Here is a 72,089-nt window from a genome sequence, read left to right on the forward strand (position 1 = left end):
AGATTGTTACATTATATTCTACTTAAGATTCTTACAGTATATTACTTGATATTTGGAATTGGAAATGACTCATCCACTGAACATCACAGAAAAGGGAAAGGAAAGTTTGGAAATGATCGAAGAATAAGATGTCTTTTAAAAGACAATATCTGCTGTAAATGACATGGAAACGGCATCAATAAATGTTAACAATTTGTTTTTCTCAATAATTTTCCATACTGACAAATCCAGTCTACAGAGAAATGTGGAGTGAGGGAAATCCTATATGCCATTACCCTTAGATGAAGAGCAACAGGCAAATATGGGTTATTAAGAGAGGAGGAATCATGCTTTTCCAGTAGCAAATTATGTATTTCTAAGAAGCCATTCATAACCAAGATCTATATTACATTTAAATAATTGGCTTTTTTCTTGTTATATATTTGACATTTATTAATATTCATGATAAAATTGTTTTAACTTTAGTAAAACATAAATTATAATAAAATGTATGGTCACATAACTCAAAAGTGAAGTTATACTTAACTATATCCCTCATGCTCAGAGAAAAATCAGCAAGCCATTCAGTGTGGCCCATACCTCTAATTTCAGCACTCAGGAGGGAGAGGAAGGAGGTTCTTTGTGATTTCAATGCATTCCTGGGCTACAGAGGAAACTGTTCAGCTAACATAAGATAATGAAGATTCTAATGTCAGAGTTGAAATTAAGATGCAAATGGTAAACCTTTGTACTATTGTCTAAATTCCAACTCTCCTATTAAAGTCAGCATGGTTTCTGTGGCAATATTAAAGGAGTTTCAGTAAATAAATAAGTCAGGCAAAATCTAGTTAAATAGAAAAGAAAATTTTGTTTATTTTTCTACTTACTTTAATAGCCATAATGTATTTATTATTATACATATAGTATGTCATTAATAAAGATTTTTCATGTGTTGATATGACTTCTCAGAAGATCAATGTGAACCTTAAAAGTCTGTTACAACAAAAGCATAATAACTGCCAAAAAAATGGCCTTGAAAATGCAGAGCCTGCTTTATCAGAAAACATAATCTTTCTTTTAAATATGTATGAAGCTGTAAGCAGACAATTTTCTATAATTTATCTCCCAACTGCATGCTATCATTATATCTTCCTGGATGAAGAGATCAGAATGAATTATGCAAATTCTTGATTGTGTTATCAAGCACTCTTTTACCTTGGCAATCACTGCATGTTTCTTTGCTAGTTGAAAGTAATGATTTTCAGAATGATCATGACATGTTTGTAATCTATAATCTACTCAAGAATATCAATACAAAGATTGTATTACACTATTAAAGGAATCCTCCAATTGCAAAGGTGGAACACTATCTTGAGCTGTAGAATTAATTATTGTGTTTTATGTAAATGGCTGTTTTTAAAAATGAATAATTTTTATTATTTTCTTTCTTTGCTTTGAGACATGCTCTATGCATATAACCTTGGCTTCCCTGATATTCGAAAATTAATCACAAACTCAAAATCCTCCTGTCTCAGCCCTAATGAGGTCCAGGATTATAAACATGCATCATTAATACTGTCCATAGAAGAAACATGGGTTAAAAATACATTAGTAGAAGTTGCCTGAAAATAGTATTTTAGATGCAGTAATATATTAAATGATGCTGATGAAATTGTTCATATTCTATAGTATTATTTATATACCACAAATTTACAAAATCAGTTTAATTCTATATAAAAATAGTAATGTCAATACAATATCTTCTAACAGAATACTTTAAGTAAACCCACTTCTAAAATTTACAAATTACCTGAATGCATGTCAAGTTTTATTCATATTCATGCTAAAAGTTTATGTGTATGACTTTTTGTACATACATTACATACTACATGAATGATGGATTATTTCAATATATTGTGTGACATTTTGTAGGTTTTTTTAGAAAGTATACATGTAATTACAGGTAAAACTTACATTAATTTTCAGTTCTTTATTGAAATCTACCAAATATATTTTGATAAACATAAATTTTAAATTCATCAGTAGACTACTACACTTAAGCATTAACATTTCTCACTCAAAATAAATAAATAGTACTAAAGAATTATGCTATGCCTGTTATTAAACTTAGATGTCCTAGAAAAAGCTTTAATATGAAAAGGGTTTCAAATGGAATATTGAAAAGCCTATTCAAAGTACAATATAAGGTTTGCAACTGGTATTCTGATTTGTTATAAAATACATTGATGTTTTAAATAAGTTAGTACTAATTCAAAATAATGAAAGTTAATTTCTTCATAGTTTAGCAGTTTTAGAACTACAGAAAAATAAAAACCACTGGTTCATTTTTTGACACATTGTTGGAATTGATATGCAACTTTTATGGTTTTTAAAATACCATCTAGTTCTGGCATGAAATGATGAACAATGGAAATAGTCTTTACTATTTAGGGGGCTTTAAATCTTTGTCACATACAACTCATATAGAAGTATCCCACACTGGGCACGGGGATTTTCTTTCTAAAGACATCATATACTTGTTTACAAAATAAAAAGAATGCAAGTGGGGACCTGGAAAATCCCTTCCTCCTGGCTAGCTTACATAGTACTGAAAGGTTCCATGCATGCCCCATTTCAACCCAGGACTCTACATGGCCTGCCTGCATCTCAAGCTGCTTTTCTTATTCAGATAAACTGTGTTCTTCGCAGATTTGCTTAACCACTTTATTGCCCCCCCCAAAAGTACTGCTATGAATTTTTTTCTCAATTTAATAGTCATTGACTTATAAGGGCTGAAGACACGGCTCAGTGGGCAAGGCACTTGTGTGAACTGTGAATTTGGATGTGTGTAAGTGATGGGAATGTCAGATTTGACAGCATAAGCTAGGAAGGAAGAAGGGAGGTTCTGGGTCTTCCTAACCTCAAATTCCAACTGATAAAGTAAACTCCAGTATTAGTGGGATAACCTGTATCCAAACTTAGGTGGATTTTTCTCTTAGTACATTTTGTGAGCTATATGTCATAATAAATTTATTTTCTCACAGATCTGTAAACTGAGTAGTCCCATACCATGCTGTTTTTAACTAGCCAAGGTCTTTTTGTATCATGCAGTGAAAGAAGCAATTGGAAACATGTATTTGGGCCATAAGTTCACTTTTAAGGTCACAATTCTCATGGACACATTACATATAATGTGTTTTGTCCATTAATATCATGCCCCTGGCAAATTAATTTTAATGTGAGTTCTGGAGTGAATAAATACACCATTACACACAGTTATGTTCCCATTTTTATTAAACCTCTCTGAAATATACATATTATATAGTACTATTTGTCCTTAATAAGGCTGCCAAATGCTGTGATGTTACTCATGTTAGTGTTACTTTGTGTCATGTTTGTCTGTCACAAACAACATTTTCTGTGGCTTTCCTGTTAACCTTCCTTACAGACACTCAACAGCTAACTTCACTGTTTTATTCCAAACTTCACAATCCAATCAAATTGACAATTAAGAATTATCATCATAACTCCCTTGCAAAGGGTAGGAAGAAAATAACTTTGAGATCAAATGAGCAATGTTCATTACATACTTTAGAATTTTGGTAAAAAAAAAAAAAAAAAAAAAACAGTCCATTTAGAAAGGTAACAGTAGCAACAATTAAGTTTAAACTGGTGTAAGGAGGATTCTGTATACTCACTGAAAGAAGGATGGAAGCAGGCAGAATTTGGAAACAATTTTGTTTGCCCCATAAGGAACCAATTTTGTAATTAAGAAGTAGATACATTTATTGTAGTTTTTCCAGTTACTTGGCATTTGTTTTATTAGGACACTTGAATTTAAAAGTTGGCCATGAATTGTGTTTAGTATCACCAAGTCAGTCATTTTGCTTTCATTTCTTTATTTTCCTCATTGTTTTATTAACTATGCTTATTTGGGGCAATTACAGAGATGCAGCTAATGCATTGTAGTGACTGTTAAGCTTCTCCTTCTCTTTCATCCCATCAAATCACCCTTCTCTTCTCCAAGACACTATCCCATGTTCATGTCTTTATGTCTTGCTTATGACCTATCGATTTCAACAGGACTAGCAGCATGGCCATGTCTCTTGGTCTGTATTATTGTGTTGTGAAGTGACACTGTAACCACAGCAACACTTCTAAAATAAAGCATTTAATTGGTGTTTACTCAACAGTTTCAGAGGTGTAGTCTATCATCATCTTGGCAGGGAGCACAGCAGTGCATCAGGTTGTGCATAGTTCTGGAGAAGTAGCTGGGGGGGGGTCTACCTTCAGATCCACAGGCAGCACAAGAGAGAGTAGCGAGTAACACTTGGCCTTGCTGGGGCTTTGAAACCTCACAGCTCACTCTAAGTGATACACTTCCTCCAGCAAGGTCACATCAATTCCAAGAAAGACACACATCCTAATCCCTTTCAAGTTGTGCAATTCTCTCATGACTAGGATTTCAAATTCATGAGACATTGTGGGTCACTCATATTCAAATACCACACATGGGGTCATAAATCTTCATTGCAGTCTGCTGGACTTAACAATCCCTCAGGGCTGCAGACAATGACTTCTTTATTATTAGTCCTGAACTAAAATTGAATTCTTCACTGGGTAGGGACAGGATCACATGGACACTTGTGCTATTGGTCAGTGATTATTGACAAGCCTAGTCTTGTGTAGGCCTAATATAGGCCAAGAAATCTAAGCTCTGAGGGAACACCTGAACTTGAATAGTTCTGCAATGGCATGCTTCTTATGTTTATTAGTACCACAGTGCATATTTAAAAGAATGTCTGCTTTTTCAATTAATTTATAATCATGGTTTCTATGCATCAGATTTTGGTGTTTGTTTAGAATATTCATTATGCTGAATATGTAATTCTAAGGAGAAAATAAGGGAACAATAAGAAAAGTAATTAGCTATTTATTTAAGTGTCATGTCTAAGAAAATATTTGCAGAGTGATAGAAAAACATCTCAATGTGGATCTCTCTACCTTATGCATGTGCAAACTGGCAAGTTACCAGCACACCCATGTTCACACATTTACATACACAGAATGATTGGGGTGGGACCAGTGACACTTGACATCCTCAGTCACTCTCACAGTTTTAGGTCATTTTCTAATTTCCCACTTAAAATTTCCTCTATATTCCAGTGAGGTGAAAATGTGAAGCCATTGAAACTTTAATCATTATCAAAATATGCCTAAGGATTAAGTGATTTATTCTACTTTATCCAGTAATTCACTGTTTGCTCAGTGATCCTTTGGGGAGCTCTGCAGGTGCTCTGTGTTCAGCTAATGGAAGGATCTTCTTTATTCCTTGACTTAAAGTGAGAGGGATGCTTCCCATTGGCTTCCCAATGCTTTGCACATGCCAGTGATCTATTGGAAGCTTCCTGCTCATGTGTCTCCACATTCTGTTTTGTCTTTTCTGCACAATCATCTGTTGCATGCTACAAGTTCCAAGTGGTTTCAGCAATTCTTTGTACTGTTAGTCACTTGGCAAAACCATTTTCTGTGGTTATCTGAGTATGTGTCCTGTATGCAGCTTTCTTTCTTTTTTTCTTTCTTTCTTTCTTTTTTTCTTTCTTTCTTTCTTTCTCTCTCTCTCTGTCTCTGTCTCTCTCTCTCTCTCTCTTCTTTCTTTCCTTTATTTTTTAAGGGCTGCTTCAGATGAACACCTTTATTTTGACACTGAAAATTAGGAAACCAAATATATTTTTTCTCTCTTATTATTTAATTACATTTTTTTATTTTGGGACAATAATATTTACATATCTATTCCACATTCCCTTGCCCTCCCATGCTCCCATGTTCCCCACCCCTCAAAATCCCCAACTCCTCCCCAAGGATAGTGAATTCCTCCATGTGTGACCTTCAAAGACCATCATATCACTTGGGGGAAGGCCTAAGACCTCCTTGCTGTATCTGGGCTGCAACAGTATCCCTGCATAGGAAATGGGCTCCCAAAGTCCATTTGTGCTCTAGGGAAAAACACTGGCTCCACTGTTACAGGTCCCATAGACTTCCCTGGCCACCTAGCTGGCACCCACATTTAGAGGGCTTGGTTCACTCCAATGCTGTTTCCCCAGTTTTATGACAAGGGTCTCCATGCTCTCAGTAGGTCCGGTCAAGTGTTTCTACAGGTTTCTCCAGCACGGTCTTGGTTCTATTGCTCATCCCTCCTCCATCTCTGCAACTGGATTCTAAGAGTATGGTTCAGTGCTTAGCTGAGGGTGTCTCCCAACCAACAAAAGCCAAGGGCCACTTGGATTCACTGCAGAATTCTCCCAGAAATTCAAAAACAGTTAAAAACAGTACTCCTCAAATTGTACCACACAATAGCAGCAGAAGGGACATTGCCAAGCTCTTTTTATGAGGCTTCAATTACCTTGGTACTCAAGCCACACAAAGACACAACTAAAAAAGAGAATTACAGACCAATATCCCTCATGAACATTGATGCAAAAATATTCAACAAATTCTGGCAAATCAAAGAACACATCAGAGAAACGTGGCATGTATCTTTCTTAATGTTCATAACTACTTGTCATTGTTGATTTTCACTAGCTATATTTATTTCTTATTTTGCAAACAAATATCTATCTTCAGATGATGTGATACTTAATATTGTTTGGATGTATATCTTAATTACATCCTATTTGTGTTTTATTACTTAAAATTCTGGTAAAATGATGGGTTTGGACATGTGGATTTATTTAAAACAAACTAACATTTTACTTTTTTCTCAAATAAAACAATCAGTAATATTGTAAATGTACATAGTTTTCTCATATAGGTAAACCTGATATTGAAATATATCTCAACTATTCTTTAACTACTTAAATACTATGGAATACCTTCAGTAAAGACTAGATATATATTGTTATTTAAATTTTAAAATGAAGTTAACAACAATATTTTGACTTTTGCATATCTTTACTCAAGTTAATACACACTGTAAATTATGTATCCTGACTGATTTAATGAGATTATAATTCATTTAAGATAATAAAATATCTGTCACATTGCTAACATTATAATTTATGCAAACTTATGGCATAAATTATTTATAAGTTCAATCTCTGTCAATTTTTCTCACAAGGTTCCTAGCAAATCCAAACATGTTTCTTGAATTCGGTTTTCTAATTTATATAACATGTGTTAGAAATTAGTAAGTCTTCATAATGTGGCATGTTTTGCTGTTTGAAAACTTGATTATTCACTTACTATCTAAATTCTTCAACTTTTTCTGATCCAGAGCATCATTTTTTCTCTTTTATGTAATGATCTATATAAGCAAGAAGGTCATCACTAACAAACAAATTGCATAGGGTAGTGAAATATTTCATGAAGGATTAAACTGTTCTTTTATTAATTTTATCGCAACTAAAATGGTCTCCATTGTGTTACTTTTAAAAGTTTCATTTTTGATTTTTATAAAGTTAGAAGATTTATAATGATTTCTGAGAAGAATTAATTAACCCAATGTGACTGATCATAAAAATTTATAAGTCATGATTTGTTTCCAGAGCAGTTACTTGAAAGACTTTCAACTATAGAATGTTTGCATCATCACCACTTCTTCCTAGCTAAGAATAATTACTAAAATGAAAAATTATACTCATCAATATTAACCTCTTAAACTAATAATTCATAAAACATAAACTCTCCTAAGTTGGATATTCTTGATCTGGAATAATAAAGGTTGCCAAAAAATTCTTACTATGGTGTTAAAAAGATAATGAGTTGGCTGTTGTTTTGTCGTACTGTGCCCTTTGCCTTACAGAAGCTTCTCAGTTTCAGGAGGTCCCATTTATTAATTGCAGATCTCAATGTCTCAGCTACTGGAGTAATGTTCAGGAAGCGGTCTCCTATACCAATTCATTCAAGGCTATCTCTTTCTTTTTCTTCTAGAAGATTCAGTGTGGCTGGATTTATGTTGCACTTAAGTTTTGTGCATGGTGACAGATATGGATCTATCTGCAATCTTTTGCATGTCCGAATCCAGTTGTGCCAGCACCAATTGCTGAAGATGCTATCTTTCTTCCATAGTATAGATTTAACATCTATATACTCTGAACTGAACTCTGGAACCTATTTGCAGAGAGGGGGGATGAAGATCAAAATGGTCAGTACCTAGCTGGTGAACCCACAGAAATAGCTGGCCTGAACAAGGGGGAGCACATGGACCCCAGACTGCTGTCTGGGAGGCTAAAAACTATATTTCTGTGAGGTTGCATAAAAGAAAGGAGATTAAGATTATAGTGTGTTGGGAGCAGGATATGGTAGCAGGCATCAAAACAGCAGCCAGAGGCTGAGAGATAAATCTCAACCATGAATATAGGACAAAGAATGGAACAATTGGAAGAAGAGTTGATCTCTATATTTTCAAAGCCACCATCAGTGACACATTCTCTCAAGTGGGCCACACTTCTTAAGTTACCAAATTGGAAGCAATCATTCAAGTACCTGAACCCATCAGGGGTGTGCCTCATTGTAACCACCACATTCCCTTTTTGGCCCATCTCATGACAACATCATAATGCAAAGTGAATTCAGTGCAATGCCAAACACCACTTAGTATTTCAAAGTCTTGACACTTCAAAATCTCTTCTGAGACTCAACGTAATTTTTTTAGTAAACAATTTGCATGTGTTTATTAGTCATTTGAATATCTTCATTTTATGTTTTCTTATACTGAAAATATATTATTTTCTGTATGAGTGTTCTGGGTGTGTACTTTTGTATCAGAGGGGGGCACCAGATCATATTAAAGAAGGTTGTGAGCCACCACGTGATGGCTCAGAATTGAACTCAGGTCCTCAGGAAGTACAGTGCTCTTAACTGCTGAACCATACATTTTTCTCATTAATATATTCTGATTACACATTCCTTTCCTTCTGCTACTCCCAGTATCTCCTCCCATCCCCTCCCCTGCCCTTCCCTCCTCTCCTCTCCCCTCCCCTCCCAATCTACTCCCTGTCTTTCATATGGAAAAATAGACAGGCTTGTTAGAGATGATATCTGATTTGACTTAAGAATCACTTGGAAGGGAATATACATTAACATTCCAAAAGGGAAGAATGGAGGCATAGTGAGAAATTACAGGCCAGAGACACATCAGAACCTATCAGGGTGAATACCAAACCCTGTAGCTACATATCTAGAACCAAAGGGATTTAGATGGCTCTGTTGCTTAAGCATTGCTACCTTTGACATGCCTCTCTTCTCTCCTAAAGCTACAAGTCCTCTGTGGCTCTCTTTCTGTGATATAAGAACACATGGCCACATTTACTATTCCATACATCATGCCTTAAGTTTCATAACCATGAAAATGGCATGGCCATGTTTGGCTGCCCCTTCAGATAAAATTTCAACCACTTCAGTTGCATTAGCAACAGTGCTTTTATACAGTCATTTTCTTGGGTCATATAGTGAGTATCTTCTGAATTGGGAACATTCTCTAAGTTGGGGGAAGGGTTTCTGTAAGGCCACTCTTCCCTGTGCCATGGTTCATAACAGTCCTCTCTGTAATCACACTAATCTTCTTGACATCTTAACAGTTATAGCCTCCCTTAGAGCATCCTCATGGGCTGTATCATTAAATTTCCCATTAATTTCTGCTTGCAATATTCTACAACTCTTCCACCATAATCTCCAACATATTCTACTATCTACAGCAACATTCTACCCACCCCCACACACAGAGAGACAGAGAGAGAGAGAGAGAGAGAGAGAGAGAGAGTCAGGTTCATCACTTCAACATTTCAACATCTCACTCTTGCTACCAACTTCTGTATTAGTTTTCTGTTTTGGTGATTTATTTTTAAACACTATGATACTAGACAACTTGTTAAAGGAGTTTATTTTGGCTTAAGATTCTAAAGGTATGAAAATCCATTATTGTGAAGGGATAGGGTATGTAGCAATAGGCATGGTTGGAGGAATACAAAGCTGAGTGATTACATCTCAAAGACAAGTACACTGCATGTGTATAAGGGGAAGTAGACAGATGATAAGCATTTTCAAATTGTACCCTAAGTAACATATATCTTTAAGCAAGGTAGCACCTTGTAAACTTTCTTAACTAGGGTGTTAACTGTTCCAGATATTATACAAGGGAATTTCCTGTGTACCAAATTAAGGGTAGAAGTTCTAAGTTAAGCTATTAAAATATGTAGCTATTAAAATATGTAGTGGTCAGAAATGTACCAAGAAAGTAATAAGTCACATTATATATTATAAGGTTAACATCAAAGAAGAACAATACCTGAATACTATGCAATATTCATATTCTATGAATTATCTATCGAATTATCTATCTGTTGTCTATCATCTATCTGTCTATATCATCTCATCATCATCACCAAATTACTGCCACACATATACCCCTCTATGATATTTCCACTCTCAAATTAACCACATAATATTTTGCAATAAAGGGTATCTGAACTTTGAATACAGGCACCCAACAGATGGATGATGGCAGGGGCTGTAGTACCCTTGCATCTCTTTGAACGATGCATGAAAATATATTTTCCCAATAAGTGCTGCAGCCAGTTATCCTGCTGAACAATGATGTGTTTATCTAGATCTTAGTGGGTAAGCACATATGGTAGAATGAAACCACACTGAGTGTTACCAGTGGAGGCCAATTTAAAGAAGACGTAGATGATAGCACAGATGTTCTCCAATCATGCTTGCACTTCCTTTTCTATTTATATATCATATGCTTGCCTGTTTCAGCAAATTATCTGTCCATTACTATAGTCTTTGTTCCTTCACTGATTTAGTCCCCAGATAATATATCTTAAGTATTTATTCCTCTATATATCCCAGCACACATTTTATACATCTTTTTATGTAACTTGAATATTTGAATATTTCATAAGTACCTATATTTTTGTCCATTTATAACTTTACTTGTATTCCAAATGTGTTCATTATTATTTGCCCCAAATTTACTTGCAATATGTATAGCAACCCACATGTTGTCTTATCATTTTTGTCAATACCAGTCACTATTTTTAATTAGTATAAATGTTGTGTTTCATTACTTAAGTAAATTGATGACCAGTAGTCTTTAAAACATAACACTGAATACATAGCCACTTATTGTAGCCATAGCACTAAAATGCTCTAAAACTTATGAGATATGATTCCCCATATTTCTTTTCTTCTAATGTCTTGATTTCTAATTCTGAAATTTCAAATTGGAGGCACATAAATCAAAGGAGGAAATTAACAAGCTGGTATCTGTCACTATGTATTATCAAAGGTCAACTTTCAGAAGATGAGAAAATTGTTGAATTAATGGGTCAAGAGATGATTTGCATAAATTTGTTTACTGTTTCCTTTAGAAATCAATAGAAAGAAAATTTTATGTCAATCAATGGAAGCATTTCCATATTTCTAAGTGAATCAGAAAATGCTTTTATTCTAAACGCTTGTCAGAGTCTATTAAATATCATTTCTTTCCACTTTACCTTTCAATTAGATGTGAACAAATATCTCTTGAATATTTAGCAGCTTCTGTTTTCAAAATGCCCTCATTATTCCATATTTAGCTGAAGCTGTTCACATAATGAACGTCTCTAATTCAGAGGTAGAAAACCAATAAATACTATTAAATTTTATCCTCTATTTTTATAGAAGATATTAATTTTAAAAATTCGAAAGTATTTTCATATACTCTTAAGCACTTACTTAGTAGCAATTATTTAAACAATGGTGATTTTTTTTACTATCCTGTGTCTGTATTCAAATACGCCTTCATATGTTCAAATGCAAATAAGTTGTTTTATAATTATCTTCTTAATAGAAAATAAAAATATTCGGTTTCATTATTATTAAAATGAGTTATTTAACAGATATTATAATATTATTTATTGTATTTATAATTGTAGGATACAGAATTAAACTAATTTTATGTGACACATTTTAAATAGAATGTGTACTTTTGTCCTTAAAAGTGTATTCTTTATTATTTGCTTTAAGTCATTGGATACAGCAATATATTCCCTATTGTTCTTTAGTAGTGAATAGAAATGAAATGCATGCTTCATTAAAGTAAAAAATAATCGAAAAGTAAGAAGGGCTAGCAAATTGAAATAAAATTGTGTGAAAGTGCACTTTGGTTGGAAATAAGTCATGATGATCTAAGATATATTGGAAGGTTTAAAAGTCACAATAATATGTAAAAGAATAATTATTGATTAAATAATAATAGTTTGTAAAGACAGAACTTGGTTCATATCTAATAAAGACACCATGATTTTAATATAACATTGATCATAATTAGATTTTAGAGAATGAAACAATAACACATACTAGAAGCATATTTATACACCATGGACCATTCAATTACTTTTGGATTTTGCTCCAAATGATACAAGAAAAGCCAGTAGAAATTGAATTTTCAAGTTACCTTTTGGTTGTGTTGTGAAGCATAAATTATCAAGGATGAATGTCTGGAGCAAAGATATTATGTGGGTGTAAACTAAATCAACCCTTGAGAGTATCATCACCAATATATTCCTTGAGAATAGCCTGATGCTAAATTTTCAGATCCTGTACCTTTCAGTACTGTTTTAGGCACAAATTCCTGAAAAAATTACAAAATTCTCCTCAAAAAAAAATTCATACTCAAGTTTAAATTTTATGAGATAATTAAAGGCAAAATATTTCTTAAATCAGAAATATATATGTGGGCTGGAGAGATGGCTCAGTGATTAAGAGTGCATACAGTACTCCTAGAGGACCAGAGATTGGTCCCCAAATCTCACATCACGTGACTCAAACGTCACCATATCCTCAGCTTCAAAGCCATCCTTAAGCAAGGTGCTGAGGGGGTTAACCAAGAAGTAAAAGGATGGAGAAGATAGAGATTCTGAGGTTTGGATGTCTTGTTTAAGCAAAAGGCTATGCCAATCAGGTTTATTAAGTACAGTGTTTATAGTATTTGTAGGAGAGAGAGGGGAGGAGAATGGAACAGAGTCAGTGGGAAACTGGCAGGAAGTCATCAGGAAGATATTTACACAATGTCACATAAGTGAAATGATGGGGCATGCACTGTGTGTTTTCATCTTATTGATTATTGAATAAAGTACTTGTTTGGCCAATGAGACAGCAAGTTAGACGGGACCAGGAGTCAAAGAGGATTCTGGGAAGTGTAGTAGAGAAGTGGTGTTCCAGGCAGGAAGTGACATAGCAGGGAAACTCATATTTAAGAAAGGAGAAACAGGAAAGATCCCCTTTTTCCCCTTCCTCCTCCAGCGTTGTCATGTGAGCCACCCCCAAGAGAGGGTGCCATAAGTCTTATAAAATATATAGATTTATGATAATTGAGACTCTGCCAACAGATGAGAATCCTAGTCATTGGCCAAGCAGAATTTGAACCTAATACAAGTTTCTGTGTATTCATTTGGGCCCTAACTCGGGCAGGCAGCTGGCGTAAAGCACACACATGGCGGTGGGGCTCAGGCGCCTTTTGGCAGAAAGATTTATCAAAACAGTGAAACAGTGGATATCTAAAGGGCACCACAAACCAAGCACACAGAGGCCTTGGGATGGATAACCATATCTCTTTAGCATGGTCAGTAGAAGATGCCTTGGCCTCAGGCCATTACTGGCATTGGCAAGCATGTTCCTAGTTTAGAAAAGGATTTATATTCCTTTTCCATACATCGTGATTTCATGGAATGCCTCAAGTAAATTTAGCCTTAAATGTCCTTAGAAATCTAAATTCGTGAACAATACATACACACACATTTAAAAATAAATTAGATTAAAAATAAAAAAGGACTGCATGTTTACTATAAATTAGAGTTTCCACTACAGAACTGAGCTCATGTTAACTCCTTAACTTTTTGCTAGTCGATATATATAAGGAAATTCCCATCAATATTTTCAGTACTTGATTAGCTAGGGATTCTAACTTTTGAAATTCAGAAAATATAATTATTAAATGTAGTTTACACACAGAGCAGAAACATCATGTGAAAGTCAGAAACAATAATTATATTTAGAGAGAAATTTAATCTGGAATGATCCTGAATGAAAAGAATAATACTTATAGCTCCATATGACTATGTTAATTTTAGTCATAGAATACAAATGTTTACATTTTCTGAAAAAGGAACCTTTCCTTACTACTAACTTGATTCATTGGGCTGAAACTTACACTGAATTTTATATGATTTTATGTATTTAATAAGTCAACCACCCAGTGAAAATGATTACAATAACTTGATTTTGTATACAAAACATTTTAATAATTATTGTAAAAACTATTCCTTCTATTTTTAAATACCTACCATGTTTTACCAGGGTTGTCTAAGTTTTTGATATTGTAATATGACATTGTCATCTGTGAACATGTTGGCCTATATTCATAGTTATTCTGGGACACATGAAGTCCATGGGCTGTAGATAGACATGCCTGACATTAAACTGTTTATTTTATTAGTGAAGTTTCATAATGCTCAAATGTTTGACAATATTACCATCATCCTCTGTGATGCTGAAATACATGCAGGTTGTTGTATGAAAACTATTAATTTGCATATTTTTGTTTAAAAAATTACACTGGCTAATTGTATAAATTTCATTGTTTTAATAACACTTATTGAGTAGTTATTAAAATTTAAAAGAAATAAAGAAAATTCTAAAAAATAATTTAGGGAAATCATAAATAAAAAAACTTCCTGATATTGTCACATTTTTAATGCTTTAAAACAATATTAAGTATTTTTTCAATGTTTGTAATGGGTCAACCTACAAAGAATTATATCTTATACAGAATTTGATAATTTTAAGTGACAATTCAAGATACACACTTACCCCTCATATACACTTGGCCCCACGTAAACTATTATTTCCAAGATGCACTTGGTATTAACTGAAGTTTCTTTAAGTCAAGCCAAGTAATTTTATTCTGTATTTTGCAAGTGAAATTCTTAGGCAAGTAAAATATAATAACTAAATTTCATACATTTTTTGATAGCAGGTGACAAAGTGAGGAAAATACTAAAACTATCTCAAAGTAGAGAAAAAGAAAATAGATGTTTAAAACAGCAATTTTCAGGAAAAAAGAAACTATATTCCAATTCTAGTTATGTCAGATGTATCATTGCATGTATGAAGATCAGTGTACTCTCTTTGTAGCTGCTTCTCTTTAGTTTCAAAAAGACTTCCTAGCTTCTAAAAAGAGTTCATTATGCAGGGGCGTGGTGAGGGGGAGGCCCAGCTCAGCCTAATCGTATCCACATTGGACTCTCTCAGATATCCCTACTTCTGACTATGCTCTCCTTTTATCTGCAACAAATTTTCCACCTTATAAAAAATTCCTTACACTGTCCACTATGATATAAGTAACTGTTGATGCATCTTCAGTTTTGTGAAGCCAATGCACTCAAGGGAAAGATTCTGTAGTCTGGCTACTTCAACTATCTTCAAGTTAAAGATTAGCTCACTTTAGATACTCATTGTTTGTGCAGAAATAGCCTAATAAAAATACTTAGGAATCAAGGTATGGTGCTTCACTCCTGTTACCTGGGAATTTGGGAAGTTAGGAAAAATATCAGGAGCAGTGATCCTTAAGGCCACATAGGATGTTTAAGGGTAGCCTATGCTATAGGAGACTAAATCTCCATGTAAGATAAACCTTAGATTAATATTATGCTATATTTTATGCATATTTGATCAATTTCTAACTGCCATAGTTTATATTATAGTTTACTTGGGATAAAATAATAGTTTTGAAAATAATATCTGTGAAAAATTTTAAATTCTGGATAATTTCTACAAGTGTTTCTGTATTTATATGCACGTTCTTAAATGGTATAGACTTTTCACTTAAATATGTTTTAGCATTTCAAACATTTAATTATTAATTAATAGGTGCATTGAATAGAATGTTTCAGTGAGGGACCTTGGTGTTCAGTAGAGCGTTATTCTGGATTGTCTGATATTCTCATACAGTTGTCTCTTCAGAGAAATAGGCAATGAATCACACTGTACCATTCTGCTCCGTCAGCTGCTGCATCTGGCTCCATAGAAGCAGCTGCAGCTCCGCATCTTTCAGGTTTTAGTCAAAAAATCAGCTTATACAGTAAGCCTATCTAGAGATTAAACTTAAACCCATGTCTCTAAGGAAATTGAGCCCATTATACATCCATATTGGGAGGTACTTTATTTCTGCTTTTGTGTCAATGGCAAGGGAAAATTTACAAGTACTAGAGAGAATGATTTAAGTGTCGAATATTTCTTTGTTTTTCCTAGATTCTGTCTTATTTCTAGTTCATCTTTGAGAAGCTATCCAGCATAAACAGCAACTCTTTCTCTTGCCTATTTCTTCGATACAAGGACTAGATATCAGAGAGAACACACCTTATGGTTTACTGTACAGATTTTAGGCTCCTCTGGACTTTGTTTCCAATTTGAAACTAGGACCTGCAAATTTGTAATGTGTTGGGAAACATAATGGAAGTGCTGATAGGTAATGTTTCCAACTCTTTGGTTCATGACATATTCATTACAACAGCTTCAGTACTGTTTAAGTGTACCCAGGTCCATATACATGTGCCTAATTTTCCATTGTGAATTATGAAGCATCATAATGCCATAGGACAGTATTGTCTGTAAGATGGCATAAACCCCAAACAAAGTATGTATATAGTATTTTGGACTTCAATGTTAGGAAGACACTTCTATATGCCTCTTGCACAGGAAAATCTTTATGTAAGTGTATGTGGAACAAAAATTCCGTATCTACATTCTGCCATTTTTGCATTTACAGCCTTCAGAATGAAATATTATTTAAGTGGACAGACTCTACTGTAGTCAGATGTGTTATCAAGAGATAATGTTGGGGACACAGGATTAAAAGTTTTAAATTGTAACCAAAAAATTCTTATGTTTTCCCTCCATGTTGTGGGGAGTGGGTAGGTTGTATGTTCTACTGATGCTTCTCTTTCGATCTGAAGTGTAAGAAGATAATGACGTTTCTACTATTATTTTTCTAAATTACAACACATACTATTTTCTACAGTCTTTGACTAGATTGTCAAACTTATCTTGAAATGTGTATTTCTTCTTCGAATTGAAGAGGTTTGAAGACTTCTACAACACCTTCCTTAGTATACAGGAGAATCTAAAAGGAACCCTGAGAACCACTAGAAATTCATTCATCAAATCACAAGATCTCTTAATAGTTTCCATAATCTCTGAAACTTTTTGTGTTTGGTTATATTTGCTTGCTGACTTCCCCTTTGATACTGCAGTAATGAGGTGAAACATCTGGGAGAAATTGGGATATTCCTCCTTAGCCATTTTTAATTGTCTTTATAAATCTCTGAGGATCAGAATCTGACCTTGTCTCTCATTTCTTATTTGAGTAATTGTTTCCACTTGTATCTTGCTGAATTGGAATGCTGCCATCCTCACTGATTATCTGGAAACAGTCCAATAGGGATGTTTTTGTTATTAAATATAATGTAGAACTTGTCATGAAAGGAATACCCTCACTACCAATTCATTCCAAGCCTTTTTCAGGATTGTTTATTCAAAAGGCAGTTCTGAGAAGTGAGATCATATTTCTCTCCTAAGAATCTCCTTGTTTTGGCTTGTCAAGAGCATGGATGCTACATGGCATACTCATTATTGTGTGAGTATGAATTTGTCTCAGATCCAGGAAGGTCCTCATCTATTTTACTTTCTATAAAATCTCCACAGACCTATGTGTTGCTTTAAAAATTATAAAATCAATATCATCACCCCATTTCATTAGTTTCTTAACCTCTTCCTTTAAAGCCATTCCTATTTACAAAGGAGACTTAACAAGAATTCCTACCAATAGATTCTCTTATTTTGCTGAACTATTTATCCCTTAGCTTTTGTAATACACCATAAAAATTTCATTTTTCTGGTTATATAATACATATCTATCAGGGTGTCCATACTTGCAAACTTTTGCTGATTTTTTCTACTTTAACAATATTCCTGGTTGTGTGTGTTTAGTATTAGACATAATCTTTTCACAGTACCAAAGGACCTTATTTTATGAAGCCATTTTCCAAGTTTTATTTTTGCTGGATGTTTCAATAACATGCTACGAAGCAGGTCCCCAATTTTAGGAAAGTATATATTTTGATGCCCAGTTTTCCTGCTCCAAATCCAATGCTCTCTTCTCACTTCATTAAGCACATTACTACCAGAACATGCATTTTTCTTGAAGATTTTATAATTACCCTTATCATGCTCATATCACTGGTTGGGTTAAACTTGTGTTTACTACTTTTTTTTTTCAGGAGAAAGCATAAAATCTCAGTCTCCAGTCTAAGGTTAGAGGGAGGACAATGTCAGCTGTTGAGTTCCAAGCACATAGGAAGCTGTGTCTCTGATAAAACAAGACTACAATTGTTTTGCAGGTTCCTACCATTCAGGAAAACATGTTAATTCAGTATAAACATCTTGGGTTTCTGTCTCATATTATTCATCACTATGTAATTTATGTCACATTATACCTAATCCATAAATATTGTAAACAATCTTCCCTACCTATGAGCTAGGCCTGGCTACTCATTAGCTCACAGAGAGTTTCTGCTGTCCTATAAGAGGGGATGAAGATATTGAAGTCTGCACAGATCAGGTGGATCTGCAAATAACATTTGATTAGCTATTCATCTGATCAAACTTATCAGGATTTTTGTTTGTTTTGTTTATCCAAAATCAGTTTATCATGATTATCATCATCAAATACATTGATCTGATATTTATTCTGATTTCTCCATGCATTGCTACCTTTGCTGATTAAATTAAGTTAATAAATACTTTAAATCAATATAACTGTTAGCAGTTGGGCTATCTTTCTGTGTGACATCTATGCTGAACATGTTATTTATTGTCATGCTGACAGCAGGAAGGTCCGGACAGATTGTAGAAATGCCTGTATAGGAGCTTACTTTCCCAAATTGCTTTATTAATAATACCAATACAATAATTTTACATAGTAACCAGTTCCTAGATATTCTATTTGTCATAGATTATTATTCTTACTACACCAAAAACTGTTTGGTATAAACACCTCAAGCTTGAAGAATATGAGAAAGCAGGAGTGGAATGAATTAAAAAATGACATTTACTATAAGCAGAACAGCAACCATACTATTGTCTATAGAATATTCTTTTTATAATTTACTTATTCTTTTACATTTTATTTTACAATCCAACCACATTTTCTCCCTCCTACCCAGTCTCTTCCCCGCAAGACCAGCCCAAGTCCACTCCTCCTCGTGGATGAGGGCTCCCATGAGCAGTCAACAAGTATGGCACAATAGGTTGGTGCAGATTCAAGCCCCTTTCCCATGCATTTAGACTGAGCATGGGATCCCACCATAGGGAATTGGCTAAAAGTAGCTAGTTCATGTACCAGGTGTGTATGATGGTCCTACTGCCAGGTGCTCCTCAGATAGTGTAAGCTTCACAGTTGTATTCCACATACAGACGGCCTAGGTCCGTCCCCCTGGAGTCTCCACAGCTGTCAGTCTAGAGTTCATGAATTTCCTGTTTCTGTAGATTTCATGTCATTATCTTGACCTTCCTTTTTCGTATATTCCATCCTTGCTCACTTCAACTGGATTCCTAGAGTTTAGCCAGGTGTTTGGTTGTTGATCTCCATGCCTGGTTCCGTCAATTACTGGATGAAGGCTCTCTGATGATAGTTGAGTTATTCACCAATCAAACTTTTATGGGTTGTGTGTCTTTTCAGGGGTGGTCTTATCAGCTTAAGAGTATCATCTTACATGTTTTCCTCCCCCGACCCTTCTCCCGTCTGCTTTCTCCTACCTTCCTCGCCCACTCTCACATGCTCCCAATTTACTCTGGAGATCTTTTGCTTTTCCCCTTCTGGGAGGTTCCATGCATGTCTACCTTGGGGTCCTCCTTCATTCCTAGCTTCTCTGGAGTTGTTGGGGTAGGAACAAAGAAAGAGAGATACCTGTTTCCATTATTCAATCCATTTTCTGCAATTAACTACTGTTATGAGTTCTTTTTTCTCTTGTAGTTTGGAAATAAGCAGTAAGGATTTATATATTTCATTGTGTCTTCATATTTTACATAGATAATCACATATGGTTTAGTTTATTTGTAGCACAAAAATAACAGATCCAGAGACAGATATTGGTGTTCAAGCTTCAAGCTGAAGGTCCGAAAAACAAAGTAACCAAATGAGTAGATCTTACCTCTACCCAGCTGAAATGGCAATCTTGTTTCCACAAACTCTCACCAAGTCTCAGACTTCCCCCTTTCTTCCGGATGGCCGGAGAATGAATATCTCCCTATCTTCAATGTGGTTGCAGAATGAATGTCAGATCTGAGACCCTGTTACCTTCTTAAAAACCTCTCATGAGTCCTGGGATTAAAAGCATGATCTGTCTTGAGTCTGTTAGACTGATTCAATAAACTCTAGCCCTGAGTGGCCTTGAACTCAGGGAGATACATCTGCCTTTGTGTCCTGAGTACTGGGATTAAAAGTGTGTGCTACCCCTGCATGGCTTCTATAGCTAACCAGTATGGCTGCTATGCTATTTTGATCTCCAGTAACTTTAATAAATCATAATCAATATGTCACCTAATTTAGTGGCTATTTTATTTTAATTGTTAGAAGGTATTCATTTTCTTTTTCATGGAAATTAGCCCTTTTTCATATACTATAAAGGCAATTGTTTTTAACTTTCCTAATACTGGTACCTTTTAATATAGACCTCATTAACCATAAAATTATTTTCATTACAGCTCCATAACTGCAATTTTTCTCTTGTTATATATTATATTGTAACTATCTGAGTTTTCCCACGGTTTTAGTAGACCTCTATGAATGGGTCATTTGGACCCAAATGGGTCTTGACCCATAGGTTGAGAACCATTATTGTAAAGTTTAATTTTCCTCAACTTCTGTTGAATCCCTCCAAGCTCTCCTTACTTTCAAATCCACCACCTTCCTCTCCTCTTAGAAAACTAACATGTATCTAAAAAATAAAATACCATTCAAAAAACAATAACAAATAGAACATCAAAAAGGAAAAACCAAACAACCATAAGAAAAAGGCCAGAGAAAAGCACAAAAATCACATTACTAGTGGAGACACACAAGTTCTCAGATACAGAAGTCCTATAAAAACAGAAAGCCAGAAACCAAAATATGTAGGCAAAATACTGTAGAAGGGGGAAAAAGAGTCATGCAAAGTAATAGAAGACAAAAACAAGATAAACAAACAAATGAAAAATTAAAACATGCTATTGAGATTGTTTTGTCTGGACCATATACTGCCTGCCCTTAGAAGTCATTAGCCGAGAGTGTACATGTTAGGGATCTGGGCATGTGTTCATATTCCCTCACAGCACTAGAACCTCATCTTTCTTTGACCTGGGGAAACCTTGTGCATGCTGTCACAGTCATGGATTTCATATTTGCTTTATCCCTCTTGTGTTTAGAAAGACTTATTTCCCCAATATCTTCCATTCATCTGACTATTATACTCTCGTCAACTCATTGTTATCATCATTTCCTGAGTTGTGCCTGGAGAGATTTTTGGGAGATATTCAATTCAGTGCTAAGTGTTCCAAGGTCTTTCACTTTGCACATTGTCTATCCTTGGGTATCTGTGTTTGTTACCATGTAGTGCAGGAGAAGGCTTCTCTAATAATGACTGAGGATGACATTGATATATAAGTATAACAATGTTGTTAGGAGTCATTTTATTGATATATTCCTTTGACAGAACAGTAGCATTTCATTTTCCTCTAGGTCTCTGGCCTATGCTCAATTTCATTTATGCAAAAGCAGTTTCTATAGTGGCTCACATCTCATGGAGTAACCAGGAATCAATATTGGTTGATTACTCCAAGCTTTGTACCACTAATGCACTAGCCTGTCTTGAAGGCAAGTCAGGATTGTATCACCATTTGTAGTTGGATTGATGTTTATTTTCTACTTCAGTAGCATTAAGAGTTCATTCCGTCTCAGTGTTTGTGCTTCTGGTATTATGTTCTGGAAGCAGTCTCCTGTACCGATTCATTCAAGGGTACCCCGAAGTTTCTCTTCTAAGAGTTTCCATGTGGCTAGATTTATGTTGAGGTCTTTGATCCATTGGAGTTAAGTTTTGTGCATGGTGATAAACTGAGATCTATCTGCAGTCTTCTACATGCCAGCATCCAGGTAAGCCAGCACCATTTGTTGAAGATGCTTTCTTTTTTCCATTGTATAATTTTAACTTCTTTGTCAAAAATCAGCTATTCATAGAAGTATGATTAATAGCAGGGTTTTCAATTTGATTCCATGTTTCTACATGCCTGTTTTGTGCCAATACCAAGCTCTTTTCATTCCTACAGCTGTACAGTAGAGGTTGAAGTCAGGCATGGTGATGCCTCTGGAAGTTCCTTTCTTGTACATGGTTGTGTTATGATAAATATTTCTGCCACCTGCTTGAGTTCTGCCCACCGTGTGGATGGCCAAAATAATACATAGAGACTTATATCAGGCACAAATGTTACCTAATTTTTGGCCAATGACTAGGATTTCTCATCTGCTAGCTCAGTCTTAATAATCATAAATCTATATATTTTATAAGACTTATCTTATTGGATGCCTTCTGCTTCTGTCCTCATCCCCGGGATCACATGGTGGCTCAGAGCAGAGAGCAGGAGGAAGAACGAAGGGGAAAGGAACCACTTCCTGCTTGTCCTTGCTTAAATATGAGTCTCCCTGCTATTTCACATCCTGCCTGGATCACCACTTCTTTGCTACATTTCCCAGAATGACTCCTAGTACCATCTAACTTGCTGCCTCATAGGCCAAAGAGTACTTTATTCAACAATCAATAAGATGAATGTACATGGAAGTACATTCCCCATCAGAGTTGTTTTCGCTATCCTGGGTTTTTTGTTTTGTTTTGTTTTCATAAAAAGTTGAGTATTGTTCTTTCAAGATCTGTGAAGAATTGTGCTAGGAGTTTGATGGGCATTGCATTGAATCTTTAGATAGCTTTTGGTAAGATTGCCATTTTTACTATGTTGATCCTACCTACCCAAGAGCATGGGAGATATTTTCACTTTCTGGTATCTTCTTTAATTTCCTTCTTTAACCACTCAAAGTTCTTATCATATGGCCTTTCACCTGCTTAGAGTTACCACAAGGTATTTTATGTTGTTTGTGTTATTGTAAAGGGGGATGTATCTCTGATCTCTTTCTGAGCCAATTTGTCATGTACGTATAGTATGAATTCTGAATTTTTACACAATAGAGAACTACTCATTGGGAGAAAACAATGAAACCTGGAAATTTGCAGGCAGATTGATGGAACTAGAAGAAGCCACCCTGAGTGATGTACCCCAATCAAAGAAGGACAAAAATGGTATTTACTCACTTATATATGGATATTAGTCATAGAACAGTATCTTAAAGATGTTCCGTGTCCCATGATGTAATGTCAGGGCTCTCTTTGCTTTCTTTCTATTTCATGTTTTTTCTTTTTCTTTTATGTACTTTTTATATAATCTTTCCTTTTTGTTCTTATTTCTTAAGATTTTTTAATTTGAATTAGAAACAGGATTGTTTTAGATGACAATCCCAGTTCCCTTCTCCCTCCCATCCTCCCCTAACACCGCCCCCCAACTCAAACCCTACATATCACATATCCTTTCTGCTCCCCCAGGATGGTGAGGTCTTCCACAGGGTGTCATCAGAGTCTATTGTATACTTTGGGATAGGCCTAGACCCACCCCCGTGTGTCTTGGCTCAGGGAATAGTTCTCTATATGGAATGGGCTCCCAAAGTCCAGACCTATGCTAGGGGTAAGTACTGAACTGCTACAGCAGGTCACATAGCTTTCTGACTGAAACCCATATTCCTAGGGTTTGGATCAGTCCCATGCTGGTAATCCAGCTATCAGTCTGTGGAGCAACTGTTCCCCTATGTTCAGGTCAGCTGTTTCTGAGGGTTTCACCAGCCTTGGCTGTACCCCTTTGCTCTTCACTCATCCTTCTCTGCATCTGGATTCCTGTTCAGTTTGGTGATTAGTTGTTGGTGTCTGCTTCTACTTCCACCAGCTGCTGGATGAGAGCTACCAGGTGGCATATAAGTCAGTCATCAATCTCATTATCTGGAGAGGACATTTAAGGTATCCTCTCCTCTGTTGCTTAGATTGTTAGCTTGTGTCATCTTTGTAGATCTCCAAATATTTCCCTAGTGCCTGATTTCTCTGTAAACCTAAAATGTCTCCGTCTATTATGGGATCTCCATTATTGTTATCTTCTATTCTTTGCCTGAGTCAAACTTTCTGCTCCCTCATGTCCTCTGCATCCCTCCACTTCTCCCCTTCTCATTCTCCTAGATCCCTGCCCTCCTGTTCCCATGCTCCCAATTTGCTCAGGGGATCTTGACCCTTTCCCCTTCTACAGGGGACCAAGTATGTCTCTCTTAGTGTCCTCATTGTTTATTAGCTTCTTTGGCAGTGTGAATTGTAGGCTGGTTATGTTTACTCTATGTCTAAAATCCGCATATGAGTGAGTGCATGCTATGTTTGTCTTTTTGTGATTGAGGTACCTGTCTCAGAATAGTTTCTTCTAGTTCCATCCATTTTCCTGCAAATTTCAATTTCCCATTGTTTTTTTCTGCTGAGTAGTACTCCATTGTGTAAATGGACCATATTTTCTCTATCCATTCTTAGGTTGAGGGACATCTAGGCTGATTCCAGTTTCTGCCTATTACAAGTAGTGCTGCTATGAACATTGTTGAACATATGTCCTTGTTGTATGAATGTGCTTCTTTTGGGTATATGCCTAGGAGTAGAATTGCTGGATCTTGTGGTAGACTGATTCCCATTTTCTTGAGGAATTGCCACACTGATTTCCAAAATGGCTGTACAATTTGGCACTCCCACCAGCAGTGGAGAATTGTTCCCCTTTCTCCATATCCTCTCCAATGTGAACTGTCATTGGTGTTTTTTATTTTGGCCATTCTGACAGGAGTAAGATGGCATTTCAGAGTTGTTTTGATTTGCATATCCCTGATGGCTAAGGATGTTGAAAACTTTCTTATGTGTCTTTCAGCCATTTTCTGGGCGGGAGAAGGGAACTGGGATTCTCATGTAAAACAATCCTATTTCTAATGCAAATTTAAAAAGTTGGAAAAAAAAAGATGAAGTAGGTCATTTCATATTCATCACAGGAAAAAATCCATCAGGAAGAAGTCTCAATTCTAAACAACTATGCCCCAAATACAAAGGCACCAACATTCATAAAAGAAACATTATTAAACTCAAATCACAAATGAGACCTCACACAGTTATAGTGGGAGACATCAACACCCCACTCTCACCACTGGACAGTACCACCAGACAGAAACTTAAGAAAGAGACAATGAACTAACAGAAGTTATGACCCAATTGGGCTTAACAGACATCTATAGAAGTTTCCATCCAAACACAAAAGAATATGCCTTCTTTTCAACATTACATGGAACCTTCTCAAAAATCGACCACATATTTGGCAACATAGCAAACCTAACCAGGTACAAAAAAATTGGGAAAATCTTTCTTTTTATCTTTACATTACAGATCCTTTGCATATATATTATGAATTCTAATTTTTGTATGTTTTTATGAGACTTCAACTTCCTTTGTAAAGAAGGAAGAACAACAAATAAAATTGCAACCATGAGTATATGGGTAGATAGTATTTAAAAAAACATGTTCTAAGTGGTTTAGAGAATGAGGTGCAGAAAAACAAACTGTTAAGTATCTCTCTGCACCATTAAAGATAAAACACATTCCCCAAACTTTAAATATTGAACTGGCAACTACCTGTGTAAGACCTTGCCATTGAAAGGTACCAGTTATTAATACAGTAATTTCATTTGAAGAAGGAATACCTTAAAGTGAGGATTTCCTCCCTGGATTAATTTCCAAAATTTGCATCAAGAAAAGTATAACTTTATTATCAATAGACCTATAGTAATTCTAAGAATTTCTCATTCAACTTGTTAACTGATAACATTTCAAAGAGTTTTAATTCACAACTATTTGGAGTACAAACACCATGCTGCACAATTTATTTGCTCTCTAAGGTGGCAGGTAGCAATCTGGAAGTACCTATGTAGAAGATTCATTCAATTCTTGAATTTGAAAAATTATATGCTCAAAAGAATATGCTGTCTTTTCCAGACTTCATGATATTTTTTCATATAGCTCATATTTTTTAGAATATGTAAATATGGGAAGTTAAAAGTTCAAATTTAGTATCTCACTATCAAATGAGTTTTTTAATAATAGCCACAATTCTAGAAATAAATTAATTTGAGTTGAAAAGGAAGCCCTTTATCATTACTCAAGAAAATATAATGAAAAAAATTTAAGTATGAGCACCAAGAAGTATAGGGCTTTTTATTTCTCTAAAGTAGGAAAAAAATCATAGAAACTAATTATTTTAAATAAAAAAATTTGTCATACCTTTTTTGACATGTAAAGTAACTTTCAAGATCAGTCTTGAAAGATTTAATCTAACTCTATTACATATTTTTATATTCAAAATTCTGTGTAGAATTTTTAAAAATGCCTTTTCTTAATGAATTATAAAATATGACCTCTCTTAAAGTCAGTCCTGCGATTGAAATGTTTTTTTCCTGAAATATATCCAGAGTGTTTTATGGTCATTATACAAGCTGGCTGTTTTATCTACTATTGCAGTTTCATTTAGCCCTGGGGAACCCAGCTGCCAGAAAAATGTGTTATCATTACATGCATGTCAAAAAGATAGTACACACTTCAGTAAAATGCACTCTTTCAGCACATTCATCTGGCAACTTCCAGCTGCTACATATTTAACACAACCTTGAAATGATCTGCTAAACTGGGGATTGAAAACGAGATTTACTTCAGTGCAAATGTAAAGCTAATTGGATAATATAATTTGCAGTTTATTCCCTTACATTCCGATAAAGCACAAATCACTCTTAGGTAGATTTTTTAAATGAATTTACTATGCTCATCAGAATAGTAGCTCAAGAATAGTGATTCAAAAGTTTCTGTAAGTAGATTAAGAAAAATAAATCTCCCTGTAATTCTTTCGGCAAACTATTTTATACAACAATAGCAAGTTTATTTTTATTATTTTCAGTCTCCTTGACCATGTTCCTATTTTATGAATTGATTTAGAAATCTGATCTTTCCCATAAAATATATTCAAATAAATCAGATATAGATTCAGGTCCATGAGAGTTTTAATTTTAAAATATAAATAATAACTGTCCTTATTCCACCCAGAGATTGAAATACTAATCATCAAGATACTATATGAAAAATAAGGATTAAGTACTGGGAACTAATAGATCTCATATGTAGTCAGGCATTATTGTAGATACCTAGAGCATTCATGAAAAACACTAATGACATTCCTCATACAAATATAAAACAGTCACAAATTTAAAAACTACACTACGGAGAATACACTAAAAAGATATTCAATCCTTAAAACATTGATGCTTCCTGAAATAGCAGTCATAATTCTCAAAATCCATATCCCATCTAGAGGACAACCAGCAAATGAATGGTAGTGTGTTTAAACAGTAGAAGGATTATAATTTTCAAATAATATTAAACCTTCAAGTTCAGAAAAAATGTATATGTTAAGTGAAACAAGATACGAAGAAGCTTAATGGCTACATATTCACTCTCATCTAAGTAAATAAGTAATCAAACTTGTAGATGTGCCAAATAGAATGATGGCTATTAGATTACATGAAGGATAACAGAGAGGAGCTAAGAAAGGCTGAGAGTGAGGACTATGAGGCTGAGAGTCAAGCACAAGTCAAGAGATATGATCAGTGCATGGCCTATACACATATGTAAGGTTGCTTCTCAACAGTCATTGTTGATTTGTAGTGCTAATATCTTAATTAGTATAATAGAAAAAATTAAAGATGTTTTTAAAAGTTAATGTAATGTCAAAAGTTAAATACATATTTATCCTTTTGTTTTAGAAGCTTTTGAACCATGCACTTTTGGGTTTAAATAACATTTTTTCCTATGAGAGAGATTTTATAAAGGGGGATTTCCCCATGATCTTTGATTAGTAAATTAGGAATTAAAAACAAAATCTCTGTAGATATGGATCCTAGAAAATGGTCCTCAAAGTTATTTAGAACTTCACAAATCATAGTTGGTTAAAGAAATCACAAACACATAAACATAGAGAACACACACGTGTGTGTGTGTGTGTGTGTGTGTGTGTGTGTGTGTGTGTGTGTGTGCACGTGCACTCGAGAACACACACACAGAGAGAGAGAGAGAGAGAGAGAGAGAGAGAGAGAGAGAGAGGCAGAGACAAAGACAGAGACAGAGACAGAGACAGACACACAGAGAGAGACAGACACACAGAGAGATACAGAGAAAGAGACCGAGAGAGGGAAGGAAGAAGGGAGGGAGATTACAAGTAAAAATATTTGGGGATATAAAATATAAACTAAATGATTCCTTCCCAGAGAAACAAACATGAAATATATGAATAAAAATGTTTGTAATTTTTAAGCCCTTAACCTACTGAGTTACTTTGTGAAATCAGCACTTAGATTCACAACAAATAAAAACATAAATTGTAAAATCTGTGTGAATAAGTGAGATTGAAATAAATTCATAGCAGTACTTTATTTTGTCTTCAGTACTAATAGAGAATTGATCTCATTCTATATAATTCTATGTTATTATTTTTTCTGAAGTCAATTATTCTTTGGTAAATGTATGTCTACTATACACAAGCATGGTAGTGTTGCTTGAAAAGTCATAGTTGACATCACAGACTCACAAACCATCATTACATAGTTGCATGTAAAAATAAGGTCAAACTCCATTTGTTAAAAAATGCATCCGGGGTAGACATAAATTTCATTTTACATGAAAATTGTGAATTGTTAATTATAAGAATTAAGTATGTTGATAACCCAAAATGTATGTTTCCTTAGTTAATTAGGAAATACTGACTGTGGTAATATATTACTTATTCATTAAAGCTTGCCTGAGGACTCAGAAAAGCAAATTCAGCCTCAAGCTATAGAGATTAGGCAGTGGTGATACACACCTTTAATCCTAAGATTCAGGACTAAGAATTAGAAGGATCTCTGTGAGCCCACAGCCATCCAAATCTACAAAAGATTGATCCAGTCCTAAAGAGAAAAAGTGCACACAAAGATGATCTCAGAACCTGCGATCACACACCACACACTAGAGAGGTATAAAAGATAGGAGCAGAGTCTTCAGTAGTCAGTATCAGGTTTTCATTCTCCAGCCATATGGAGGAGAGAAAGACATTGAAGTTTCAGGAGTCTCCAGCCACTCTGAGGAGTGGCTTCTGTCTGTGATATGGGAAAGCTTGTGGATCAGCCATTTCAGTCTGAGGAAGAGTGAGAGATAGTGACTGGCTGCTTTGCTTTTCTGATCTTCAGTTTGAAACTTGAACCACAATATCTTCTCCTGGGTCTTTTATTTTTCAAGTTACAACTATGCAAGTAACTCATACTCTTCTACTCATAAAATGGTTGCTTTCTACTCATCTACAATGCACTCATCTGCATTATTTGTCCTTCATCAATTTGCTTTAAATATGGAAAGCAAAAAAAGCCAGGATATAAATTGTTTTTATTTCTCAGAATGGGAACCTCCAATATTGTTTCTTCCAGTAATACCTCAGGGGCAAACAGAAAGTTTTCTAAAGATCACTCAAGCCTCTAATTCCACTTTTGCTCATTTGTTGGAAATTCATAGCAAACCAGAGAGAGCACACCTTCACAAATCATCACAGGATTAACTGTACCTCAGATTTTAACTTTTTCTCCATCTGCCAGCTGTTAGCATATCTGTATCAACTGCTCATCTTTTCCTTTCTACTTTCAATTTCTTCTATTGCAAATCATTATTCCATGCACAACAAAAAGCTCATTCCCTTTCAATCATTCAAGTTTTTATAAAATATCTAGAATTTAGAGGGGAGAAATTCACCAAACATATTATTTCTACTACATTAGCTGGTTTAGGTGTCTGTGATAAAACAGCATTAAAAATAAACTTGAGGCGGAAAGGATTGTTTCACCTTAGATTGAACCTAGAATCAGGAACTCAAATAGATACCATTCCAGAACACTTTATCTTGTCTGATCCCTGTGTCTTTGTCCACTTCTTTCCTAATATAATCAATGTAGACTTGATGCCACTACTTTGAGGACTCTGGGCCTATTCTGAATCAATTAGCCATTAAGAAAATGCCATAGCCATTTCCATCCAATGTAAAACATTTCTGCAGTTATTGTTTCTTTCTCCTGGCTGACTGTAGTTTACATCAAGTCAGCAAACTTAGCCCTACGCCTCCACCATCTCAGAAGTGGTGTAATTTGCAGTTTTCATTGCTGATGTAGGTTGGACATATAACTGATTACCTCCCATTGGAAATCCATGATTTCTACAGGAAACAATGGTTGCTATGAATGTAAGGGTGTATATCCATGTCTGTCCAGAGGTCAACATTTCACTGTATTCCCTGAGCCTATGATGGAGACAGGGGGTTATTTAGATATTCCATATTGGTGAAGCATTCACAGTTCTATGAACAGATTTACGTCCAGACATCAACCTGGAGCAAACTCCTAAGAGCAAGACTGAAAGCACCAGAAATATATGGCTATAAACATAAAGGTTTAAAGGTTGGTTTAGTAATATGAATACCTGTAAAATAGCACCAATAGGTTCTCCTGTTTTATGACTTCCACTGATCAGGAAAATAATAGTCATAAATTCTCTCCTTTGAAAGATGGCTCAAATGCAATGAAGAGAAGAGTTGATTATTCCAATAAAACCTCTTGCCACTATTATACAAATAGCCATGCCTTTACTGTTAAGGCAGTTTAGGTAATATACATTTGGCCTCTGTTAATTGGTAAAAACATTGATGTCTGTTTCCCCAGCAGCCTACCTATGATCTAACCAGCTTGGAGAGTGTTTCCTGGCCAGTTCAAGTTATGTATTATGTATTGCAAACAATCTCTGGTGTCTTCAATAATTGGGAGTTAACATCTAGTTCTGATTTGCAACAAAGAACCATCAAAAGAGCCTGTGATATTTGGAGTACCCCTGGGGCCTCCTTGAATAATAATTTGTAGAGGGCAGATTTAATGCATGGCACAGGTTTGTTGTTGTTGTTGTTGTTAATCCCATGACTTCTGAGAGCAGAAATATTCACCCATGTGGGAAAGCAATGTTTAAACTATCCTTTTAAAGATTATATTTTAAGTAGCTTACAAATAATAAAAATGTGATATATATAGAATAGAATAGAATAGAATATTATTTAACTCTTAAGATGATGAAAGCTATGAAGTTTGCCTGTAAATATGGTGCTGGAAAATCATTCTGTGTGAAGTAAACCCCCCAAAAAATAGTAATTGCCAGACAAATTACAGTAAAACATGTGTGTCACAATAATAGATAAGCTATTAAACTGACCATATTTTTAACTTCCCTTTTACAATCACAAAAATAAACATTATGGAACACTGATGGCAGCTGTTTGTTGAAGTAAATTTTATAAACTACATAGAGGAAATGTGTTTTTAGTTGACAATAATTTTATTCAAATGCTTTTAGAAGTGGTAAGACTTAAACCTTATATTTCAAGCATATTTGAAAGTATTTGAATAGAATCATAAATAAGTCTTTAAAGAAATCCTCAATAAGGAGAAATGAAGACTCATTTCTGCTCAATAAGGAGAAATGAAGACTGAACTTGAGGAAGCTCTATATGTAGAGTTTTCATGAGAAAAGCCTGTAGCATAGATAACTTGTCTTTCTTAGTTGTAGAATATGAACACTCCAGTACTAACCTACTAGGCAAGATAAAAATATGACCACTGGGCCAATAGTGGCCTGACGGTTTGAATGTCCCAACCAAATTTTTATTGGCTTTGAAGCATGATCTGGTAAAATGAACCCAAACAAATCCCCAGACTGCCAAATCATAGGTCTTAAGGTATAATTTACTGTTGATGTTATACTACATGGGTGTGCAGCCAAATTTCTTCCTAAGGAGCTATGATTCTACACTTATCTCAGTGTTGGTCAGAAAATACTTGTCTGCAGAAGACAACAGTTAAAACAGACTTAGGGTAAAGGTATGTGGTGTCTGGCAACCATAGTTCTTTTCTTAAAACCCACACAAAAGTAGAAAAACAAGATGAATTCTACCAATTTGTCCTCTGATTTTCATTTTTTCCTCAATTTCTATGCTGATTACATATCATAGACCCACATGTACAATAATTATTCATAATTTTTAAAAGTAGTAACTCGTACTTCAAACTTTTAACAAATACTTCAAAGCTTGGAACTTAAAACCCATACCTCCAAACAGAAAGACAGCATAGAACATCAAGACATCCAATGTGCCTTTAGTCAATTTGTTGGATGACCTTCATCAAATGATAGACTAAAAAAGTAAGGAATCTGTAGGGAGTTAGTATTTCAAAAGAAAAATGACCCTTAGCCAAGGAGAAGCTGAGAGTTATTTCAAGTTCAGGTCAAACCCTCATTGTTTAGAAAACAAGAGTGGTTGCATAAGTGCCTTAATTAAAGATTACCTATCAAAATATTTAATAAGTTTTTTGACCACTGATTTTGTACAAGTAATTTCATGATTTTGTATCTATTTAAAATACTGAAGATGCTTTAATAGTTTAAAATCATTAGTTTGCAAAAAATAGAATATAATAATTTTAAATGTTTTGTTCTCAAGTGAGAAAACATTTGCAATTAAACACACAATGAACAATTATGATTATCTTATATAAAATATTTTAACTATTGCTAGGATTCATAGTTGGAGTACTCCTTGTGGATTCTTGGGAATTACACTAACAACAGGTTTCACCTAAGCCCATAGTGACTCTCTCTATTAAGATATTGTTTTCATTGCTCTTCATCTGCATCCCGCCTCTCATATGCCATCTTGTTCCCTCCTGTTCTCATCCATCCTCAACTCCCCCTTACCACCACCACCCAGCCCTGAGTTTTCCCTGTTGATCTCATCTAATTTCTCTTCCCACAGTGATTCCTGTGTCCTATTTATGCTCCTCTTTCTTAGGTAGTTTTTCTGGAGCTGTGGATTTTAGTCTGGTTATCCTTTGCTTTATATCTAATATCCACTCATGAGTGAATACATACCACATTTGTCTTTCTGAGTCTGGGTTACCTCAATCACCATGGTTTTTTTTTTTTTTTCTAGTCCATCCATTTAACTGAAAGTTTCATGAGCTCATCATTGTTTAACGCAGAGTAGTACTTCATTGTGTAAACTGTAGTCTTCTTTTGCATTCTTAAGTTGAAGGGCATGTAGTTTGTTTTCAGGTTCTGGCTATTACAAATAATGCTGCTATGAATATTGCTGAGCCTACATCTGTAATCAGATTGAGCTCTCACTGAGTAATTTATGGAACCAAGATTCACAACCAAGAACCAGGTCAAGCTCTGGGAATCCAGGCAAAGAGAGGGAGGAGGGAACATATCTATAATAATCTACAGAGATAGCTGAACCAAGTTCAGGGAAACTCATGAACTCTAGAAACCTGCAACTGTGGAGACTCCATGGGAATGAACTAGGCCCTCCATATATGGGAGATAGTTGTTAAGCTTGAAATAGCTGAGTGGTCCCTAGCAGTAGGCCCATGATATAAACCTGGTTCATGAGCTAGCTTGTTAAAGCCCATTCCCTATGATTGGTTGCCATGTTCAATCTAAGTGAATTGGAGAGAGGCCTGGCTCTGACCAACCTATTATGCTAGACTATGCTGACTCCCATTGGATCCCTTACCTGTGATGAGGAGTGGATTCTGAGTGGGCTAGGTAGGAGTTGAGGGGGGTGAGAGGAGGCTACAGGGGTGGGAGGGAGAACAGTTGTTGGAATGTAAAATAAAATATGTAAAATGAAAAAAAAATTAATTTTAAACCTGGATCAATTATAACTGGCATATTTTATCCTTTTTTCCATTACATTTAATTTGGTTCCTTCTTTCTCTCAAGATCTGGCTAGCACATATGTCCCACACATCAGGAAGATGCCCTAAGATTCTATGAGATTTTGATTATGTCTTCAGGCTGACTGATTAATTAAAACTTAGTATTGTATTGTGCTTGCAAAGGAATTTAACCTACTTTTTTTTCTTGCTTTGTTTATTTGAGGCAGGGTATCTTGTAACCCAAGCTAGCTTTTTTTAATTTAAATTCTTTAATTACTACCCATATTTATATATCCATCCCTCACCCTCCCATCCTCCCATGTTCCCCATCCAACTCCTCCAACTGACCCCCCCAACTCCTCCCCAGGGATATTGAGGCCCTCCACCAAGGACCTTCAAAGTCTGTCATACTGATTGGGGGAGGGCCTAGGCCCGCCTTGATGTATCTGGGCTGCAATAGTATCCGTCCATAGGGAATGGGCTCCCAAATTCCATTTGTGCTCTAGGTAGAAAGACTGGCTCCACTGTTAGAGGCACCATAGACTGTCTTGGCCTCCTAGCTGTTACCCACATTCAGTGGACTTGATTTGGTCCAATGCTGTTTCCCCAGCTTTATGACTAGGGTCTCCATTCTACCAGTAGGTTGGGTCCATTGGTTCTGCAGGTCACTCCAGCCCAATCTTGGCTCCTTTGCTCATCCCTCCTCCCTCTCTACAACTGAATTCCAGTAGGTATGGTTCAGTGTTTAGCTGTGGGTGTCTGTTTCTGCTTTGAACAGCAACTGGATGAAGACTCTCCTTCCTCTCCCTGCCCCTGGGCTCCAATTTGGTCAGGGGTTCTTGTCCCCATTCCCTTCTTTGAGGGACTATGGAATCTTCTCTTGGGGTCCTCCTTGTTTCTTCAGTCCTCTGGCAGTGTGGATTGTAGACTAGTGAACCTTTGCTCTATGTCCAAAAATCAAAAATGAGTAAGTACATACCATGTTTATCTATTTGTGATTGGGTTACCTAACTGAGCATGGTTTCTTCTAGTTCCATCCATTTGCCTGCCAATTTTAAGATTCCATTGCCCCCTCCCCCCTGCTGAGTAGTACTCCATTGTGTAAATATAACACATTTTCTCTATCCATTCTTCAGTTGAGGGACATCTAGGTTGTTTTCAGGTCCTGGCTGAACTATGCTATGAACATAGTTGAACATATGTCCTTGTTGTATGAGTGTGCATTCTTTGGGTATATGCCCAAAAGAGGAATTGCTGGATCTAGGTAGACTGATACCCATTTTCCTGAGAAACCACCATACTGATTTCCAAAGAGGTTGTACAAGTTTCCTCTGCCACCAGCAATGGAGGAGAGTTCCTCTTTCTCTGCATCCCTTCTTGCTTAACCTACTCTTTTTTAAAGAAATGATTCTCTGACTAGGTTTCACAGACTACTTTTATAGAACTTATGCCTTATTTATCTCAGTGAACCAATTATGACTATTGAAATATTTGAAGCACAGTCAAAATGTGAGTAAATAAGAAACATCAAAAGCTCCTTTTGTGAATGTGATTGTCTCTCCCCCCCTTTTGGAAGCTGTGCTGGGGATGAGTAATAATGTCAGGCCCCTGACCATGCCAGTATAGTGTAGGATCATCCAAAATCTATAGAGTTTAGAATAGAGAAGGAGGAGCAGGAGAGAGAACCATATGCTACTTATACAATATAGGAGACTATCTTTATAATATTATTTAGAAAATCCATTGTTCAACTTGTATTTATTGTTATTAATACAATATGTAATATTTAAGCTATTTAAAAAATAGACAATGAAAAACAACAAAGGCAACCCATGTTCACAATATCTGTGATAAAATAGACATCAGTGTGATTATTTTAATTTTAAAATGGCAGTGAATTAAACCCTTACTAGGCTTCTGCCATGTGTTTCTTAAAACACTAAATGTGGGTATCAGTTTGGAGGCCTTGGCAGTCTTTGGGACCTCTGGTAGTGGAATAGTATTTATTACTAGTATACGAATAAACTTTGGGAGCCCATTCCACATAGAGGGATACTCTCTCAGACTAGACACACCACACGAGGGAGGGCCTAGGCCGTGCCCCAATTGATGTGACAGACATTTATGATCCCCCATGGAAAACCTCCCCTCTCCATGGGGAGTAGAATGGGGATGGAATGGGGGGTTGGGGAGACATTGGAGAATGGGAGGGAGAGGGCACTGGGGTTGATCTGTAAAATAAGATTCTTTCTAATTTAAATTTAAAAGGTATTTTGAACAGAAAAATGCATGGAACCAGAAAAGTTGTTGTCAGGCTTGAAGGAACTTATGACAAAGATAAATAAGTTCATTGTTTAAGGAGAAAAGGGAAACAAAAGCAACAGCAGGCAAACAATAATAATCCTCAGTGCATAATCAAACAAATAAAAGACAAACTGGAAGAACCCTTTATGAGAGGACAATGAATGGTTTAGGAGACCAAATAGTTGCTTAACAGTAGAATATAATTAAAAGAATATAACAAATAGCAATGAGACTAGGGATGATTGGTGAGTGGTTTGCAGCCTCCTTTTACAGAGATTGCTTGATGATTGTTTTCCCTCATTCTAGTCCTGTTATTTCATAACCATCCACCTCTCTTCCCATGTGTATCAAATTCCTTTCTGTATTTCATAAGATATGAACAGGTATCTAAGATATATTAAATTATGTATAATTAATAAGTTACAACAAAACAACACTATCATATCAAACTTAGACTGGACAAACCAACAGAAGCAAAAGAGTCCAAGTGAAGTCCCAATAATTAGGGACCTAGTCATTCACATAATGAAGAATTCCATTAAATAATTATACTGGAAACCATATTAGATATGCAGAGAACCTTGTGGCAACCTGTGAAGGCCCTGTGCATGCTGCCTCAGTGTCTGTGAGTTCACATGAACATTCTTCATTTTTATCTACATGGCTTTATTGTCCTGGTTCCTTCTTCAGTCTTTTCTTCTGTGAGGTTCCCTGAATTCGTAGTGAGTTATTTGGTGGAAATATCTCATTTAGATCCTTCATTCCCTGTCTTATGTCTGGCTGTTAGTCTCTGTACTTGTTCCCATCTTCAGAAGAAAGCCTCTTTGATGACAGCTGAACAAGGCACTCATCATTCCAATACTATTCAGAATTATTTTACCAGTATTTTTTGTGTTTGGCCTTTGTTTTATTCTCTTTTTAGGGCAGTCATACCTGATTTTACCTCTATTACTCACTGACTCTTGGTCACCTAATCAGATATCTGTTCCATATGATAACATAGGTATTAAGTAAAATCAGTTCTTGTTTATTTGGATATCCACTCTCATTTTTATAGTTAATGTGGAGGGGTTTTTTTTCAATCTCATTAATTTTTCGTAGAACCACTTATTTTTTGAAAATTAATAGTTTCATTTATTTTAAAAGACATACAATAAGAAATTTTATGCACAATCACTGTACACATTCTATCCACCCAATGCACACATTCTCCTGTCCTAAATTCACATATGAGAGTTTTCACTAACCTGTGGCCATGGCAGTGTCTCCTTTTTCAGAATTCTAGAATGGGATGGAATATTGCCATGTCATGGCAAATGGAGTCTTTCTCCTTGTTTGTTTTCACTTTCAGAAACATTTCTATTACTTTGCTTGGTTTTTTTTTTTTCCTCGCAGATGGATATCGTTTCATCCTGGAGGCTTCTTACAGCTTTCCTGCAGGACAAACTGAAGAGTAAAAATTCTAACATCAGTGTAAACTGAGACTTTAAACCATCACCTAGAAAAAGATTCCTTATGACTTGCTGCCTGCTCATTCTCATGAAACAATTCTTTGTTGCACTGACTCTGTATTGTTCTCTTTCGTGTTGATCACACTCTTGCTCTTGATTACTTCTTGTATCTACAACTTTAGGTTGTGCTTTCTGCTTTAAGTTCTAGAGATTTCCAGGTGCTGTTAAGTTCTTCTGAGTTATCTCCAAAATTTTTGGAGGCAGCTAGTGCTATCGACTTCCCTCTTAGCACAGGTGTCACTGTATCCAGTAAGTTTGAGTAAGCTGTGTGTTCATTTTTATTCAATTATAGAAAAGATTATTTCTTTCTTAAGTTCTTTCTTGATTATTTTCCATGCAATGGAGTTGTTCAGTGTCCTTGAGATGTTAAACTCTGTTGTTTCCATTGTGGTGGATATCCAGCTTTAAGCCATGGTGGTCTGATAGGGAGTTATTTCAATTTTCTTGTACCTACTGAGACTTGCTTTGTTGCTGAATATGTGGAAAATTTTGACAAAAGTCCAATGAGTTGATATTGGTTGTTAAAGCTCACCTCTGTGATGCCTGATTAAGTTCCTAAATATTTCATTTCCTTATTTTATTTATTTACTGCATTTCACTTTTAGAACTTCGAAGGTTTTATTCACTTCCTTCTACAGTTTGTTTTCACAGCCTTCTTTAAGTGACTTATTTATTTCCTCTTTAAGAACCTATATAATACTTGCAAAACATATTTTAGGGTGTTATCTTTTTTTTGATTTTTTGAGACAGAGTTTCTCTGTGTAGCTTTGGAGCCTATCCTGACACTTGCTCTGGAGCCCAGGCTGGCCATGAACTCACAGCGATCCACCTGCCTCTGCCTCTGAGTGCCGGGATTGAAGGCGTGCGCCACCAACGCCCAACTGGGTGTTATTCTTGTGCTTCATTTATTTTAGAATATTCACAGCCTGCTCTCAGAGGCTATATCTAGTGAGAGATATTGTCATGGCTGTTATTCTGCTTTTACAGTAGCATCTAGGCATCTGTAATTTGGAAGATTATAATTCTAGGTGCTGATATCTGGTCTAGTTTGTTGGGTGGATATTTTGTTCCATTATTTCTGTTTCCTCTTCAGTTCTTAAGAATGCATACAGCTGATTGTTTCCTGGAAGGAAAATTTCTAAGTCCAGACAGATGATGCCACTGTATGGTCCCTATAAAATATGTTTCTGATTATTGGGATCAGACACTGAGGAATTGCGATATCTGGAGGTGGTGGGTGGGCTTTACACTAGGGAGGAAATCAGGGTGTTCCACGAGATCTGCCTAGCTAATTTCCTGGGAAATAGAGCAGGATGTGAGGAAAGGCCACATTTAAAGCCATGCCACTGAGCCTGTGATATGATAGGAGGTTGAACTTGGGGGAATGGAGGGCAGGATGAAGATCTGTAGTTAACCTCCATTCGTACCTGGTCACAATGGCCTGTGGGTTTCAAGGCAGTGTCTCTGAGTTTAGGGAATGGACAAAGCCATGGTTTGTTGCAAGAGAGTTTATAGAGCAGAACCTGTGCTCCACTGCTGATGAGTACAGGAAAGGAAGAGAGGCTGCAGAACTTTTGATACAGAACTTTGGATGAGAACGTGGGATTAGGACTGCAGAAGCAGAGAGAGAACTGAAAAACTGTAATTAGCCTAGCTGCTTCCTTGACTCAGAGTCTCCAGGGAGAAACTGCTGGAGTTTCCAAAAACTAGGATAAAAGTACAATGAGTTGGGGGGTGGAGGTTAGGATGTAAAAAAATCTGTGGGTATGGGAGACGGCCACAGGTGTTCTGTTGCAATGTTGAAGATGATGCTGGGGTGGAGCAGAGGGAAACCTGAAGAACTGTAGTCAGTCTACCTGTTTCCTTTGCAGGAGTGCCCAGGGAACGTTTGCTGAAGTTTGGGGCTGGGATAAAATAAGATTTGGAGGAGGGAGATTAGGAAACAGACTTCTATGGGGTCCACTGGAGACGAGGGGATTTGCAGTGCCTATTCTGCTCCAGAGCTGGGGAAATGGACTTTGAGGGACGGAGGGAATAGTGAAGATCTCTAGATAGCCAACCTGCTTCCCTGGCCAGTTTCACAGTACACTTTAATACACGAGACTTTATGGGGCAATTGTGATGCAGAATATAGCACATATTCATAATGTTTGGAACTTTAAAATTGGTTTGAAATAAAAATAGTGTTACAAAGGGCGTTGGTGGCGCACGCCTTTAATCCCAGCACTCAGAGGCAGAGGCAGGCGGATCTCTGTGAGTTCGAGGCCAGCCTGGTCTCCAGAGCAAGTGCCAGGATAGGCTCCAAAGCTACACAGAGAAACCCTGTCTCTGAAAACTAAAAAAAAAAGAAAGAAAGAAAGAAAAAAAGAAAGAAAGAAAGAAAGAAAGAAAGAAAGAAAGAAAGAAAGAAAGAAAGAAAGAAAGAAAAAATAGTGTTACAATGTATAGATTTATTAAACATGTAGTATCTTTGGATACCACTAGCCAGAAGCAGATAAAAATCATTTGCCCATTTAACCACTACATATCACAGTGGTCCAGTGACATCTAGTTTCATTCTACACAAAGGAAGCAAGAAAGAAGGCCACAGCTGATTACTCTAAATAAAAGGTACTCTAGCCATTGTGTTATGACTTGTTTGTTTCCTATATAAGGTTATCATTAAGGATAATGGAAATAATCTCTGAGATTATATAGATAGAGGTGAAACAGTAAGTAATAAGCAAGTGTTAGAGAAAGGGAAAGTTTTCTATAAAGAAAATAACTAACATATAATGTTCAGATATTCATATTTTAGACATCCTTTGCACTTTATTCTCTATTTACTGTCGGCAATTCAATGAATCACAATTTGAATGTTGAAGTAGGTATCTCTTCCACAGATAAGGTTATTGTAAAACTATATTCATTTGGTATTCTGTGAGTGACAGAAACAATTCAACTTTTGTAATATTCTTTCACAAATCCCATTTCTCTACTTAATCACTAAGTAAATACCAGTTTAGCCCAAACACTCTTTAGTTGCTTTAACTTGGGACACTTGTGATGATTAAGCTTGTCAACTTGACTGTATCTGTAATTAACTGTATTCATTTGTGAGGGATTCCCTTGATCAAGTTGTTTCAGTTAGGAAGGATCTCCTGAATGTAGTTAATACCCACTAGCAGTAGCAGCACAGATAAAATAGAGTTTAAAGGCAAAATCTTTGATTTAACTACATTTCTTTGTGTCTTACTAACAAAGTGAATTCCTTGGTCCTCTTTTTTTCTGATATTTTTGTTGTGCTCACTGCTATCATTCACTGCTATCAGAACAAGTTCTTCTGACTTCAGGCCAACATTGCACAATAGGATTTCATTGTTTTTTTCTTTATTTCTGGTTTCAATCCACACCACCACAGAACTTAGGAAACAAGGAGGACCCTAAGATAGACATACATGGTTCTGTGGAGAAGGGGGAAGGGACAAGATCTCCTGAGCTAATGGGGAGCATGGAGGTGGGGAGAGGGAGCTAGAAAAAAGAGAAGGGAAGAAGAGGAGGGGAGAGAAGGACATGAGGGAGAAGGAAGATTGAGTCAGAGGAATAATAGAGGAGAGCAAGATAAGAGATACCATAATAGAGGGAGCCATGATAGGTTTAAAGAGAAATTTGGCACTAAGGAAATGTGCAGAAATCTACAAGGATGAACCCAAATATCAATCTAAGCACATGAGGATTTCTAGGGTCGACAGTTCTTTTGGACTTATAAAGTATCATATTTTCAGATGCTCCATTGTTAACACAAGCATTGTTGAATTACAAAAACCATATCCTGTAAGGAAGTCATTTAATATATAATTATTATCTAGGCTGCTTAGAGTTTCTGGCTATCATAAATAGTGCTGTTATGAACATCGTTGAACAGATATCTTTGCTGTATGAATGTGCTCCTTTGGGTATATGCCTAGGAATGGAAATGCTGGATCTTGTGGTAGACTGATTCCCATTTTCCTGAGGAGTCACGATACTGATTTCCAAAGTGGCTGTACAAGTTGGCACTCCCACCAGCAGTGGAGGAGTGTTCCCCTTTCTCCACATCCTCTCCAGCATAAACTGTCATTGGTGTTTATGATTTTAGCCATTCGAACAGGAGTATGATGGTATCTCAGAGTTGTTTTGATTTGCATTTCCCTGATGGCTAAGGATGTTGAACACTTTCTTATGTGTCTTTCAGTCATTTTAGATTCCTCTGTTGTGAATTGTCTATTTAGTACTGTACCTGGATTTTCAATTGGATTGTTTGGTGTTTTGGAGACTAGCTTCTTGAGTTCTTTGTGGGATGGTTAGAGAAAATGTGGTACATTTACACAATGGACTACTCAATGCAGAAAAAAAAAAAAAAACAATGGAATCTTGAAATTTGCAGGAAAATGTATGGAACTACAAGAAACCATTCTGAGCAAGGTAACCCAATCACAAAAAGACAAATATGATATATTCTACTCACTCATATGTGGATTTTCGACATACAGTAAATGATTACCAGGCTATAATCCACACTTCCAGAGACACTAGTAAAAGAGGAGGCCCCTAAAACAGACAAACATTGTTCGCTGGAAAAGGGGAAAGGGTCATGATCCCCTGAGCAAATTGAGAGCATGGGAAGAGGGGGAAGGGAGTTTCTAGAATGAGAAGGGAAGAAGAGGAAGAATGCAGAGAACATGAGGGAGCAGAAAGGTTGAGTCAGGTGAAGAATAGAAGACAGGGTATGTGATAGGTAGTATTTTACTTGTGGGAGTAGGAGGGGAGGAAGGGAGGCAAAAGGGAACTGGGATTGTCATATAAATCAATCTTGTTTCTACTTCAAATAAAAAAATGAATATATATATATATATATATATATATATATATATATATATATATCAGTTATGTTCCTCTAGACCACAGATTGTCAACATGTGGACCACAACCAGTTTTAAGGCCAAATGACACTTTCACAGGGGGTCACATATCAGATATACTTTTTATTATATATTTATATTATGATTCATAATGGTAACACAATTATGATAACATGAAGAACTTTATTAAAGGCTCACAGCTTTAGGAGTGTTGAGAACCACTGCTTTAGAGAATGATAAGCAATATAACACACAAGAAAACAAACAATCATGCAGTTTTGAAAAGGTTTTAACCCAATTAAACTTGATGAACAATTGGGAGTATTAGATTTATTTATAGGAACATGGTGACACCAAGCAACTGCAGCATCAAAAACTTTCACATCATCATGGATCATATTCACACAAAAAGAAAAATGTAATCTGACTTAGTTAACATTCTATTCCATGTTTTCCAAACCCTCTGCTCCATGTCTAGCAGAAACCTCGGACAGATCATTGGGTAAAAATTTATAAGGATGTCCTGTGACCCTCTAGCCCATTCCTACTATGCATCATTAAGTTTCAGTATTATTGACCCCATTATCATTTTCTTATTTTGCTTATTTTACTCTGTGGATTATCAGACTTATATGTTATGAGATAATGAAAATACAAGGGTGATTAGTATATTATGCCTAATGAAAAATGTCTACTTCAATACAAACAATTTGATGAATGTTTTGAGAAATTTGCCTAACAGTTTTCAATATTCAAAGAAAACAGAGGAGCCAATCCAGTCCACAACAGAAATAGTGATGACAAAATACAGCCATAACATGTTACCATATTGTGAGAGAGACAAATGCAATTATTTAAAAAAGAGTGGTTAGATATGAATAAAGTTGAGAACATATTTAGGGGTAGTTTATTACTATTGAATCCCATCAATAAGATTTATTTTTTGAAATTTTCATCTGTGTAAACACTGAATCTTCATATCTATCCTACACTCCCTGCTCCCAACTATTCTCATGTCTCCCAAATGAATGTTTCTCAAATTAATGTCTTCTTCTTTATTGTTTAACCCATTGGTTTGGATTCACCCACTTGGGTACTGGCAACCTATGGCCATATCCCCAAGCAAACTAATTCTCTACACCCACATAGATATTAATACCAACAACACCTCAGATAAATATAACATGGTGGCACACAGGGTCCCTTATCCCCTTCATACTGCAATATTTTACTCTGTTTATCTTGTACTGATGACAACAGTTATTATAAAGTCCATGTGCAATAACTCTGCCAGGTCTGGAATAGAATGTTTCACAGTTCTCTTTGCAGCATCCTTTTCATTCTCTCTTTCATAACATTCCATGAGGCATTGGTGAGAAGGTTAAAATTATATAGATGTCTGACTGTGGCTATTCATTCACGATCACTTTTTCTCAGCATTTAGAAGAGACATGAGTCTTTGCTTACACTATAATGAACTGAAAGGAATGCATATCTATAGATATTAAATATTTAGTAGGCAGCTTCATATCAAGAAGCTTTTGTTTCAAAACCAAAGCAGTAAGCCACCCCCAAGGGCCTATGCCTCCCAGATCCATAGTCTATTTACCAGATGTACAGTTCCAGACATTAATAGAATAGATTCTATTCTATTAACAAGAGAGCCACAAGTTAGTTACCTGCATAAACAGACTTCCCTTATTGTATCAGTAGGCATAGTTACCTCACAAATCAATGTTGTGATATGCCAGTCTATTGCTGCATAAAACCAATTATGACTTCTTTTGCAATGACATGAGTAGTACTTTCCATTTCCATTGAAGCTAAGTAGCAAGAAGAAAGTTTCCCATTCAGTTTGAAATTGTTTAATCTAAATGCTGCATGTTGTCGATTTGCTGGATCTTGAGGGAGACTGATTTCAATTTTCAGGAGAAAGCACCATATGAATTTACAAAGTGGCTGCACAAGTTTGCACTGAGGAAATGTTACACTTTCTCCACATCCTCTTCAACATAAACTGTCCTTGGTGTTTTGGGATTTGGCCATTCTGATGGGTATAAGATGGTATCTCAGAGTTGTTTTCATTTGCATTTCCCAGATGGCTAAGGGTGTTGAGCAATTTTTTAAGGGTCTTTAAAGCCATTTTAGCTGCCTGTATTGAGAATTCTCTGCTTAGTTCTGTACCCCACTTTTTAATTGGATTGTTTGGTGTTTTGGTAACTAGCTTTTTGAGTTCTTTGTATATTTTGGAGATCAGCCCTCTATGAGATATGGGGTTAGTGAACATGGTTTCCCATTCCATGGGCTGCCATTTTGTCTTGCTGAATGTGTCTTTTGGCTTACAGAAGCTTCTCAGTTTCAGGAGGTCCCATTTATTAATTGTCAGTCCCAGTGTTTGTTCTACTGGCATTATGTTCAGGAATTGGTCTCCTGTGCTACAGAGATTTACCATCTAGTTGTGGGAAGCAATCAAGAGCCTATATTGTCTTGGTTGCAGGCGAGGCTCCATGATCACTCATCTTTTCATAACAACATCTACCTTACCTATACATCTGATAATGTGTTTTCTTTATATTAATCTGTAGCATTCTATTTGTGCTATCTGTGTCTTCTCATGTGTGAGCTTATTCACTGGGTATGGTCAATTTATCAGAGACCACACCCATAATGGAAACTAGTTTCACTAGCTGTAATTTGCTTATATCTTATCAGGTAAGGATCAGTCTTCTTGCCACTTCATCTGCCATGCTGGCATTTTTATGTGGCTTGATCTTGTTGAGCTGTTTTAGATGCTGTCAGAACCAGTTTGACATCATATGTACAACTACTGTAATATAACTGGAAACCTCTTTCCTGATACTCATCTTCCTCTTTGGCTCTTTCAATCTTCCCTTTCCCTCTTTTGTGATAATCCATAATCCTCTTAAAGGAATGGAATGATATTGGTATTAATATTCCATTTATAACTGCAGAATTGTTAGTGCTTTATATTCTAACTTTTGGCCAGTCTGAGGCTTTGTATGTATCATTGTTTACTGCAAAAGAAGGTTTTCTGATTAAATCTGAGAGATATTCTAGTCCATGGGTAAACTGATAAGTCATTATGAATTATTTCGATGCTCCATCCATTTAGCAAAATAATGTAGTAGATCTTCACTCTGTTCAATGAACTGTCTAGACACAAGATCTTGACCTGGATATTGGTATAGATTTAGTTTTTCATAATTAACCTTAAATCAAATCAGAAAGTGGTTAGGTTTTCCACTAGCTAACCCTTTTGAGATTTAGTAAAAATCTTTTTTTACTTTATCAAGTGGAAAATAAGAGTATAACAATAAATGAAACTAATCAAAACTATCTAAGAAGCTGTATGCTAATGAATACATTTGCTTGACAAATCTGAGAAAATAGACACTATATATTAAAATTTCTGTAAGAATTTGAATACCACAGTATATTTATTCTTTCTCATAAACAAATAAGAAAGAACTGCCACAAAATATCAGTGAAAACAAATAAAAACAAAAACCAATATGCCAATGTCAGAGAAGAGGGACACATGAAAATTTTCTTTTAATTAATTTTGCATGCATTTTGACCATATTTCTCCTACCCCAACTCCTCTTAGTTCCTCTCTATCTCCCTAATCATCCATGTTGACCTTCTATTCCCCAAAACCAAACTATATCAAACACAAAATCAAAAAAATAAAATGTAAATGACATAAAAATTACAAAATTAAAACAAAAAGCCCCCCTCAAGAAAACCCCTCAGAACAACAACAGAATGAAAAGCATAGTCTGTCTTATTTTGGATATATACTCCTTGTCATGGGGCCTGCCCCATAATGTATTTCTTATACTAGAGATACACCCTTAGAGAGTACTAATTTTCCCATTCCTGGTAGGTATCATTTCCAAATGCCTAAGGATTACCATTTGGATTTGTGTTACTTTCTCTTCTCAGTGCTTGGATTCTGTATGTTTTGAAACTTTTGAGGTCTTGTGTCTACCTTGTCACAATTTTGTTTATTCATCTCCCTATGAATTATGTTGTGTCTGGAAGGCAGTGTTTCCTTGGAGTTACCCATGATTTTGACTCTCCCAAAATTCCAAGACCAGTTGAATTCAGGGCAGAATTCTACCTGACCATCAAAGAACCATCAATAACCCTTAAATAGTTCTTTCAGAACTCAGTATTGGTGGACCATTCCAAATAATATATGCCGATAGCCCCCCCTATAATTTGACTACGGGCAAATTAGATGGATTTTGAAGGATTCCTACATGTTTATTTTATATTTTTAAATTAAGATAATTATAAGTGGTGATTCACCAATATATAAGCAGATAGGGCACAGGTATATTTACTGCAGAAATATGCTTTATTTACAGTGTACCTAGCCAACTGGCAGGGAAGCAGAACCAATCAAAGCAACATCGAGAAGAGAACTTTCCCATGCCTGTCCCCAACTATTAAGCTAAATTCACATCATCTTGTCCATGCCCTAGGGTGGGTAGCCAGCTATACCTGTAGCCAGCCCCAGGAGACATGGTCAGTGTGACACCTACAATTCCCCTTTTAGTCTGTCTAAAAGAGGAATAAAACTTAACAGTGTAAAGTATCTAAAATTAACAATCACAAAGGTGAAATACAATAAGATACAATAATCCGCTATGTCACATCATAACTATGTCTATACAACTAAAGCCTAAAGTTGTCTGAAAGAGGTGTCTAAGCATGAACACCTGGTTCCAATCAAAACCATAAACAATAGGAAATTATCCCTAATAATGTGTACATTGTCTAATGTACAACTTAGTGACAATAATGGGGGAAAGGGGGGCATAGCATTCATTCTCCAAGTTACTTCCTGATGAAATGGGATGACAATAGCCCTGTAGGTAGAAAATGATATTATAGTGAAAGTCTCGAATGGATTATATCCAGTCCATGTTAGGTGGGATTTGCTTGATTGAAGATGCAGGTTAAAATGCTCAACTTGATTGAAGTTCTTCTGTTTATTGGAATCTGTACCTGAAGGTTTGGCTGGAGTGTCAGTTGAAGTGGAACAAGTTGGATCCAGAGTAGCCAAGGAGATATTGTCCATTTTCTTTCTGGAGCATCCAAGGATTGCTGTCTGGCAGATCTTAATTTGCTGTGTGGGACTCAAACGTTAGTGTTAGCAGAGAAATGTTTGCTTGTATATGTATGAATACCAGGAAAGGCAACCATGGGAAAATAATAATTATGAGAGGGAGTACACCTTGAGAGAAAGAGCCAAGAAAAGAAAAAAGACAGTCCCCAAATTTTCTCTTATTCTGTATTGCATCAGTTGCCTTCTTGATACAATATAGAATCTATAAAGTTTAGTTAAACAATGTGCTTGGATTTTAGAGGAGGAAGGCCATATCCAACTTTAAATCCAGCATAGAGTTAATTGAATGAGGATTAGGAGACAAAGAGAAATAGGCTTTGTGGAAATTGTCCAATGACTATTTTTCTTTTGTTTGATGGTTACAGTTACCTCCTCTTTTACCCTATGTAGTATCCTTTGACTTCTAGAAATGAGTTTTCCTGTGAAAAGAAAAACAAAACACTTTCTTTTCCTTTATGAGGTTTCCATTTAGTTTATGAAATATACCTTGGTAGAATACCTGTCATTTTTCCTTGTCGAGGGATTTTTACTTTTCAACAGGAATCTTGATTAACTTTGATGGTATCCAAAGTTTTTCTTCTACTGTGTAAACAAATGCAAAACACCTTCCCCAATGTAACACATTTCCTGGTTTCCATTCAGAAGTTAGTACATCTTTGAAGTATACTGCCTGATTCAGTTCAGCAGTTTTTTCCATAGTCCAGTGTCTTTCTGAAGCTGTTTGTCCTTTTTCATTGGCATTAAGAAAGTTTAGTGTTAATAAAGAATTATGTAACCTCTGTTTGGGAGGGGTTGTTGCCCCAGCATGTTTATGGAGCATCTCCTTTATTGTTCTATTAGATCTCTCAACCACTGCCTTTCTCGTAGGATTGTGTGGTATACCAGTGACATGCTTTATGTTAAAATATTTGAAAAACTGTCCCAATTTGGTGGAGACATATGCTGGAGCATTGTCAATTTTTATTTGTGCAGATGTAGCCATAACTGCCATCACCTCCAGCAGTTGTGTAATAACAGAATCATCTTTCTCAGAACTAAGAGCAGTAGCCATTGGAACCCTGAGAATGTGTCTATAGTATAATGCACATATTTCAAATTCCAAATTCTGCAAAGTGAAAGACATCCATCTGCCAAACCTCATTTGTCTGAATGCCTTAGGATTACAGCTTGCTGGCAATGGAGTTTGATTATAAAAAGAACAAGTAGGACAGTTTCTCAGTATCTCCTTGGCTTGTTTCCAAGTGATGGAGAAGTCTGTTTTTCAAGCCTTTGCTATTTATGAGATGCTTCTTATGAAATTCTGAGGTTTCTAGCACACTTCCAATTGATAAATCATCAATCTCATCATTGACTTGTGCTAGTGGGCCTGGAAGACCCATATGGAGTTTGATATGAGTTATATATAAAGGATTAATTCTTTACCTGAAAGTGTCCTGCAATTGTATAAACAGTGAAGTTAATTCTGTATTATCAGGAACTAATTCTGCAGTCTCAATGTGTAACATGACTCTCTCTGCATATTGAGAATCAGTAACTATATTAAGAGGCTCTGTAAAATCCATAAGCACCATGAGAATTCCATATATATGAGACATCTGAATACTTAATATTCTTAAGATCCTTTAGCTGTATGGGTTGCCATTCATAAGCCAAGTGTCCCTAAGGGTGTTTTTTATAATGTGGCTTCTCTATCATGGGTTGCTGCAAAAACTAATGGTTTCTAGTTGGCTTCAGATATTCTTTAGTTCATCAGGGTCCTCAGACAGCCTAGCCACCAACACCTCAGACATGGAGCGTCTCTCTATGTTTATCTTATCATAAATATGCTGCATCTCACCTTGGGTAACAGACAACTTTGTCTCTAGTGGACATAGAACAAATCTGTCATCTAACTTGCCACAATTCTGTTCCACTTGCTGCAATAATGTGGCATGACCCAATCTGTTATCCAGTACCCCTTTATGTAAAGGTTTTATTTCCTGCAAACAGGTGGTGAAATTGTATCTGTCCCTGTTCCTGAGGGCTCTGACTATAAATATTAATTGTGCTATAATGCTGACTGCTAATATGGCATACAGACATGAATTTTGCCAATTGGGGCTCTCTTCAAACATTGAATTTACGTAAGAATAAAGAAGCAGACACCCACAGCTATACACTGAAGTGAACTCTGGAACCCAGTTGCTGAGAGGGAGAAATGAAGATCAAATGGGTCATAGGCTGGTGAATCCCACAGAAACAGCTGGCCTGAACAAGGGAGAGCACATGGACCCCAGACTGCTGTCTGGGAGGCCATCACCGGACTGATCCAGATCCCAGAAAGTGGATGTCAACAAGGAGATCTCTGCACTCTATGGGGCCTCTGGTAGTGAATCAGTAGTTTTCCCTGGTGTAAGAAGGGACTTTGAAAGCCCATCCCATGTGAAGGGATGCACTCTCGGTCTGGACACATGGGGGAGGGCCTAGGCCAGACCCAGAATGATGTTGTGGAATTTGGGGAGCCCCTGTTGAGGGCCCTACCCTCCATGGAGAGAAAAGGAGGGAGGGGGTTGCAGGAGAGGGGAGGGAGAGCGAGAAGGGATTGACATGTGAAGCAAGCTTGTTCCTAATTTGAACTAAAAAAAAAAAGGAGGAAAAGATTAATTTGAAAGCAAACTATGTTCATTTAGACAGTCTTTCAAAAATTAAGGCTCAAAATAATTTCACATTGTTTCCATTTTCTGTTTGATTATTCTTATTATCAATAATAAGTAGTTTCCACGAAAATGTCTTACAGTTTTAAATAAAAATCTTATTTTAAGTATTAAAAAATTAGAATAAAGAATATTACCTATGGTTTGTAAAGACAGGCTGTCTGCCATTTTTACTTGTCCCTTTTGGTTTATACTCCAGGCACAGTAACTGTTTTTGACCAGCAGGTGGCACAGGTGTTCAGCTACTGAAATCTGGCAGTAATTGCCCTAGGTCATGGAGGTCGATGATGGTGGTGGTTTAATTCGTGGCTTTGGCTGGAACTCTGGTATCCGCGCAACTTTTGGCAGTGGCCAGTCAGGTAGGATGGCGGCAGGCATGCTGAAGTCACTCAGGTGGCAGCACTTAGATGAGAATGATGGCAGCGGGTAGTGGTGCAGAGGTGGCTTCTCAGGGGGCAGAGGTCGTGGATCTTCTTGGAGGTATGCATATTAAGTTTCTTGGAAAAACACATGTTTAAATGAAATTAGTCATCCAAATAAAAAATTACTGAAAGTTTCCTAATTATTTTTACAAAATCATTATTACCCAATACCAAAACGTCACATAAGCCTAACAGAGACTGTAAATTTTAATGATTGTTCAAATGTATTATTTGTTTGTTTGTTTATTTATTTATTTATTTATTTATTTTTGTTTTTTGAGACAGGGTTTGTCTGTATTTCTTTGGAGCCTGTCCTGGAACTCTTTGTAGACAAGGCTGGCATTGAACTCACAGAGATCTGCCTGCCTCAGCCTCCCTAGTGATGCAATTAAAGACTTACACCATCAATGCCCGGCTTTACTATGTATCTTTATAATGTTAATTCAACATTTGAAAATTTGTTAAAATTATATAATCTACCTGAATATTTGAACAGTAAAGGATAATCAAAGTTTTATAAACTCCATAATTTGTATTTTTAAATTCCTCTAAATCTACATATTTGAAGTGTTAATGTGTTATGAAAAAATGCCTGCTTGTTAATACTATGTATGGAAAATTTCACCTTGCTTGAGAATGAGATGTTTTCCTCTTTCAACATAAGATTCAAACTCTGTCTTGCCATTGTTAGCTACTGCTTGGGACTATGTCTATGTAACTGACAACAAATCTGAAATGAAATTGACTTCATTTTCCCCAGAATCTTTCCACAGAAATTTCTGAATACAGTTTACACTTGGGCTGGACATTTAAAAATGTGATTAAAAGTTTGTATCTTTTTCTTTTCTAAGTGTTACTGTTGGAATTTAAGAAAAGCAACTTCTGAAAAAAAGATGCCATGTGACAGAGTTCAAGCAGAGGGTTTTTTCAATTTGGGGTGGGGGGCGGGGGGGGGAAGGAATCATAAAAAGGGCAAAGTGAAGGGGGAAGACTGGCCTCTGGAGACAAGAACAGCATGAGAGAGGAGAAAAAAACGGGAAGATAGAGAGGGAAAGAGAAGGAGTAACAGACAGAGAGGGAAAGAGAGAGAGAGATAGAGGTGGGCGGGGACCTTTAAAAAGGTAACATAGTGAATGTGCGCAAGTGGTGCACTTAGTGACTGCAGCTGAGGTTGTATCCTGTCGGAGTCGCAAAGACAGGGGAGTACAGATGCCAGAATACTAACAGGTACTCTACAAACATTTTGTAAATTCTCATAAAAATTATTATAAATGATCTCACTAAACTGTAGGATATATAATAGAACAAAATATTCAAATATCAAGCCAGTCTCTTTTTATTTTATTATTAATTTAATTATAAATAAATCTATATGTAGTTACTATGAATTTCTATAAATGCTATTCATTGTATCAATGTAATAATAATGAATTTATATCTATATACCCTACAAAAATTTGATGTTATTTTGAGATTAGTAATGCAGCATCAAAACAAGCTGCAATTGTAAATAACTGTATAATACACCCTCCTTTCATTATTACGCAGTTAATATTTTACTCAATTCAGAGCTTTATGCATGATGAAGATAAATTGAGTATGTTCTATTAAGTGAATTTTCTGAAATATTATTTCATCAAGAGACAAAACAGTCTGATAAATATAGATATATGTGTATGAATCTCTAAAAATTCATTTAGGAAACTCAAAATTATGTTTTAATACTCTAAAACTACGAAATGTGCTTTATGAATAAAAAGTAATCATCAATTCTCAGGTGTCTTGGTGGTATTCATTAATATTATCCTCAAAGAGGAACTGTAAAGGAAATTAGAAAGCAAAGCCTCATGTTATTTATAGCCTTTGACTTTAAACACTACACAATTATTTTTGGGAGGCCAGCATTAAATGGGGCAGCAGCATGCTTGAGCCTACTTTTCATTCCACTTGAACACTGATCTGTGAAAAAGCTGTAGCCACAGTGTTAACAAATGCATAAAGCCAGCAGTACCATCCCATAATTCATGAGGAGAGAGACAAGAAATGGAGGACCCAGCATTAATATGTGGCTGCTCTCATCTGGATTGCAGTCAGTTTAATTTAAGCAGCTGCAGAGCAGATCATTTATCAGGATTGAATGTATTACTGTAATTCATTGCTGTGATTGTGGGGAAACAGCAGTTGTGTAGATGTGTGCCTGTAACTCATGATGACACAACCTGCCTGCTTGCTTTCTGTGCAGCTATTTTCAGCTTGAGCAGACTTTCTCTCAGAATGTTTTGTGCACAATGGACTTATTCAAAAATAAGATCTGAAAAACAAAGCATCATCTTCTAGGACATACTGAGAAAGACTAAATGCCTGGCATTCATTTCAAAGTAAAAGATTCTCTTGTAAGATAACTGCGTTTTGGGGTCTCTGGTCCCCCTAGTTCTTCTTAGGCCATGATAGTCTCTTACTCAAGACAGAAAGAGAAATTCCATATTCATATACTCTGTGATATTTATACATGTTGAAGAATTTAAATACATCCACTCATATACGCCAAGACTATTAGGTGGTAGAGTCCTAAAAGCTGGTAGCTAATGTACTTTCCATGAATTATACTGACATTGTCCTGTCAGGTGGTGCTGATATATTTCAGAAGGCAATATAAATTTCCTCCTTATCCTATAAGATTTGTTCAGAATAAATTAAAACCATTTTATAATGTAAATCAATTGCAAATTATTATCACTGATTCCATTGTTCTTCTTGAAATATTTCAATCATATATTGATAAAATGAATTTAATTTTCTAGATTTAGCTTCATATATCCGCTAAGATTTCATGCTCTTATCATGTGATCAAAATCTCACTTATTGAAACATTGTTCACCGGTGAACAATTTTTTACAATTATAAGTTATATGTATCTATGCTGATGATACTTTGTTTACTTTGTCTAATTTTAAATTTTCCAAATACTTTTCTTCAATTCAAACCACATCATTCTACAAAATTAGGCTACTAACGTGTTTTAAAAATATTATGGAAATGCAATAATGTCATTATGAGTCATTTTATTGCTACATTCTTTTAGGAGAACTATAGTGTTTGGTTTTACTCATGTCCATGGCCAATCTACTCTTAGGTTCTTGGCAACCTGCACAATATTATACATGGGTTTCAGATCATGGAAGGGTGCTTGTATCCAACTGGTTAGTTGTTGTTTACTTCCACAATACTTATTCCACTGTTGCCCAGTGTATTGTGCAGAACAGACACTGGTGTAAATCAAAGTGTTTATAGCTGGTTTGGTGTTTAGGTTTTACTTTGGATTATGGTATGAATAACTTCCAGTACTTAGGAAGGAGGTGTGAAGACTGTTAGGTAACAGCTACAGTTCTCTGTATTCATTAACATATGTAAGCATTGTCTACACAATAGGATCTTATTTATGATCTTTTCACTGCTAGCCACTAGTAGGCTTAGAAAAAGCTCACGTAGGTTGGGGATTTCCAGTGGAAATTTTGACCAACTATTCAACTATATTTAACCCATTAATGACACCTGAGGTTACCCTTGATGATACAAAACAGGTCAGGGCTTAGTTTCATGATTACTTGGTAATTGCATCTAGATGGAATCTTCTATTGTATTAGCTTTCCATTTGGTTCCTCAAATAACTCATAGTTTTAGAAGTTCATCCCAGTATTCTACCAACTTTCCCATTGCTTCTGATAGAATTCACCACCCCATTTATCCATAACTATCTCTCATACGTTCCATTCCAAAGAGATCTTTCCCTCTTCATTCTCTACCGAAATCTGTGTGGTTATACTGATAGTAGCAGGCCTATAGAAGGCTGAAAAGATAACATCCACATATAAGAAAAAATGCAAATACATTCTCTGATGCAATGAAACTATGTATTTGTCTCAACTGCATTTTTGACATTTAATCACTTATAATTGTATATTTCAAATGTATACATCATGTTCTCACTTTATGTCATGATGAGGATATTTGAATTAATAATTTCTTGTTCATTCATCCATTTCTCAGCTTTAAATGTTTTCTCCTGTGGATTTGGGTGTTTTTTTTCCATATATTTGTGAAACGTGTGTGGTAGTACCCACATTGGAAAGGAGAAGGTATCAGGTCCCCTGAAACTGGAGTTATGTTTAGCTGTGACCTGCCATGTTGGTTGTAGAAATCAAAACATATTCTCATCAAATCATATCCTCAGAATTTTCTTAACTGATGGACCATATCTTCTGCTCCCTCCTCACTATCTCAACTTTATTCTTTATTTTCATTAGGAAAACAGATGTAGGCCTGTTGTAGATGTGTTATATTTGATTATGCTGTGGAACATTTGTTTAATGATGCAAAGATGTCTTGCATTTTTTCCATTGTTTATTTGAATTAGAAACAAGATTGCTTTACATGTCACTCCCAGTTCTCTCTCCTTCCTCTCTTCCTCTACCACACACCCAAGTAAAACCCTACCTATCACATACCCTTTCTGCTCCCCAGGGAGGATGAGGCCTTCCAGAGGGGGTCTTCATATCCTTTGTGATAGGGCCTAGGACCACCCCCTTGTGTCTTGGCAGAGTATCCCTCTATGTGGAATGGGCTCCTAAACTCCACACCTATGGTCTGCTCAGGATAAGTACTGATCTACTACAGGAGGCCCCATGCATTTCTGAGGTCTCTTCACTGACACCCATGTTCCTGGGGTCTGGATCAGTCCTGTGCTTGTCCAGAGGCAAACATTGATGGGATAACTTAAGAAAAGTTGGCTGTGGTTCCCATCACCTTGAAGAAGGGGAGGGGGAAAAGAACCCTTGAGAAAATTGGGAGCATGATGGTTATAGCTACCTACCTTCTTTAAGTATATACCCATGCAGTGTCCTTTGACTTATGGAGATGAGTTTTCCTGTGAAGATAAAAACAAAACACTTCCCTTTTCTTTGTGAAGTTTCTACCCAGTTTATGAGATATAACTTTGTGTGGTTACAGTGTCTCCCTACATAAGACCCCAACTAAGATTATAGGCAGAGGTGGAGAGTCTGGCTTTGATGCCCTTCTCCTACAGTGAGATTGATGATGACTTTGGTTACCATTCCTAGAATATTAATGCAGTAGCTGATAGAAACAGAAACTAGCACCCACAGCTAAGCACTGATCCATATTCCTGGAATCCAGTTGCAGAGAGGGTGGAGGGATGAGCAAAGGACCCAACATGGTGCTGGAGATACATAGAAACAGTTGGCCTGACCTAGTGAGACCACTAAGACCCTACTCAAAAAGCTAGGGAACCAGCATTGGACAGAACCAAGCTCTCTGAATGTGGGTGCCAGCTAGGAGGCCCAGATAGTCTATGGGACTTTTAATAATGTTTTATCCCTAGAGTACAAATGTACTTTGGGAGCCCATTCCCTATAGAGGGCTACAATTGAATCCCAGATACAGCATGGAGTGCCTAGGCCCTCCCCCAGATGATATGATGGACTTTGACTGATCCCATGGAGGGCCTCACTATCCCTGGGGATGATGTGGGGGGGTGGGATGGGAGGTTGGTGGGGAACATGGGAGGATAGGAGAGCTAGGGGATGGGGATATGGATATGTAAATATGAATGCCCCTAAAATTAAAATGATAATAATATATAAAAAATAAAGAAAAGAAACCTCAGCCAGAAACAAGCCAAGCTAAGGCTGGGAATTTATCAGAATAAGGCTCAGTATGACTTATTTGGGAAGTTGTTGGTGGGAACCCAAAGTTAAAAAAAAACTACATAGGCCTCTATTATATATTTGTGTCCAATGCTCACTACATTTGAAACAATTATCTTATCTTTGCCATTAATGACAATGACACTGCTTTATAAAGGTTCTTTAAACAGAATAGATGGATTTCCATTGTGCTTCCCATATCCTCATCAGAAATGTGATGTGTACATGAAAGATTCCATTCTTTTTGCTGTTCACATGTACTTCCACAAATCCATTCCCTCGGTCCATGGAAAGTTTATGTTTAATCAAAATAAAGCATGTAACACTCCTGTTTTAAAAGGCATGGTTTATTAAATGAAATGTGCAGTTCCAGACAAAGGTTGCCTCCCTGTATATTATTAGTTAGGTATGTCCCCAGTCACACAAAACAACAGAGGACAATGCAATTATTCTTGGTTACCCACCATAACTAGAATGTAGGACCCTGTTGCCAAAGACATACCATGTATTTGGTGTAGGGATTATGTGCCTAATTACAGAACTGACAGGAGACTCCCAAAGGAGTTTACAAAAATACAAATGTGTAAAATCAGCATTACTTTGCTATCTCTTGCTATCTTGACATATTACATGGAAGCAAATGCATTGCACTTGCACAAGCATATATAATGAGGTTTATAGAAAAAAACATCATTTATATTAGACCTCTAAGTAAAATCATGCTGGGAATGAGAATGAAAGTATTCTAAATCTGTCACTCTTTGATTTATCATTCTTAATTCTGATCATATACAAATTAATGATTTAATTGCTTCAATGTGCTCTTGAATTTAAAATATGCTTTAAAAGATTTATTAATCTCTTTAGAGTAAATACATCCCTTTATTGCCTTTACTTCTTAGAAAAATTTGTCTTGCTGTTGTGAAATTAACAAATAGCCTATAGCAAGCAAGCAGTTTTATGTTGATATAGTTGTAATATAAATTTATAGTGATGAATCATTATATTATTCTTCTAGTTATTTTTTCTTCTAGTGCATAAAGCTAAATTCAATTGGAGCAGATATTAAAGTCTCAGAGTGTGGTAAAGGTCTTTAATTTTGGCCTTGCCCTGCATGCTGTAGGTTTTGCTCTCAGTTTTGCATGGTATCAAATCTGGCATCAATAGGGAATCTGAATTGTCATTAGTTTTCCTTATAGAAGTAAAACATCCCCAAGAAAAAATCTTATAAAGGAACAAATGCCCAAAATGTATCTAACAAATGCTTTTTAAGAGTAATTTGGAAGGTAAGGATATAGCTTTACGTAGACTAAGGCTCCTGAGAAATCTCAAAAGACTCATGCTATTATACCTGTCAAGTATTCACATTGCAAACTTCTTAATCTAGAACTGAGAATTGTGGGTCAGGAGATGCCTAAACATTCATTTATGAAGACAGCATACAACATAGATGTTAAAAATAAATTCTGCTTTCATCTGGGTCATCACTAACACTGCTTCAATTTTAGAATGTAGTTCCAGTACTCGTCTTTTGCTAGCCTGTTGTAAATTAATTTTCTATCTTTATCTTTCCGTTGAGTTAAAGCAAAGCTGAAACTGAATGTCTCAGTCTGGCTAATTAGCTTTCCTCTAAAACAAAATAATTCAATGTAAACAAAACAAAACAATACCAAGTAACAAATTCCCCTTTAATGGACACTATAGTCAACAAGTCAATGTGCCTACCACCATGACACCTGCTGTACAAAGGAACAATCACTATCTTTTGGTGCTCCACAAATAGTATGTGTCCATTATTGGCCCACAGAAGACCAAATGGCTGAAAGCAAATTAACTATCTTGGAATAAGATGATAATGCTATTTCCAAAGAGAAGACAGCTATTTAAATCACCCAGGCTACCTCCTCACCTACTAGTTCCTGAAACTTCTCAGGTAACAACTGAGAAATCTGGCAGATCAGAAATCTCAGTGCTGGCTCTCTCTCTTTTTCTGGTGTTTGACCATTATATCTTCTATCTTACTCTCTGCTATGTTCTTGCCTTACTCTCTATTTGCTCTCTCACTCTCTCTAGCTCTCTTACTTTCTTGTCTCAATTTGTCTCTCTGTCTCTGTCTCCATCTCCCCCCCTCTCTCATCTCTCCTGCTCTCGATCTCCCAACCTGTAATAAACTGTTAAATATACTCTCCATGGTTCATGTTCCATCATGCCAAATCAGTTCTTCATCTTGTGGTTTCTTTTCTTTTCTAAGTTTTGAAGTTTTACAGAACAACAACATTTTGTCACCCAATGTGATTTAGGCTCTTGATGCTCTCTGGGGTTTGTGCAAGAACCCACAGGGATACTAAAATCCAAACCAATGACCTACACTTCTGCCTGATCACTGCAACCCGGATGCAGTGGCCAATCATGATGTGTACATCAACTTCACTCAGGAAGAGTGGGCTTTGCAAAATTCTTTCCAGAGGATTCTCTACAAATATATTATTCTGGAGGCCTACAGGAACCTCACTGATTTAGGCTACAGTTGAGAAGACCATAATATCGAAGAACATAGTCAAAGTTCTAGAAGACATAGAAGTACTCTTCAAAAGCATGAAAAAATTCCTACTGGAGAGACAACATATGAAAGTCTTCAATATGTTGAAGTCTTTGTCACAGTCTCAGTTGTCTGAGACTCCATTTATGAACACATGCTGGAGAGAAAACACATGGTTGCAATCAATGTGGTAAAGCTTTTGCACATCATAGTCACTTTCAAAGACATAAAATAAAACTCTCTGGAGAGAAACCCTATGCATATAATCAGTGTGGCAAAGCCTTTTCATGTGTCAGTAGTCCCCAAACACATAAAAGACCAAATCTTAGAGAGAAACTCTGTGAATGTAATCAATGTGGTAAAACTTTTTCACACCAAGGCATTCTTGTAATTCATAAGGAACAAATACTGGAGAGACTCTATAAATGTAATAAATGTGGTAAAGCTTTGGCATGTCATACTCACTTTCAAAGACATAAAAGAAAACATGCTGGAGACAAACCCTATTAATGTAATTGATGTGTTAAAGCTTTTTCACACCAGTGCAATCTTGTAATTCATAAATAAACACATACAGGAGAGAGACTTATGGGGAATGCACTTCTATGTATGTTTATCTTATTGATGTTGAATAAAGCACTGTTTGGCCAAATAGGCAGCAAAATAGGCAGGACAACGAGTCAAGGAGGATTCTGGGAAATGTAGTAGAGATCCAGGAAGGAAGTGACATGGCAGGGAGACACATATATAAGCAAGGGCAAGAAGGAAGTCCTTTTCCTTTTTTCTTCCTCTCTGCTCTGCAGTCGCCATGTGACCCAAGAAGAGGATGAGAGCAGAAGGCATCCTCCTAAAGATAAGTATTTTGATTATGGATGATAATTAAGACTGAGCTATCATATAAGAAATCCTAGTCTTTGGCAAAGCAGCATTTGTACCAAATATAAGTCTCTGTGTATTATTTGGGGCCCTAAGTTGGGGGGGGAGAAACTCAGGTGGCTGGCAGAAAGCACCCATGTGGAGGGCTCGTGCAGCTGTGGCATAAAGAATTATTGTTACAAGAGACTCTATGAATGTCATCAATGTGTTAAAACTTTTGCAAATCATTTTGAGCTTAAAACATAAAAAAAACACATATTGGAGAGAAACCCTACAAATGCCTTCAATGTGATAAAGCCTTTTCAAAACACTACAGTCATATAAGTCATGAAAGAACACAAAGTGGAGAGAAACCCTATGTATGTAATCAATGTGATAAAGCTTTTTCACAACAGAGCAATCTAGTAACTCCAAAAAGAACACATACTAGAGAGAAACCCTATGAATGTAGTCAATATGGTAAAGCTTTTGCAGGTCATGGAATGATTAATAGACATAAAAGAACACATACTGGAGAGAAACCTTATAAATGCCATCAACATGGTGAAGTCTTTTCACAAAACTGCAGTCTCATAAGTTATAAAAGAACACATACTTGAGAGAGACACTGTTAATGTCATCAATATGGTGAAGTCTTTGCTTGTATCATCAGTCTATAAAATCATGAAAGAGATCTGAGGCAAGAGACCTGCATGCTTGACCATGATCAGTGGTTGCAGGTTCCGAGCATCGAACACCCAGAGGCAGTCTGGCCTCCATCCACTGGCCCAGCTAGTCCAGGTGCTGTTTCCAGTTCCTGTTCATCGTCACTGCTCAGAGTCATCTGAGGCAAGCGACCTGCGGGCTGGACTGTGTTCGGCAGCAGGATCTGACACACTGAGGCCTATAGTGGGAAATTACCAATACGGAGTCAGGTAGAAATATAAAGGTATTTAATAGGGAAAAGCCTTACTTACAGAGAGACCTAGCCAGCCGGTGGCAGCAGCCTGTACAGCAAGAACCAAAGAAAAACCAAAACCGCAAATCCAGTCACACTACGTCACTCTGACAGCGCCCTCACAAGCCTGGTCACGCACACCTGTAGCCAGCCCCTAAGAAGGGGTGGCTACAGCTTCCCCTACAATTCCCCTTTTAGTCTAAAAGAGGATTAAAACTTAACAGTATAAAGTATCCAAAATTAACAATCATAAAGGTAAAATATAAGAAGATACAACAATCTGCTTATGTCACATCCTAACTATCTATGTTAACTAAACCCTAAAGTCATCTGAGAGAGGTATCCAAGCCTGAACACCTCCTTCCAATCCCAACCATAAACAATAGGAAGCTATCCCTAACTAGTTATATACACTATCCTAAGTGACAACAATGGGGAAAGGGGGCGTAGCATCCTCCAAGTTACTTCCTGCTGAAATGGGATGATGATAGTCATGTGGGGTCCTGTAGGAAGAAAATGTTAGTATAGTGAAGTCTTGAATGAATTGTATCCAGTCCATGTTAGATGGGATTCACCTGATTGAAGATTTCGCTTGAAATCCTCAACTTGATTGAAGTCAGTACCCGAACCTCTGGCCGGAGTGTCAATTGAAATGGAGCACGTTGGATCCAGTGCAGTCGAGGAGGTGTGACCCATTTTCTTTCGAGGGAGTCCATGGATTGCTGTCAGGAGGTCTTCTCTTGGCTGTGTGGGACTCAAACATAAACAGTTAGCAGAGAAATGTTTGCTTGTGTATGTACACATGCTGGGGAATGCAACCAAGAGAGCATAACAATTATGAGAGGGTGTACACCTTGAGAGAAAGATCCAAGAAAAGACAAAGACAGTCCCCAAATTCTTCTTTTATTCTGTATTACATCAATTGGCTTCTTGATACAACACAGAAACACTAAAGTTTAGTTAAATAACGTGCTTGGATTTTAGAGGAGGAAAGCCAAATACACCTCTAAATCCAGCATTGGTTTAATTGAATAGGGACTAGGAAATAAAGAGAAATAGAGATTTTTGAGAGACAGCTGTAAAGTTTAATGTATGGCACATTCCTTCTATTTGATGGTTATAGCTACCTTTTCTTCTTAAGTATCTACCCATTCAGTGTCCTTTGCCTTCTGAAGATGAGTTTTCCTGTGAAGATAAAAGCAAAACACTTCTCTTTCCTTTGGGAGGTTTAAATTTAGTTTATAAGATATACCTTAGTAGAATACCTGTCATTTGTCCTCGTCAAGAGGTTTTTCCTTTTCCACTCGAATCTTGATCAACTTTGATGGTATCCAAAGTTTTTCTTCTCCTGTAGAAACCAATGCAAAACCCATACCCCAACGTAACACATGTCCTGGTTTCCATACAGAGGTTAGTACATCTTTGAAGTATACCGGCTGATTGAATTCAGCAGTTTTCTCCATAGTCCAGTGTCTTTCTGCAGTTGTTTGTCCTTTTTCATTGGCATTAAGAAAGTTTAGTGTTAATAAAGCATTATGCAACCTATGTTTGGGGGGTTTAGTCTTCCAAGCTTGTTTGTTGAGCATCTCCTTAAGTGTTCTATTAGATCGCTCAACCACTGCTTGTCCTGTAGGATTGTGTGGTATACCAGTAACATGCTTTATGTTATAATATTTGAAAAATTGTTCCAATTTTGTAGAGACATATGCTGGAGCATTATCAGTTTTTTTTTGTGTGTGTGTGTGTGTGCAGGTATACCCATAACTGCCATCACCTCTAGCAGGTGTGTAATAACAGAATCAGCTTTTTCAGAGTTAAGAGCCGTAGCCCACTGGAACCCTGAGCATGTGTCTATAGTATGATGCACATATTTCAAATTTCCAAACTCTGTAAAGTGAAAGACATCCATCTGCCAAACCTCATTTCTCTGAATGCCCTTAGGATTACAACCTGCTGGCAATGGAGTTTGATTATAAAAGGAACAAGTAGGACAGTTTCTCACCATCTCCTTGGCTTGTTGCCAAGTGATGGAGAAGTCCTTTTTCAAACTTTTGCTATTTACATGATGTTTCTTATGAAATTCTGAGGCTTCTAGCACACTTCCAATTAATAAACGATCAATCTCATCATTGCCTTGTGCTAGTGGGCCAGGCAGACCCGTATGGGATCTGATATGTGTAATATACATAGGATTACTTCTGTTTCTGATAGTTTCCTGTAATTGTAAAAACAGAGAAGTTAATTCTGTATTATCAGGAACAAATTCTGCAGTCTCAATATGTAACACGACTCTCTCTGCATACTGAGAATCAGTAACTATATTAAGAGGTTCTGTAAAATCCTTTAGTACCATGAGAATTGCATATAATTCTGCCTTCTGTACAGATGTATATGGACTCTGAACTACTTTACTTACCTCACCTCATTTATAACATGCCTTAGCTGATTTGTTGGCATCAGTGTAGATGGTAAGAACTCCAGAAATAGGAGTTTGTCTTACAATACGTGGAAGAATCCAGAATGTCTTTTTTATGAATTTAATTCTGTCAGTTTTGGGATAATTGTTGCTAATTATTCCCAAAAAGTCAGTAAGAGCTCTTTGAAAATATTCATTATCTTTCCAAAAGGAAGAAATTTCTTCATTAGTTAAAGGTACTATAATTTCTGCTGGATCTTTTCCAGTCAGCTGAGGAAGTCTTAATTTACCCTTTAAAATCAAATCAGAAATCTTTTTATATATGTCTTTAACTTTTTATTCTGTTTATGTGGCAGAAATATCCATTCCAATATAGTGTCTTCCCTCTGCATCAGAATCCCAGAAGGGTATTCTCTGGATGGTAAGATAACCAGAATACAGTCTAAATCAATGTTTATCTGATCTACATGCGCATTCAATATTCTGTTTTCTACCCATTGTAACTCTTTTTCTGCCTCAGCAGATAATATTCTCAGACTCTTTAGGTGCTTATCACCTTTAAGGGCCATTTTTAAATGCTTTAAGTCATGTCCTTCTACACCAATAATTGTCTGTAATTGAGAAATTTCCCCTAATAATTTCTGAAGTGAATTAAGAGTTTGATACCGATCTCTCCTAATTTGTATCTTTTGAGGTCTGATCTTTGTAAGTCTATCTTGTAACCTAAATAGTTAATAGAATCTCCTCTTTGTATCTTTTCTGGTGCAATCTGTAATCCCCAACGAGGCAGAACTTCCTTCACCATTTCAAACATACATTCCAAAGTTTCCTTATTAGAATCTGATAAAAGAATATCATCCATGTAATGATAAACAAGAGATTGTGAAAATTTCTTACGAATTATTTCCAAAGGTTTCTGTACAAAGTGTTGACACAAAGTAGGACTATTTAGCATTCCTTGTGGCAAAACCCTCCACCGATATCTCCTAACTGGCTGTGAATTATTAAGAGTTGGTACAGTAAATGCAAATTTTTCTCTATCATTTTCCTGTAACGGTATTGTGAAAAAACAGTCTTTTAGATCAATGACTATGATAGGCCATCCTTTAGGTATTAAGGAAGGTAATGGCATTCCAGGTTGCAGAGAGTCCATTGGTTGAATTACCTTATTTATGGCTCTCAGGTCTGTCAGCATTCTCCACTTACCTGACTTCTTTTTGATGACAAATACAGGAGAATTCCAAGGACTGGTAGATTCCTCTATATGTCCAGCATCTAGCTGTTCCTGTACTAAATTTTCTAAAGCCTCTAGCTTCTCAGATGTCATAAGCCATTGTCCTACCCAAACTGGTTCATCTGTAAGCCACTTCAATGGCAGGGCCTTTGGCTGCTATGAAGGTCCATCATTTGTACCTAGTTTCTATACAGCATGGATGGTTGGTAACAGTTTTCCATAGCGTCTTACAAGATCTTTTCTACTATCTAAAGATTGTACATAATTTGTATCTGACAATGGAGGAATATTATTCTGAGTATTCCATTGCTGTAATAGATCACAACCCCAGAGATTTATAGCTATATCTGCCACGTATGGTTTCAGTATCCCTTTCTGTCCTTCCGGTCCAATGCAGACCACTGAGTTAACACTCTGTCAAACTCTAGATAGAGTTCCAATTCCTAAAAATTGTACATTTGCCTCTTTAAGAGGCCAATTCTGAGGCCAAGACTTTTGAGTAATAATAGTTACATCCGCCCCAGTGTCCACGAAGCCAGAAATAATTTTATTATTAATTTTTACTTTTAACTGAGGCATTTTATCATTAATAGAAGCTTGCCAAAATATGCGTTTCTCATTTTGCCATTCACACTTGATTCTTCAGCACTATTCAAACTACCATCTAGAGCAGTATCATTTTTCACAATAGGCAAAGAACTATCTATTGTTCCTGTGAGAGATTGTCTTCCACTGCCATTGGGAATGACCTGACATTTCTCGATGTGGGGGCCTTCTTGAGTCCCCCCTCGGGGTTTCCCAACCTTAAGGGGTTTCCTTGTATGTCACTGGTCGATCTACATTCATTGGTCCAGTGTCTGCCCTTACTACATCTTCTACAAAATTCAGAAGGCAGTGGCCTTCCATATGAGGCACTGTTAGAATTCATTTGTCTACAATTTCTCTTAGTATGTCCCATTTTACCACAGTTGAAACATCTAGGTTCCTGGAGCCTTCGTGGTCTCCAGGGGAAGGCTCTTCCTCCCCAAGGTTGTGGTTCATAGTAGTAGTAACCTTTAGCCTCTTGGTACCTATGTAGACCTCTGTAAGGTGCTTCTCCTTGTCAATCCCTTACATCCACACCTCTAAAATTTTAATTTCCTGTTGCCGTTTTAAACCTTTGGAGATGGCTTCTCCTACCCAAGCTCCAGTATCTTACACATTATAGTCAATGTTGGCTGCATACAAACCCATTCTTCTAGCATAGCTGATCTGATCTTCAAAGGCAAAAGTATTCTTTTGCATATAGGATTTGCATTTTCATACGCTATTGTATATATAATTGATTGTCTCGTTTCTGGATCTGTTACCTGTAATTCTACTGCCCTAGTTAACCTTTGTAAGAAGTCCTGGAACTGTTCTGTAGGTCCCTGTTCTATTCTGGTATAAGCTTCTAGGCGTTCTCCTGGCTCATGAACCTTATCAAGGCATTTAATGCTGCTTTCCTGCATAGAGACAGTATACCATCATCATATTCAGCCTGAACCTATGGGTCAGCATAAATACCCTGAACAAGAAGCTTATCTAGAGGGGCTTCAAAACCTTCCTTTATGCCCTGATGCTCAAGGAGCTTTGCCTCTTCCCTTACCAATGCCTTCCACTGGATTTGGCATGAATTCTCAAGTACAGCTGCTACCAATCGTTCCCAATCTGTGTGTGTCACCCTGTTAAAGGTTGCCCATGAATGTAATAGCTGTTTTATGTATGGGCTATGGAGACCATATGAGACAATTGATTCTTTAATATTCTTAAAATCCTTCAGCTGTATAGGTTGCCATTCATAAGCCATCTGTCCATGAGGGTGTTTCTTAGAAGCTGGTTTTTCTACCATGGTAGCTGGGTACACTAATGGTGTACGAGTAACAACCTTAGAAGAATAGTCATGATACCTGGGTGGAGTAGGTGCCTGGGATTGGAGTGATTCTGCTTCTGAGGCATCCCAATGATCTTTAAGCCTAGCAATGGTATCCTTTTGAAAAGTTTCAATCTCCTTAATCATAAAAGATTCCAAGCACGTTAGTGAGTCTGTAAATTGCTCTAACTGCTCATCTACATGTTTTGCTAGGTCTTTAATACAATCATCCTTAGGCAGCATCTGCATGGCATGGAAACTGCCTTCTAGGTATTGGAGTCTAGATTCCAGGTCATGATTTGCTGATTTTGAGTCCTCAGCAATTGACCGTATGGACCTATGTAATCTGTCAGCCCTGTACTGTAAATTATCTTCCAAACATTCAAATCTAGACTCAAATTTCTGATCTGCTACCTTGGATGCTTCAATAACTGATTGAATGGCATTGTCCAATTCTTCAACCCTATGCTGGGTATTTTGCACCATTGCATCTAGTTGATGAGTAACATTGCCTATCTGAGTTTCTAGCTGGCTACAGATATTCTTTAGCTGGTCATGGTCTTCTGACAGCCTAGCCTCTATGGCCTCAGACATGGAGGATCTCTCTGTGTCTATCTTATCATAAATACGCTGCATCTCATCAGACAGCCCTGTCTTTAGTGTATTGGACACAGAGCCAAGATTATCATCCAATTTCTGTTCCACTTGCTGCACAATTGTGGTCTGACCTAATCTGTTTCCAAAACCTCATTGTGTAAAGCTGTTATTTCCTGCAAGCAGGTGGTGAGGTTATCTCTGTCCCTGTTCCTGAGTCCTCTGGCTAGTAATACTATTTGTACCAGTAAGCTAACTGCCATTACAGCATATAGGCCAGTAATTGGCAAATTAGTATCCTTCTCAAACAGTGAATTCACATAATAAGCAAAAATATTACCAATTTTAGCAAATGGTAAATATTCCACCATAATTTTACCTGATTTCTACTCCAGATGCAGTAAATATCTTTGACCAGTGGGTGGCACAGTTTTTCAGTGAGTCCAAGGCATTTGGTAGCAGTTGGTCAGTGGTGGAGAGAGGTCACAAAAGCAGCTGCGCTTATCTTAGAGAGTATACGGCTTTGTGGCTGCAACCACTGAAACAGACACAGCTTTCCCGCAGCAGCGGCCAGGGGAAGCCTCTGCTGAAAGCCGAGGCTTACTCACCTCTAGGCAGCTAGAAACTGTCTCCGGACTGGGTGGATGGTTCTGAGCAGCTCAGCTGCAGCAGGTCGGCTGCTAGCCAGGAACACCTGTGGAGAGAGGGCGCTTTCCGGGCCTAGGCCGCAGGCCCGATGGAACCCACAGCCTGTCCCAAATGGGGTGTAGGTTTCCAAAATCCCACTTCTGACAACCAGATATAGTGGGAAATTACCAATACGAAGTCAGGTAGAAATATAAGGGTATTTAATAGGGAAAAGCCTTACTTACAGAGCGACCTAGCCAGCTGGTGGCAGCAGCCTGTACAGCAAGAACCAAAGAGAAACCAAAAACACAAATGCAGTCACACTACGTCACTCTAACCACGCCCTCACAAGCGTGGTCAGGCACACCTGTAGCCAGTCCCTACGAAGCTGTGGCTACAGCTTTCCCTATAGAGGCCCGGTGACAGCTTTGCTGGTACTGCTGGCCCAGGGTGACCAGGCACACCTGAACACTGCCGACACCCTGGTAACAGTGACATCTCCATCCACGAGAAGAGGACTGACATCAGAGTATTAGATCTGTTTGCATCTATCAAAGGGAACCTTGGTCTGACACCCAACAGGAGAACAAGAAACTCTTGCTACACCAACCAGAAGAAAGGATGAGAAGAGGACAAGTTAAAAGCACATCCAACAACAGAAAACCCGACATGACACCACTGAAGACTAGGAACCATACACCAGTAAGACTTGAACATCACAATGCAGATGAACCAGAAGAGAATGACCTTAAAAACATCTTCATGAAAATGATAGAGGACCTTAAAGAGGATATGAGAAAATCCCTTAAAGAAATTGAAGAAAAAACAAGACAAAACATACAAGATATTAACAAATCTCTCAAGGAAACAGCTCAAGAGCTTAAAACTGAAATACAGACAATAAAGAAAACACAATCTGAGGGAATGCTGGAAATAGAAAAGATGGGTAAACAATCAGAACTACAGATGGAAGCATAACCAACAGAATATAAGAGATGGAAGAGAGAATCTCAGGAGCTGAAGGCACACTTGCGGAAATAGATTCATCAAGCAAAGAAAATCTTAAGTCCAACAAATCCCTAACACAAAATATGCAGGAAATATGGGACACCATGAAAAGACCAACCTAAGTATAATAGGTATAGAAGGAGGTGAAGAAATCCAACTCAAAGGCACAGAAAACATATTCAACAAAATCATAAAAGAAAACTTTCACAACCTAAAGAAAGGCATACTAATGAAAATACAAGAAGCCTACAGAACACCAAATAGACTGAACCAAAAAACGGTCACCTCTCCACATAATAATCAAAACACCAAACATACAAAACACAGAGAAATTATTAAGAGCAGCAAAGGTAAATGGTCAAGTAACCTATAAATGCAAAACTATCAGAATCACACCTGACTTTTCCTTGGAAACTCTGAAAGCCAGAAGGTCCTGGATAGACATTCTACCTAAACTAAGAGACCATGGATGCCAGCCCAGACTACTATACCCAGCAAAGCTTTCAATCATTATAGATGTAGAAAATAAGATATTCCATGACAAAATGAGACTCAAGCAATACATATCCAACTATCCAGCCCTACCGAAAGTACTGGAAGGAAAACTGCAACCCAGGGAAGTTAACTACAACCAGAAAAAAGTAGGCAATAGATAATCCCAACTTACCAACAGTCAAAAGAAAAAAAGTGATAGAATTCTCACACATAATCTCTCCACCATAACCAAATAAAAACCAACAAGAATGAACAATAATCAATGGTCATTAATATCCATCAACATTACTGGTCTTAACTCCCCTATAAAAAGACACAGATTAGCAGAATGGATAAGAAGAGAGAATCCTTCCTTCTGCTGAATACAAGAAACTCACCTCAACCTCAAAGACAGACGGTACCTAAGAATTAAAGTTTGTGGAAAGATCTTCCCATCAAATGGACCCATAAACATGTGGGGGTAGCAATACCAATATCCAATAAATTGGACTTTTAACTAAACTCAGTCAAAAGAGATGAAGAAGATCATTTCCTACTCAACACAGGAGAAATCCATCAGAATGAAGTCTCTATTCTGAACATTTATGCCCCAAATACAAAGGCATCAACGTTTGTAAAAGAAATACTACTAAAACTAAAATCACACATAAAACTTCACACACTTATATTGGGAGACTTCAACATCCCACTCTCACCACTGGACAGGAACACCATTCAGAGACTTAACAAAGAAACAAAAGAAGTAATAGAAGTTATGGCGCAATTGGACTTAACAGATATCTATAGAACATTCCACCCAAGTACAAAACAATTTACCTTCTTCTCAGCACCACATGGAACCTTCTCAAAAATCGACCACATACTTGGCAACATAGCAAACTTCAACAAGTACAAAAAATTGAAATAACCCCCTGTGTCTTATCTGACCACCATGCTTTAAAATTAGAATTCAACAACAACACATACTATAGAAAACCTACAAAATCATGGAAATTAATTAACACCCAATTGCACAATTCATGGGTCAAAGAAGAAATAAAAAAAGAAATTAAAGATTTCCTAGAATTCAATGAGCATGCAGACACAACTTACACAAACTTATGGGACACTCTGAAAGCAGTGCTAAGAGGAAAGTTCATAGGGCTAAATGCCCACATGATGAAAGAGGAGAATAATTACACTAGAGAATTAACAGCACAAATGAAAGCTTTAGAAAACAAAGTAGCAAATACAAACCAGAGGAGCAGATGCCGGGAAATAATCAAATTGAGGGCTGGAAACAATAAAATGGAAACTAGGAGAACAATACAAAGAATCAATATAACAAAAAGTTGGTTCTTTGAGGAAATCAACAAAATAGACAAAACTTTATCCAAACTTACCAAACAACAAAGATTGAACATGCATATTAATAAAATCAGGAATGAAAAGGGGGTCATAACAACAGACACAAAGGACATCCAGAGAATCAGGTCAACTTTGAAAACCTATATACCTCAAAATTTGAAAATCTAAAGGAAATGGACAATTTTCTGAATAGACTTCACTTACCAAAATTAAATCAAGAACAGATAAGCAACTTAAATAGACCTATAACCTCTAATGAAATTGAAAAAGTCAATAGAAGTCTCCCAACCAAAAAAAGCCCAGGGCCAGATGGCTGCAGTGAATAATTCTACCAGAAATTCAAAGTACAGCTAATACCAATTCTCCTCAAAGTATTCCATACAATAGAAGCAGAAGGGTCATTACCAAACTCTTTTTATGAGGCCACAATAACTTTAATACCCAAGCCACATAAAGACACAACTAAGAAAGGGAACTATAGATCAATATCCCTCATGAATATTGATGCAAAAATTCTCAATAAAATATTGGCAAATCGAATCCAAGAACACATAAGAGGAATCGTCTGGATCAAGTAGGCTTCATCCCATGGATGCAAGGATGGTTCAACGTAAGAAAATCCATCCATGTAATCCACCATATAAACAGACAGAAAAAATCACATGATCATCTCCCTAGATGCCAAAAAAATCCTTTGACAAAATCCAACACCCCTTTATGAAAACGGTCCTGGATCAACCTGGGATAACAGGAACATACCTCAACATAATAAAAGCAATATACAGCAAGCCAACAGCCAACATCAAATTAAATGGAGAGAAACTCAATGCAATTTCTCTAAAATCAGGAACAAGACAAGGCTCTCCACTCTCTCCATACCTCTTCACAACTGTCCTTGAAGAGCTAGCTAAAGCAATAAGACAATAAAAGGAGATCAAGGGAATACAAATCGGAAAAGAAAAAGTCAAACTCTCATTATTTGCAGATGATATGATAGTCTACATAAGTGACCTGAAAAACTCAATCAGGGAACTCCTACAGCTGATAAACACCTTTAGCAAAGTGGCAGGATACAAGATTAACTCAAATAAAATCTGTAGCCCTACTATATATGGATGACACATTGGTGGAGAAAGAAATCAGAAAAGCATCACCCTTTACAGTTGCCACAAACAACATAAAGTACCTTGGAGTAAAACTAACCAAAAAAGTGAAAGATCCCATGTTCTTGGTTAGACAGGATCAACATAGTAAAAATGGCAATCTTGCCAAAAGCAATCCATAGATTCAATGCAATCCCCATCAAAATCCCAACACAAATCTTCACTGACCTTGAAGGAACAATACTCAACTATATTTGGAGAAACAAAAGACCAAGGATAGCCAAAATAATCC

This window comes from Cricetulus griseus (genome assembly GCF_003668045.3).
Source record: "Cricetulus griseus strain 17A/GY chromosome 1 unlocalized genomic scaffold, alternate assembly CriGri-PICRH-1.0 chr1_1, whole genome shotgun sequence".
Taxonomy (NCBI): domain Eukaryota; kingdom Metazoa; phylum Chordata; class Mammalia; order Rodentia; family Cricetidae; genus Cricetulus; species Cricetulus griseus.